We start from the raw sequence: 72089 nt of genomic DNA on the forward strand, positions 1-72089 counted from the left end.
GAAGATCTGATACGACTGGTCATATTCTTTCATTTTCCTCCTTCCCTTCCCTCTTTCCTACTCTTGTCCCTATACTATCTGGAATATTAGTATATGAGACATACTTCAGGATTTACATTCACAATCATCCTTCATGGTAGAAGTGAGTATTTGTAGTGTAAGGAGCCTGAGACTATAGGGTAATAGATTTAAGTGCCATTTGTGTACCTAGTGGAAATGGAAAAACTGTGAAAAATTAAATTGGGATGGGCCTATTTTGCAACAGCACAGGCCAAGATTAAATATATTTGTTCTCAACAACTTGCTGACCGTAAATAATAACAATCCCATCCCTGCTGCCCCCCAGACACTTTCTAAATATTTATTTTTAAACCGCACAACAGGTAACAAGTGTGGAAAACATCTTGTTTCTCTGTCGGGAACTGAATCCCAGCCTTGCCCTGACCGGCAAAGGGGGTCGGACGAGCCCGGCGGTGTCCAGGTACGGGCCGGGCGCTGCAGGCAGGGGGCGCTTAACATATTAGGATAATTTGAAGGAGCTAATTTGATAACTCCCTCTCCCCACTGGTCCTCCTTGACCTGGTAAGGAGATTTAATATCTTATCTTACATACAGAAGGGCGAGTAGCCACTTGGGCAGAGCAGCTTGCTGAGCACCATAGACTGGATCGGGGCAGTGCCAGGAAGAACACGAAGGACATTATGGCCATTAAGGCCCTTTTGTTCATACTGCTAAACACACTCTTGAACAGAGAGATCCAGGAGACTTCCCTGATTTCCAGTGCACTGGGACTGTTCAGCACTGCAATAGTGATGCCCCATGGGTGCTGCACTGGAAAGATGCTTGACAGCCATGAGGAACATGAGATTTGTCAGCATCATTAGGAAGGATCTGGAGTAGAAGACAGGTTTTTAGCAGTCTTCCTTTAACTACACAATCAACTTTCTTCTTCTTGTAGGACGCTGCTTTGCTAATAACTCCTTTGAATTACATTGCTGAATGAGCAAATCTTCCTATGGCAAACAGCCTCCTTCCCTACATAATGCTGAGACATGTCCCCAGCCCACCCCACACCTCTAACCTCCATAGTGAGTGAGGTAATTGCTTGTGGAAAACAAGCAATAGTAATTAGAGGCCAGCTTATGATGCATTATGTCTACACAGATGACCTGCCTGGTTATACTTTCTGACCTCCAAGTGCATGACTTGATGAGTCAAATACTAATCTTTCTGTGTTCAGGGAAACATACACTGAAAACAGGCCAAAATACACCAGTGTTTGGTAATCAAAGTAACCCTGTGGAGCAAATGTGCCTGTCTTTTCCTGAGGAATGGGGAAAGGTCAATTGTCAACAAAAGTATACTCTGCTTTCCTCTTCCCTCTACACATTCCTTAAAAATAAGCTGTGATTTGGATACATGGACAGCAAAACTTGGGCTCCTGTCAACTGTGAATACAACTCTACTGAACCACGATAAAGGTGATTAAGAGCTGTGAAAGTAGGTCACTACCTGTGTTTTCATTTATCTAGTAGTCATCTTCAATAGCTTGCTAATTATCTCCTCCTTTAGCCTTTTCATGCAACCTGTCTTTGCCAATAGCAGATGCTCCCTTTTCTAGAGCTGGCACTGGCACCCAGCAGCCTGGGCAGCTGCACTAATGGCTCCAATACTCTAGGCATCAACATGGCTTTGGTATAAGAAGAGGCCAGCTGTAGGCTGGCCATGTACGGATTTGACAGGCTCAGCTCCTTATGCCTAACATCAATTTTCTTAAATCTTCAAGAGTTGCATCAGCAACTTCAGGCTTGAATCACAGAGAACAGATCCAGAGTGTGCATGTCTGAATGGAAGTCAGCAGGTTAAGAGTAAATGTGCTCCTGAGTCAAGCTTGTTCTCATCTTCAGGGAGTTGTAATTTGGGAGAATATAAAAGGCCAATAAATAGAAGTGGTTTGCAATTTCATCCTGGTAAAAAAGTTGATTAGGAAAGATTTGCTGGACAACAGTGTTTGGTTGAGAAAGTTTTGGTTTCTTCTCTAGTTCTAGAGGATTTTTTTCCCTGATGTCATAAATCATGGAAAGAAATGCATCCCGTAAGTACCAAAAGCACTGCTCCTTGTTTACAGAGTTAAGGCACAAATGTAAGAATGCTGCAGTCCTCAGATTACCTAGGCCTGATACACCCAGTGTGGTGTGACAGTAGTAGAGTGCTACCTGGTCATTTCTTCTGCTGGTAAGTCTCTGGGACATGAAGGTTTTGCTCAAAATTTGTAATATGTGGTTGAATGATCAGCTGAAATTAACCTTCTTATAAATATCTAGTTCTATATTTGTTTTGGTCTGCTACGTATTTGGTAAATGAATGTCCATGAAAATGTCCAGGAGATTCCATCAGCTCTGGATGTGGAGGTAGCTTTCACTGACGCATAGACAAGATTTGGTGCTAGGTCAGGGGCAGTAGTGGTGCCTACTTAGTGAGTATCCTGATGCAATACACGCATAGGATGTAGGGATAGCAGATCTGGAATATGCTTGAAAAATTAAAAAAGTAGAGCAGTTCTACAGCAAATACTTTTAGCATAACTCCATTGTTACTGTAAGTGGAACAGCGTGAACATCAATGGAGTGTTGTAATTATCTCAGAGCCAACTTTTGCAAGGGGTAAGTAGCTCAGGGTGAGAATTACCCTTAAAAAAAATCCAATCCTATTAGGATAAGAAAGGCAGAAATAAAGCACAGTTTTAACTTTGCCCTGTAGGGAAACCAAGAAGAGAAACGTGGAACAGCACAACCTTTATGTGACTTTTAAAATCAGTTTAATCAAGTACCATAAGCCCTAGAATGCCTTAATTACACTTATTTGGTTATTGCACAGACTATCTTGCTTCGTTGTTCAGCAACAGAAGTCTTATAAATGTTACAGTGAGCATTAAGTGGTGTCTGATCTGTGGCATTCTCCTGGCTAGTAAACACTAGTGAAACTATATTTGCAGAGCTGCCTGTGCACTGCAGGGCCTTTGCATACTCATAAGAAAGAATTTAAACCTTTTCTGAGAAATCTGTGCAAAGCAATCTGTAATTCCCACTGGAAAATTTTCCCTGTGATTCTCACCATGTGCTACTGTTACCAAGTCCTTTTTATACAGTGATCTCAAAATTTATTATAAGAGGGTATTGGTAAGAAGATCATGTAATTCGTGATTGCCTATGCCTGTCACAAGGGAAGTTACCTGAGAGCCATATAAGCTAAAATAATTTGCAAGAATATGCTCCCTTCTGCATGAAAATGCAACCTGTTGTGCTTTTCTCTCATCTTTCAGGAGGGACATCCCAAGGAAGTTGAAAAATAAGCCCAGGAAAGCTCTGGATCTGATCTCAGCTCTCTTGTCTCCTCCTACTTGGTACTAAGCACCTCCAAGCCAGGTAGCTGGAGTGATTTATTTCCTTATAGTCACACATATCACTCTGGGATCAGCTGTTGCATTGCTGGTGTCACTGTTCAGACATGTGCATGGCAATTACTGTCATTGAAGTCATCCAGGCTGATGGGGGAGTGTGAGAGGGTACAGGGCTGGTGGAGGACTGCCAACCCTCCCTATACTTTTTGCCTTATAGACATGTTGTCATCAGAGCTCTTCCCCAGTCTCAGGATGCTCATGGAAATTCACCAGTTGAAGTTTTTGAAGGGGCTTACTCTTGTTGCCTGCACTAGAGTTGAGTGTCTTATGGTTAAATGTCTTAAATATCTGGTAACCAGAACCAGGCAGCCTTCAGCAGTACATCAGAATATTAGTGGCCATAAATAATATTTGCTGTAATGAGTACTGAGTAAATGTAGTCCTCCTGATGGGGACAGCAGTGCCTCTGTTCAGTGATCACTCAATGTGTTTCATATTCAAGTGTTGTAACCCCATGCATGTGGAGGCTGTTGCTGCAGGGCAGTCACTGGGGGAGCAGTGGTGAGTGTGCTGGCTGAGTGGCTGGAGCTGAGGATGTCAAGTGAGTCCAGTGGTGGAAAGAACATCATGAGATCTTACTGATGGGGGAGAAGTTGTCCCTGGGGATGACTGCAACAACAGCATAGGAACTTCCCCTATTTCGGGTCAGAAATTGTCTCCTTGTTCAGTTTGGACAGGAGGCTCTCAGGACTTTGCTTCTCCCTTGTACATCTGTTCCCTGGCCAGGAGGGACAACAAAAACTCATGCTCCCATATCTAATCCAGTTTTGGTGGGATGCTCACTCTTCTGGGGAAAGTATGTGGATTAAGCCACAGGAATGAACGCTGAGAGTGCTCTTTGGCTACTCCTGTGTTCAGTCCATTCCCTACCGTCTCCTGGCTGTGGCAGTCTCCAGTGGAGAAGTGCTAGCAAGTTACATCTCCTCTGACAGTGCCTGTGTCTTTATACTCCTTATTTTACTGTCTCTGCTGGACTAACCAAAATAAAATGCAGTTAAGGTGCAGTCATTTAAGTTCCCACCTTTGACTGTCACAGTTGCAGATAACAGATCTGGTAAGCAAGCAAAAAGGCATATCTTTATGTGACAGTGGGACCATGAATGTTGTAAATAAGGGATTCCAGTAATGTTATTGAAATAAGTAGAGTTCCTGACAGACTATGATATTATTTGTTTGGGAAGGTGAAATCCTGATTTCCTTTAAAGCCTTCATCTGCCTGGCAGGCTGGCTTCTGCCTACAACTTGGCATTTGTTGATTTTAGTTGTGTAAGGACTCATTTGCCACCTTGCTGGGTGTAGCAGCCTGTGGTGTTCCTGTTGCAAGCTCTGGGCAGCTCTTGGCTCTTCAGAGCCTGATTATGAGCTGGATATATACTCCATATCTGGGCTGTATATTTACAGGCCCTTCCCTGTGGCAGTGCTGGGACTGTGATAAGTGGGAGGAGGCCCACTGGAAATCTACTGAAGCAGATCTAATTGTACCAAATAGAACAGCTCAGTAGAGTAGAAAATAGTCCTTATATATCTACCCGAAGAAGATAATGACCTTTTAAATAACAGAAGCAATTTTATTTCAATACCCCAATTACTCTGAACTCTCAAATGTCAAAGTGCCAAGCACTTTCAAAATAACTTAATTTAGACATTTATAGCACTTAGACACTGCTAGTTTCTTATCTAAACTAATTATGGGTTGTACCGGAAATTGCAAAGCATCCCAATTAATGTTATTTTTTATAGTGATACATAGGAGTGGCCTTTGCCATTTGCCATCATCATGTGCACAGTGATTTACTAATTTTGGCTTTTGAATTAGTTCCCTAGCAGGATAGAGCTCTTCTATCCTCTGGTTGCTCTTTGAGAGCAAGCAAGGAGGAAGTAGAGGTAGAAGTGAGAATAGCCATGTTTGCCTGAGGGAGTTGAAGGGCATATTTTCCTGTGAGAGCAGAGTTCAGTTGCAAAGCAGGACCATTTAAGATGAAGAGGTGCCATGTAGAATAATAGTGGCTGGCTGGGAAAATTGTTGATCTTCCTCTGATCTGGGTACCTAGGCCAGGATTCTTGTTGTGTTTCCCATGGGACTAATTCAGGGGAAAGAGATGTGTAAAGATGCTTAACTGGATGCATGAAAAATCCCTTCACAGACAGTGCTGAGCAGTTTCCCTTCTAATTCCTATGCACAGCAGTCAGAATCAGAGGTGGAGGAAATGTTGCAGCACCATTGAGGAATATCCAGTGACTTCTTGATTGCTTTCATGGTAAAGGGAGGACATGCGTCCAGTTACTGTGTTTGAAAGTGATAGCTGTTACCCATCCCCGTGTGCCTTTTGCTCTGTATATTTTATGTGAAATCTTTGTTCTGTGCTGTGCTCCCCCACCCTCCCCAGTATCAGGAGAGACACTCTTAGCAGTCAGAGAAGTTCCTGTAGTCCTCTTCTTTTCTGAGGATGACATGGGGTTGTGGGTAGCTATGTACTGAAGCTGCTGTCAACTGTGCCCAAGACAATGCCAGGCTGGAACAGGAAGGCAAAAGTCCCCGAAGGTGATCTTGTCTTGTGCTGCTCTATGTACAGAGCCCTAAGGCACTGTTGTGTTCTCATTCACTTCCTTATGGTAAAGTATTGCTGCAGAAAAATAGGTAGGATTTTAACGTGGCTTAACTCAAATGAAATCCATGAGGGAAGTTTGTGTTCGACTCAACAGCTTACATTGGAGAGGGGCACAGGGAACAGGCATGTAGGGAGGTGAGAATGTTTTTCCCTCATGTTCCCCAATGTTTTTCCCTAGCCAGGACCACAACCCAAGTGAGATTGCATGGACACTGTGCATGTGACCTCCTACTTCCCTGGTGTGAGATACAGGAGAGTCTCGGATCCTCACGACAAGAAGAAATGCAACTGCAGTGACTAGCTCTGTCACTGCAGAGCTAGTGAAAACCTGAGGAGGTCTCACCTGGGGCCTCAAAAAGGGTTGGCAAACCATTTCTGACCAGAGTGGCTGAAGACTTAAAAGCCTCTCGTGGGGTTTGCAAACAGCCCAGCAACTCTGGTAAGGAACAAGAGAGACAAAATATGGTGCCAAGACAAGCAGGATTCCTGCCCTACCTAGTGCTGTGCAGTCAGTGTAAGTTGCTTCACCACGTAGCTTCTGAGAGGAAATGCTGGAATATGAAACTGCTACAAAGTTTGCTGTAAGAGCTGTGGCAGCCAGGGAGAGGGGTTGTTTGAGATCCACATGTTGGAACAATGGTGGTTTTTGTGCAGGTGTTTCAGCAGGCATTTTCCTCTGTGGGCTGTGCTCAAAATGGTATCTGGGAAGCCAGCTCAGAACCCAACCTAACAGTTCCCTAAATTTTCAGGGCTGTTTTCTCTGGAATAACTTGTTAGTCTTTTCCAGAGAAGAATGCTGGGAATAATTTGTTCTTTACAGAACTGAGGTAATTAATTCCTTTTTCAACCTTCCCTTCAATACTCTTAAGCTATGGATAAGGCTGTTAAGACAAAAGGGAGGTGTTCTGTATGTCTACTGGGTAAAAGACAGAAAGATAAAGCCTATATACTAGGAAACATTTTGAATGATTAGGGCTGTGGAAATGGATGGTGACGAGAATATGGAATCTTATCACTGTTAGTTTCTAAGGAGAGGTTAGAGCAGCTTCTACCAAGGTAAGCTGGGCTGAGTTGGTCCAAGATCAAGTAATAGGTTAGCTGACATCTCAAAATCTGTCCTATCTCCACTTTCCCTTTTTGTTCTGAGAGGAATAACACAAACTGAAGTATCTTCTATTGACAGTCTTTCAATCTACCTTGCCTCCCAGCCAAGGTAGTAAAGTGGAATCAAACCAGCTGATGGAAGAAAGCACATGGAATGAGTATATTGCAGATTAGTGCAGAAAACCCAGAAGAGAAATTGTTATGAAGTAGAATTTAGGAATCTTCTGTTTTACCCTGCCAGGTTAGACTGAAGCCCAAAAGGATCTTTGCACCTTGATGTCACTCACCAGAAGTGTTTTGGAGAAGCCCCCCAAAAGCAGAATTTAGCCTACAAATTAAACATCAAATGCAACCTTATCTGGATTGAGTCCTGCTATGCCAGCAGAACCTGGCCAAACCCTGGCTAAGGACACAAGTTTATTGAACTTCTTAATGAAGAGAACCCCCCAGTTATGTTACAGTTATACTAAAACAAATAATTTGCTTGTAATTACAGAGATAATGACATGCTGACCACACCTACCAATTAGAAAGTTGTAATAAAGAGTAATAAAATACCTTTTCCTTGGGCTGCAGAATCAACCCCCACACAGCCTGTGACACTAATATGATTTACTCCTATTTGCTGATGGAGGATTCTAGTAATAAAATTTAATGTGGAGGAACAAGGTGCATTTAACCAAAGTTGTAAACATACCTAATTCTATTTAAAGCTATAGGGTGCAGTACATTAGCATTTAACAATCTAATACTAAATTGGTGTGAAGCTAATAGAGCTGTATTTGTTAAAATTACAGCACTAGACCATGTTTTACCAATGACAACAGAAGGAGTAACCAAAATAGTATGACTCAGCAGACTCCAGCTGCTGCTTAATAAGGTATTAAGAGTCTTCATGGGAGCTCCTGTCATAAAAGAACAGTGGACTGCATTCAGCTCCACTGCTGTTCTCCTGAAGCCAGAGGAAGTTAGGCCAGGGATTAATTTGCCCTTGCAATTCCTCTTAGAAGGAGCTAAATCCAATTATTCTACAATTCTCACACTAAAGCATATTATACTCAGTGAAATTTTCTTCTCTGTAGTCTTTCAAGTGAATTGCTTTGATACTTAAAGATGGGCAATTAATTGCAAGGTAAATGATGATTTTTTCTTTTTCCAATGATACGATCTGACATTATTAAATCTAGGTGAACATTGAATAAGAAAAGGCATAGGAAATGTCTGCTCAGAAAGATGAGTGTTCTCCCAAGTAATATTTCTGGCCTTGTTTCACTCAGCTGGTCTTTTGCCTTTCAGGATCTTGCTGTCATCAAGTTGTTTACAAATGGAAAACATTTGAAAAGCCTGGAGTTTTCTGAAGAATGAAGAATTTAATTCCAAATACTAGGATTTTCTAAATGCTGAGTAAGAGATAAACACATATCCTTGAATCATTCTCTAGGAAACAATAAATCCTACACAGACTGAAAGAACATATCTTACAAAAAAGGGTAATTTATTCAGCTCAATTAACTATTACTTTTGGGAATTAGATATCAAACATAAACAAGAATATATAGGATATTAATACATAAAGAATGGTATTCATTAACATGCTGGGCATCAACATACAGTAGAGAATTCTTCTGAACAATGGGCACAATGGCCAGTTGTATGTAAAAGGAATGTTTATAGCCAAACTTGAAAGTTTTCACAACTAAATGGTTAAATCACTTGTGTTAGCATTTTATTTTTAATTCCAAAGGAACAACTAATAAATTCTATACCTTTTAAAGGCCTTTTGAACAGCTGTATGCATAAGAGATGTCCTCTCTGAATAGTTAGTCAAACTCTGGCTGTTCCAAAACTGATCCCTGATTGTTGGATCAACCTTTAGCACCAGTTTGGTTTTGGTCAATGAGTTGATTGCTGTTGTCACTGAAAGTCCAGCACCCATTCAGAGAACAAGGAAAGATGCCATGCCCTTTTGGTGGGTGATTAACTCCTGGGATAATGAAAAGGTGAAACAATCATTTTCTTGACAGCTCACAAATGGAAACATTAAAAATGCAAATAAGTATTAGCAAACCTATTGATAAAAGCTGGCCTTAGTTTGGAAAGAACTGTTTTGATGAAGGACTAGAACTGGAATTAGTACTGTACATAATGGTCAGCCTAAAAGCTTTTCTTAATTCTTTATCATAGAAGAGATTTTTACCTAATGCGGAAGCAGGTGACTGCATTTTATGTTTACAGATCCTGGCTAGGCAGTAACAGATTACGGGTGCTGCCTAATCTCTACCTCTGTTCAAAACAGTTAAAAAGCAGTTTACATAAACTCACTTATTTTGGTGAAACCCTACAAAAGGCAGTGATGTGCTCTCTCCCTTGGTTGCATGTCCCCATCCTTGCATTGTTGCCCCTGCCCTCCTCTCCTGCACTCCCATTACAGTAACAGGAACAAGGGAATGAATGTTCCTGTGATGATTCCCAGCTGTGCTCTGAGCCCTGGTGTGAAGTTGTGCTATCACTAAAAATGCATGACCTGTAAGGGAGGAAGCAGCTTGGACAACCTTAGTTAGGATTCCAAACCCCAAGGCCTGAAAGTGCTTCTCCAAAATCCACATAAAATACTGCTGAATGAGTGGCCTGTCACAGGGCTCCACCCCAGACCTGGAGAAGACTTGGCACATGCCAAGTATCAGATCTCTGTGACCTGATGGTGAGCTAAAGAATCCATGCTTTAACCTCTCCATGAACTCCACAGTTACTTGAGGGCTAAAGCTTCCCAAGGGCTGAAAGGTGTTGGGTATCGGACTTTCCCTGAGCTTTGGTGAAATTTGGACACTGGAGATACATGAGCTTGAAAACATCAGTCCAACTATGCTTCATGACTGAAATGCCCAAGAAGCTCATTTTCCATGATTGTTTATCAAAGGAAAAGGAAGAATGCCTTCTCAGTTATCAAGAGGTAAAGAAAGAGAAAGGTAACTTTGTGTCTTCACATTGGGCTCATTTCCCTATCTCATAAGCTCTGGTCTTTCCAAAGAAATAGCTCCAGAGTAATTCAGCAGGGTGTTATAGAGTCTGCTCCATACTAAAGGAAAAACTGTGTGATTTTTCCTCTAAATCAGCAGTTCAGTAATACAGGCCACAGGAGGAACCTTTTGCAGGTTTGGTAGCACCAAACTAAACCAAGGCCAAAAGCAGTGTCCTGGTTCTGCCAGTCTTTTACTCACTATCATGCTTTTCCTATTCCCAATCAGAATTAAAAAAGATCAACTCCTGGAAAATGTTCCCAAGCTATAAATATTCTTCCTTAAATCACTGGGGTTTAAGTAAAAGTGATTCCTTTGGATTATTTTTGAATATTTTATTTCAAGCACCTTACTAAAAGTAACATAAGTTTTTAAAGACAATGTCATTTAGGAATGGAATTTCAAAACATAGAAGACAAACCTTTTAAAGTATTTCTGGAGGGGGAAAAACAGCTGAAAAAGTAATTTAAGTTTTTCCTTTGCTGTAGAAAAAAGTCTCAGCTTTACTGAGTTAATATTTTTTTGATGGGATAAAATGCATTTAAAGTGGCCATTTTCCTAGCCAGTCGTCTTTGCCTTCAGGAGCAGGCTGATGGACATGGATCCTGCCACTAGTCCTCCTGAGGCTTGTTAAGATGTTGATGTTTGCAGCTGGACTCTTCCCATTAACATTAAAGAAGGAATAATGTTTAGTGTGAAAAATGCCCCAAGTGGAACTTAGTTCATTTACAACAGGGGTATAGAACTCTACAAAGGGTATCACTTGTAGACCAGCTGCTTTTTCTCTGATTACTTTCAACTACATGCTGTTTAGAAGTCTCACAGAAAAATAGAAGTGCATGAATGGAAATAAAAAAATAAGGACATCTGTATGATTTTTATAAATAAACAGTACAGCAAGAATTAAATAGAACACAGACATAAGACATTTCTACAGGCATGAACTATTACAGCTTGTTCTCCTCAAAGAGTATCTGTGCGTAGACTGTCGTACTGGGAATGCCTTTGGCTTCCTGAATCGGCTTCATAAGTTCAAGTTCAGCATATGTTAAATTCTCCTCCGCAATTTTTAGCTAGAAAACAGAACCAACAAATTCATTATAATGTCATTACCACTGAATGTAGATATTCTCTACAATGGGCTATATTTCTTCTTGCTCCCGTGCTAATTCTGCTATGCTGTTAAATTCTATCTATGCTGTTAATCAGTTTGCTCTGCATTACAGTTAGTTCATAGAAGATGAAATAAAAGTAAATAACATTAAAAAATCCCCAAGAATAAGTAGGCTTTTCAGGTTCGTTTCTAATTTCTCCTTGTTTCAAAAACACTGAACATTTTGACAATTCAAATATTGCATATTTGAAAGATGTATGCTAGCAAAATGTTTCCTGATATTATTTATGGCAGATTTCACAGTTTGAAAGATATATACCAGATTTACTTTGCAGCTGTAAACCTTGGACCAGTTACATCTCTAATCACAGTCACTCACAGTGCCTCTCAGTATGTTTCTTAAGAGAACAAAAGATGTTAAAAATACACAGAAGGCAGAAAAAAATTGACAGAATTACTGCCATTCCAATGGAATTTCACCCCTTTTGCCAAGCTATAGATGAGTTCAGAGTTTAGCACAAAGGTCATACCACCAAAGCTGTCTGCTCTATTACAGTGTTTGAGTTTTAGACTTAAAACTATAAAATTTAGCTAAGAGAGATGTCTGTAAAAATGTACCAAACAAATTTCACATGCATGGCAGAAGCTGCCTGTTGCTATTAGGGACTTCATTCAGACTCAGGTGGCTTAGAGGAGGAAAATCTTTTCTTGTGCTCCTGTGCTTGACAGCTGCTCACACTTAATGTTTCAGGTTGTTTTCCAGACCTTGGAAAAGTTTATGCTTTTCCAGCATTAATTTGACCTTATTCCTTCTCTGCAGGTCAGATCCTCAAATACTTCATCTGTTTGCAGGGCTGACCTTCTGCAGGACTGGCATCTCTGCACTTCATTATTCTCATGGTCTTCCCTCCCTCCCCCACTTGCATAGGTAGTGCTATTTGATCTCAGCTTCTGGTCCTCATTCACGATGAAATGCTTCACTGTTGACAACACAGAAAATTTCCTGCTTTCATTGAATTCTCTGATGTAACGACATAAAAGGAATTCCTGTGGATTGCAGACAGATCTTGACTGTAATAGAAATAAAATCACACATATCTTTTCGTTGTTAGTGTATTAGGGCTGAACTGAACTGCAGTGTTTAGAAAGGCATCTGCCCTACTCTGGCCTTGGCTTAAAGAGTTAGAAAAAGCTCTTGGTCAGCTGCTGTGATGCTTAATTAATTTTTATATTCCCTCTTCTTTCTATCCTGAAAGTATTAGCCTGTGTTTCCAGGCACTTAAGTTGTTTTTTGCTTTTTTATATGTTAAAGATTCCTTTTGAGATTTCAAAACTATATATGCTCATCTATTCAGTAGATAGTACAGAGGCTAAATGCAGGAGTTGATTTTATTCTCAGTGTATGATAGCATATCTAGTTTCTGTTTGAAGTTATTGGGAGTTTTGCTGCCAGCTTCACTGGCTGTCACATCAGATCCTCAATACATAATGATACACTGCATGTGAAAAGCCACCTAAAAATGGATGTGATAAAACTTTACAAACAAACTCTTGGTCACTGCCAGAGTAAAACTCTACATTTCTAAGACTGACAAAGAGCATCTGTTGAGGTAGAAATGTTTTCATTGTTCTGTAGGAATCAGTTGCTCAGGGCAAGCCAAATCTGTATATGCTTTCCCCTTTGCTGTTTAATCATATTTCTTACATTTCCATTTAGAAAATGCTGCTTGTCCTAAAATAGCCACCCCAACACCCAGCTCATGTAAATTTTAGAAGTAAGATTTATGAAATCATATTGTCCAGGTGTTTTATTATATTATCTCAAAATTGCATTGTTTTCCAGTGTAGATTATCTTTTTATTCTTACTTTATTCTATTATGTTTGGATATGAAAAATAACACTAGGTTCCCCAAAACAAGTCATTGGGCAGTAGTGGCTGATGTGTTGCTTTCATACATTTTTATGATGTTCCTATAGTAAACATAATTTAATAAAGCCAAAACACACTAAATAAATAATTGCATCTAGAAAAGCAATAAAACCAAATAAAATTAGTACTTTCATAAGTGGAAAAGGTACTTCAATTACTGCTACAAGCAACAGCACACCATAAAATGTGTAGAATAATTTCCCTTATGCATATTTCTAGTATGTAATAATTTGATTGAAAATATGAGGAAACACACAGGAGGTTCAAAATTGTGAAAGGTATACAGTTTTCAGCAAAGGATGTGTAATAACAGTGCATGGAAGCCAACACTACTCTAAGTACCCATGGTAGCCAGGGTTTTACTCCATACACTCTTCTGCACTTCATTTATCAACCACATGTTTAATTTAATTTCGCTGGTTTGTTTGTCCAAAACCAATTTTTTTTTTGAGCAGAGAGAGAAACAAAACTAATTCTACCATTTCATCTCTCATTTGGACTGGATCATGTTTTGGCAGTGTAAACCTGGAATCATGCCACCACCTCCTTTTTTGGAACAATCGTGTGACTTTAATAACAGACGTTACAGGTGGGACGGATGGTAGGGCAGAAGAGGAAGAGGCAGTGAATGACTGGCCATACAGTATTTATCTTGTATGTCTGTTTTCTCATCTTGGGATCACACACTTTGCCACAATTAGGAAGAGTCATGATTTTCCAGTGTATCTTCTGGCAAATGCAAAATGATTCCTCTTCCAGATTTCTTCCATTTTAATTTTAGTTTATTCCAGTCACAGGGCTTCTCATGGGCAACTACTCAAAAGAGTTCACTTATAGGAACATTTTTCTTATTGAACTATCTGCAAGGTTTATCATGTGAATATTTAAAAGAAACTAGAGCATGTGTATATCTAGTTTTGGTTTTTATTGAGTTTGTCTATTTTGTGTTAGAAATTAAATAGAAGAGTTGGGTTTTTAATCAAAATTATTCTGATTTTTATGTCATAATTACCAGGAATGTCAATTTTGCTCTTCCTAGGCTTAGCTAGTTTGTTTCTTGGTAGCCTCAAGGATGTTTACTGATTTAACTAAGAGTACTTTTATCCAGATTTGTAATCAGGTATGAAGAAAACAAGCAAATAAAAACCTCATATATTTAGCTTGTCTGGAAAAACAACTGATGCCAACTTGCACTTACAGATTACTCTAACCTCACTGTTCCATGACTACCCCAGTTATCATGAAGATGACAAAAAACCCGTGAATTTCTAATTATAAAAGAAAAAATCCTTGATTCTATTTTACTATTAAAAACAAGCAGAAAAGGCCTGACTTCCCAGTTCCTTTCAATCTTAAGCATTTTAGAGACTAGTGCTGCAGACATTTGCCTTCAAATTCAGTGTCTATATGATTAATTACATGCAGTGCAGTTTTTGTTTGGGATATGATACAGAATGACTTTTACACAGGACCAGGGAAAAAAAAAAAACAAAAACAAACTATTGATGAAACTGAATTTTCAGCTCTGAGTTTTCTGGATTTGACAAGCATCTGTCCCAAATTGTGTCCCTGCCCATGGCAGGGAGGTTGGAACTAAAGATGATCTATAAGGTCCCTTCCAACCCGAGCCATTCTGTGATTCTATGAAATTCCAGTTAGAGCTTCACAGTATTTTTAGTAACTCTGATTTCCTGCAGGAACACTTGAAAATGAAACTCCACCCTCACTGGCATGCCCTGCACTCGTGGGTGAACGGGTTAGGTCAGCAAGGACAAACCTTGACAATTGTGCATATGTTTGCTCGCAAATTGCCACCTATGGCCTGGCCATGCTGTCCTGTTGGGTGCACACTGCGGTGCTGGGGGATGCTGTAGGAAGTGCAAATGGGAAAGGTACAGAGTCAAGAGGTGGTGCTAAGGCTTGTTTGATAAATTTCTCTAGAAACTGCACTTCTCTCCAGGTTACTCCACAGCACAAAGAAAGCAGCCTTGCCCCAGTGCCATTAACTAGCTCTTTCTTAGCAAACACATCCTGGAACTACGATTTTTCTCTCTCCCTTTCTATTGCAAAATCCAAACTTGAATCTTTGGCCTTCTTCCTTTCATGCTTGAGAAACATCCTGTTTTGTAGTCAGTCAGTAAAGAGCTCCACAGAAAAAATGCAGATACTGTCCAGATGGCACAGCTCAGGAGCATCCTGTGTCACAGCCTGAGCACACTGCATCAGAAAGTGTCTAGACAGGACTCTCCAGGCCAACTGCATGGGCTTTGACCACAGGAACAGATTGTTGATTCTCTCTGCCTGAATGCCCAGAAGGGAGGAAACTGCATGCTGTATGCAGCCTAAGGAAAAGGGGGTAGTCCATCTTCTCCTCTGCATATCTCCTTTTCATAAGCATCTGTTTTTTGAAGCTGTGGGAGGGGATGGCATATGGCTGCCAGCTTGGCCATCACTGGAGGGTCAGTCATGGAGGTGAAGGTGAGGGTGGATTGAAATAAAGATCCAGCATGTTTGGTGGACAGGCTGAGCCACCAGGACCAGAGGAGAGAGCACATCCTAGCAGTGGGGTTAAGCACTGTAGCTTCAGAGACAAAAGTCTCTGGACAGTCCTATTTTTAAATATACACCAGAAAACCACTCTATAATCTGTAGTCTTTCTTGCTGAAATCAGTAGTGTTCCTGAGGGCCGTAGATACACTTTATGCTCAAACCCTATGAACTTCAGTGGGATGACTCCCTCATTAAGGTAATACTATAACTCAGGAGTCAGAAAGAGATTTTCCTTTTTTTTTTTTTAAGAGCTTCAACTCTTTACCGATGTCAGTGACTTAATTGCAGCCAGAAAGCCAGAGATTCCCCTAGAAACAGAGGAGCTTCAAAAATTACTTCTGCAGAAGTTCTGAAGCTAGATCTGCAAAATGAGTTATCCTCTAGAAATGCAACTACTGGCCAGTAAGGGTGCTGAAATATCAAGAGAGGCATTCAGTGCCAAAATTAAGAAATACAACATTGGAAAATATGGAGATTAGGAAGTATGACTTCTAGTAGCACTATCAAGTTAAAAAGGACATTTAATAAGTCCCATTGAATGAGTTTTGGGGGAAGAGCATCCTCACCTTTGCTAAAACTCTATTCCTTTTACAGTTGCAGTTATTCCTAGATTCTAAGCCAACACTGCTGGAAATCAGGCTGATTTCTTCCTGTCTTTCAAAAAAAAGCCAAGGAAGTAATTAAAATTTTTCACTTCACTGGTGACACTTTTATCACACAAAAACCATCTGAAGTAGGATTTTGTAAATACACAAGTCTCTGCCCAATTCCAAGAAGAAATTTTATGTATTTATACAAATTATTCCTACTTGGATGTGAAGATAGCAACCTCTGATCAGAACGGGAAAGCAGGCATAACTCAGTAGTTTTTGAATATGTGGTGTTCCGAGTGTCAGCCTGAATGTGCAAATGATATTCATGTCCTGTGGACATCTCACATCCTAAAGAGAGCCTGTAAAAAAAAAAGGATTATTCATCTTGCAGAGAGAGGAATTATGAGGACTGGATGGAAATTTTAAAGGATCACAGGGAGTCAGGAAAAACTATTCATCACTCCTTTGTATATCATATGTATGGTGTCTTTGGAGATCAATGCCTTAAGAAACTGGGAGCTTAAATCACCTATTGTTACAAGTGGAGGAAAGAGGGTGGCACAGCTTTTAATTTAAAATCATCCAGAAGAAAGGAAGACCTGATTAATCTGAGATCCAGAATCACAAATTACTGAGCAGATGTATTTCACTTCCTTTTTCTTTCTCAAAGAAAGGGCCAATTAAGTTAAGACTACTGTGGAATCCTACCAGTTGTGCAAAATACTGACAAGCCTACCTTTCCTAGCTAGCTTGATGCGTATAGTATGACTGGCTAGAATGATGTAGTGCTTAAATGTAAGATGAAAAAGAAGACAAGGAAAAAATCAACTCCTTCATCAAGTACAACCTTGCAATGTGTAAATTTGCTCCCAGGTTGCTATGAGGGTGAAGCTGCAGGACAGCAAGCTGGAGCACTGCTTAGGAGGCACAAATTTCCCACCAATGAGAAACTTAAAGCAGTTCTTTACATTTCACAGCTCTGATGTGGTAACCAGTCTGCAGATTATTCACTTGCACATCTAAACAGCTTTCACAAAAGAACTCTAGGCTCACTGGTTCTAATATACAGTAGATCTGGTTGGTTTGTTTTTCAATGGGAAGTACTCTCCTGAAACCTCATAGTCAAAGGTTTTTCTTCAGGTGAAGGAAACCTAAGCTTCTGGGCAGCTTTAGGGGCACCTGTCTTCATTGCTTGATCCAGGAGTACACACTGATGTAGAGCTTGATTTTACTGAGTACAAACAGATGAGACCAAGTCACAGCCTTCTCAGTTCCACAGGTATCAAACCTGTGCCAAGTTCCTGCTCAAAACAACACCCTTCTGCTTTGTGGACATGGCAGGAGCAGGACACGGCATGTCCTTTGAATGAATACTTATAAATTCCAGACTTTCAAACATATTGCTCACTGCAGAGTAAGCACTTTCAGTGCAGGGACTGTCCTGACTTGGACTGGCTGGCACTCAGCACATTCTCAGCACTTAGCTTATAATGATAAATAAAGATGAGGTTTTCAAAGCTGCAGAAAGAAATGTGAGTTTACCATTCCTGTTACATTGTCAAAACCTGAGAATCCAGATCTCTGAGCTGGCTTTGCAAATGTCACCATAAAATTTATAAGTGGTGCCTGAAAAAGGCAAGTGGGTAGAATGGGTGCCAAAGATTACCCTTTCACTCTAAGTTAACAAAATTACTTCTAGAAATTTCCCTCAGTCTTAGATAACCATAATCCCTTCCTATTTCTCAAGTAGCTTTAACATCATCATCATCTCAGTAATGGTGTAGCACTGAGCCATTTGTGATCCAATCCATGCTGAAATAAACAATGCTGTCTATGCTGTATGAGCTGAAGGCAGTAGAATGCTTCTCTTAAATGTCTCGGCTATGGTGAAAGCACTGTACTTCAGAAGTCACATAGGAACAATATGTATTCTGTGGCAGGGAACTAGAGAAGCCAGATACACTCCAATAAAGAGGTTATTCAAGAACTTAGTCAGTGTAGGAACAGCAGAAACCAACTCTTGTGTACATTTGAAGAACTAAGCCGAAGGGGATCATTTGTAATACAGGATATATTTACCTGATTTCAAAGTGTTATGATTATATGATTTAGGAGAGTGCACTAAAGTCAGCAGCAGAATCAGGGAGATTCCCTACAACCTGTCTTATCTATGCAGGTATTCCTACCCTTAAAATTTAGTGTGAAAATTATGAAGTCAACAGTAATTTTGCGTAAGTAAAGATTTCAGGGTTTGGTCTAACCTGAAGTCACATCCTTTGCATTGGTTGTAGTGAATCACATAGGAGCTCCTCAGCTTGGTGGTTCAAGCCTTCATGTAAAGACACTAAAGCCTTTTCATTTAGATGGTATTCTATAACTGACACTCTTGGGCTATGACAGCTAATCTCTAGGAGGCAATAAAGGCTTACCAGAGAATTTGGTTGAGGAAGTATAAGATTTATCTCTACCAACTCAAAGGGCTAAGTACCTAAGGCTATAGCAGAACAGCCCTTAGAGAGGAGTTTGTGGGTCCCTAGAATTTTCTTCTTTCTAATGACTCTCTGTGCTTCTTGCATGCTATAAAAAACATCCCTTTTTGCATTGCAGCATCTCTATTTCCTTTGATCTGTAGACATTTCTCATTGATGCTAATAGAGAATGACACTGATGGGGAATATTTTTGCAACAGAGGGAGCATAGAATTGTTATTCTGGCTCAAGCAAAAGCAATATGACTTAAGTGGAGTATTTAAAAGGCTTTACTCAAGGCTGTGCAATTGAACATGATATTAGGCTTTCTCTCTCTCTTTTTTTTTTTTTTTAATTTTCATTGAGATTATGTCCATATTTTATCCAGATTATTGTGTTCTTGTAAAATTATACTGCAACCCACTCTAGCACGTTAACAACAAAAGAAATTCTCTAGCTTATTATAAACATCTTTCAAGAAACCAGAAGCACATGTCCTCTGGAAATAATTTTGCTGGTATTTAGGTTATTACAAAAAAATTTCCCAAAACACTGGAATTATTTCGTAATGTTCCTTTATACTCTAGCTTGTTATCTTAGGTTTTCTGGAATATTCTCCTGGTGCCCCAGTAGGGTACCTTCCTTGGGTTGCACAAGGAAGCTGTAGAAGTAGTCCAGAAACTCAGCAATTTGTGTCTGCCTCTGCAGTGATGATTACCTAGTAACTATGTGCCATCAGTGGACAAAAGACCTAGTGTAGACATCAGCTGTGCAATAATTATAGTTGGAGAAAAAAGTTATTTTATCCTGCTGAGATCCGGCAGGATGATGATAATACTTTTTTTACCTCAAAGCAGACAAAAAATTTAAAATCTGAGAGATTTTTGACAATTAAAAAAATGGAGTGACAAGTTTGCTGAAAATAAATAAAATGTTTCATTTAGATAAATTTGATATGTCTTTTTCTCTGTATTTAATAACATTTTTTATCTTTCTTGAAACTTCTTTTACTTCAATTAATTTTCTCACTGAAAAAATACTTTAAAAGCAGAAAAAATGGATATTTTTCTTTTTTTTGTCCTGAGAATACTAAAACATAGACAACTGTGTAGTAAAGGGAGGCAAGAGGAACAGAAATGGGAAACTGCTCTGAGGAGTATCCTGCTCAACTTCTGAATGTGCCTTATAGACTGACTTGTGTTTACTTTACTTTGTTCTTTATTGCACTTTATTGCTAGGTTACTTTTTGACTTTAACTCATATCCATAGATTGTGTGTTTTCTGAGGGCTGCTATGTCTCTCCAGGTGCACTCTGAGGTGAAATATGAAAGGGAAAAGAGCAACATATGGAAACAACTGCCAGAGTAAAGTCCAACAGCAAGGCATTAAAACAGAGTCTGATGTGTGCATGCGACAGGGAAGACAAAGCTGATTTCATTGTTTGGAAAGGCCTTATTCCTGCTCACCTTCAAAGTGTTTGAACCTTGACTGGGGTTGCATAGCAAGATGGAAAGAGCCAACAGCTATTTGAGGCCTATCCTTGGAATTATTCCAGAAAGAAAAAGCATCTGGAAACGGATTTACTTTAAGTTCAGCGTGTGTTGATGTGCTTTATTGACCTGCAGAAAGAGTCTGAGTGCTTTAACTGGTGAGAGCTTTTCCTAAGGGGGCTGAAGACTAACTGATGTGCCTGGGCACAGGGATTAATGCAGCATGCATAGCAAAGGGTGGCTGTCACCCCTGGTGCCAAGTGCTCTCATCTGTGTCTTTGTCCTCTTAGCACAATTTTGGCCTGCCACTATTACCTACCTGGACATAAAGCTTTTGTCATGGACTTTTAAAACTCTACTTTTTCCTCTACTGAAACCTGACCTGTATTAGCAGAGTCTGGCCAAGGGGCAATCCCTGCAGGACCAGCAGAGGAGAGATGAGCTCCATACCCAAGCAGAAGAATTGCCTAGGATAGCTGAGCTATTCTGAAGCCACCTGGCATTACAACTAGGTATCCAGGGTTGTACCCTGACCATCCTTTGGAGGTTATTTACTGACAATTGGTGGGAAGGTTCCCAATTCTAACTCTTACCAGAAAGTGAAACCATCACATGGCATTCGGGTTATTCCAGTGGCCTAATTTTAGGCACCCACCTTCACCTAAATTAGAGAGTTAGTCTCTCTGGGCTCTCTCTCTATTACCAGAGAAGGGAGAAAGGAATCCCAAAAGGCAATTAATTCAGAGCAGTAGTCTGAATTACTGAGAGCATCAGACTCCTACTCTAACTCGTGTCTCTTTCTATTGACTATACAGGGAGCTGAAGTTGGCGTAAAACTGTCTCTCTCTGCTACTGCTGGATGTCTTGTCCAGGTACTGCTTTGTTATAAAAGCAGAGAAACATCTCACCATCTAACTGGTTTGTCTGGCATGCATCTGCAGCGGTATTTTTCAAACAGAAACTCATATCCAAGAGAAACTGTCATATGAGGGGTTTTTTTCCTTAGTATGAGCTATACAAACACATCATATTCCTGCAATTCAAGTTATTCCTGACTTCCACCAGTGTAGTGCAGAATCAGGCTTGCTGTTTCTGACTTGAAAAGTCTCAAAAGCAGTTTGTATAATCATAACCAGTAGAGTTATGATTCTATCAGTAACTAGTACTTTTTCCAAAGCACCAGCTGCGAGGAGTATGTGAGAATCAATAGCAGGTTTCATTTAAGAACAGGCTAAATATGTAGACACGACAACTGCTAGAAAGCTGGAAAACATAATCCAGTATAACATAATGCTCAAAATGAAAACAGCCAAGATAATTCCTAACTTGAAAAAATATTACTTAAAAAAAATAGAACCTGTATGATTTTTAAGCCAATTTATAGTTTCTGCATCTAGAGTTCTGGCAACATTACAGGATTTTGTTGAGAGAGAAGAATATGCAGAAAATGATGTCATAGAAAATTACTTACCAGGATCAGTTTTCTTTGAGGTTTCAAGAGCTTGGGCTTAGGGAAATTACTGGCAATTGGAGCTATAAAAATAAATGTTAAGAGATCATTTCATATTATTATCATTCCCTGTAATTTTTAGTATATATATTAGCAATCTGTAAATTACAGATTAATAGCAAATAAGAAGCAAATACATGTATTTATACCAGAGATAAACTGTATTTCCGGTAACATATTTTACAATGAAGCATAATGCTCATGAATTAGAAAAATTCATAAGATTAAAGAATCTGATATGCAAGACATGCTGTTTGCGTGCAAATGATACAGCAAATATACCCATTGAGAACTGATCACTTGTGATCTAACCCACAGTAAACCTTCAGATCCTTTCCCTCCTGTCTCCCACTGGCTTAGCACTGGCAGTGGTGCTCTGAAAGTACACCCAAGAGTTTGTGAGACTGGCCCCAGAGTCACAAATCCTCTTTGAATGCGAGGTCCCCAAGGGGTTGGTCTTTATCTACCCAGCTTGCTTGACTTCCCAAGTGCACCTGCAATTTTAAGAGTGCAATTTGCTGCCTTCCTCAGAATACCCCCAACATGTAATTTCGACTTGCCTAATTTTAATTTTCTCTTTGAGCAGGGTGAATATTGCTGCAGAGGTTTCTCTTTCTCCTCTGGTTAGTGAGAGCTGAGATCTCTTGCTTGGACTCAGTGAGTAGCTTCTCACAATGGCTAAAGCTGAAGGGAGATGAGAGCCTGGTCCCAGTAGCAGGCACAGGCCATTTCTTTCCCCACTGATGGGAGCAAGCACTGTTCACCTCACAGGCAAAGTCAGTGGCAGAGTGCAGGAGTCCTGACATCCCATACTTTCCTGTTCCTCCATGGTTGTGCCTAGCACTTGAAATACCTTTGCATCTCTGTTTTCATACCTTTTGCTGGAATGGCTGGTGGCTGCTCCAGTTTCTCTTTCTCTTTCTTTTTCTTTACCTTCTTAGGCTGTAGAGGAGACAGGCTTGTCACACTGGTAACTGTTTCCCCGGAACTGCAAAGCACAGGCTCATAAGTGGGGGGAAAATGAAGGCAATGGAGGCAAAGATGGTTTGTCCTAGTGAGTTCATGCAAACACACCACCTTCCACTTGTGAGAATCCCTGCCCAATAACTTGGATTGTGATCTGGGGATATAATGAAAAACCTCTTAAGAGGGTTTGAAATGCCCTGGGTCTTACATTTTTTCATCTATACAGTGTGGCTGAGAAACTCATCAAGTTTGATTCATCCTGGCACAGAAAATGCAAACTGTCAGGTTTAAGCAACATTCATTTCATAGCACCTATTCCTTAAAAAGATGTATGACCCCACTGCTGCACTCAGGATGAACTTCTACCTGCCTGCCCTTGAGGGCCAGAGGCACAGACAGGTTAGGTGACTTGCATAAGCTCTCATGGAGAGTGTACAGTAAAGGAAAATCTTCAGTGCAGATTCTGGGCTAAGGCTGGCTGACGGGCCAGCAGGCCAGGAGAGCATGCAGCATGTTTTCAGGCAGCTCACAAACCCACATTTGCAAACTCTAGCTTCTTCAAAGAGGCCAGCATGCTCAGGAAACACAAAACGGAGAAACTGTGCCCCAGTCTCTAACTCGGGCATTCTCCAATACATCTATGCTGAAAAAGTGCTAGTTGCTATGAGGGAAGAGTACAAGTTATATTTCAACAGATTCCTATCCAAGAGAGCTTCTGTGTTTGGACTATTACAGTCTAAAACCCTCTAGGTCTGGATTTTTTACCCTTATCATCTCCCAAAGCCTGAGGTCGTAAATTCTACTTTGAATATTTAGGGCTTGGATATGCAGTCAGGCTGCAGCGATTGTGTCACCCCGTGTCAGCTGAGCTCTGGTAACTGACTGTGCAGGGGCTGCCAGCTTGCAGCTAAAGGGAGATAAAATTGTATTGGCAGTGAAAGAAATTCTAACTTACAGCTGGGGTGGGAAGAGAATGTAAACCAGTTAGTTATGATGACTACAGTGATGGAGGTGACTTGGTAAGAAGTTGTTGCTCAGCTGCATCTGACCCGGGGCTCACCTTGGGAAAGAGTAATGCAGTAGGGTTGTGGGGACCTTTCTATTCTGTGCTGGTGAGTTCCACCACACAATGAGATCCAACCAAAGTCTCCATAGTCATAACACTGACAACACTGATTTCACTGAATTTTAAATAATTTGTCCCAAGTTGCTGTTCCTCTCCAGGTTCTTTTGCATAATGAAACATTCTCTCTATATTAATAGAATAAAATATTCAAATTGGGCCAAAGACAATGAAAATTTAGATGTCTCAGCTATTGCCCACACAAGAACAACAAAAGAACAGATATTACCATTTTACACAGTTGTAAATCCAAATGAATGTCACTTCCATTGGTAAAATCACTCTGAATTTACACTTGTGTAGATTACAAAAAGACTCTGGTTTGCTGATTTTCCTGAGTTCTGTCTCATGCACTCAGTAAAAAACATAGGTTTGCTGCTAAACTTTCTAAAATGTGTTTAAAAAGTAAAATATGTTCACAATTTATGAACAAATCACACCAGTTATGTAAACTAAGGACTGCACTGAACCAATTTCAAAGTCTGCCTGCACTATTATGAACTTACCCCACAACAACTGTTTCTGTATTAAAATCAAGACATAAAATGGTTTAAAACCAGCAGGAAATTAAACTGTCCTGCCTGGCTACTTTACCCAAACAGCAAACTGCAAAGAAAGAACACCAAAAAGGGGTGAGAATGATTTTTTAAAATATTTTGGGGTTTAATAATCCAAGGTCATTCAGGCAGATGCGTAGCTTAGATACTATTGTTCTGATACAGCTACTTTAAGCACAATAGATGAAGAGGTGTAGTATCAATTCATTGCATTAGTTATTATTCATGTGTTGCCAATAAAAAAGTGAAGCTACAGAGAAATTTATTTGTGACTTGCGTGTTTCTTTTAAATGCCAGGGCCATACAGGGTTAACTAATTCTGAGAGATACAATAACTATACTTGCCATCTTAGAACTGAGCTCCTCAAACCAAACAAGGAGGCTCAGAAAAGACTCCTTGGCTCTGAAACACTGCCTCTTTGTAAGCTTGTCTTGTTCTGTGTCTAAAAGGAAAGTTAGTTTTTTATCTTCAGCTCCTCCTCCAGCCTCCTGGTTTCCATTTCAACAGTGTCATGTTGTGCATTTCTTGAAGGATCTAATGAGTATTTAGAGAGCAAGAAAAATACAAGAGTTTGTGAGAATAACCTGTGAAAGGTATCTAATAATCATGGAACCAGGACAGCAGTTTCCCTGGAGGTCATGGCTGTTCCAAGAGCTGGGAAACTACTAGAATTTTTGCTATACTATCCTTATTAGAGTATAGGATTTGTAACTTTTCTTGTTGTCATCAAAATCGGCTATTTTCCCTTGGCAGAAGTCTGCAGGGGGATGACAAAAAACTCACTTGAGTGAACTAGAAGCTGCTTAGATATTTTCCAGATAGGGGAGGCGTGTGAGAAGGTGCCAGGGATGGATTGGGTACTTGGTTCTAGTTTGTTCTGGCGAATTTGTTCCCCTGATGCCAGACTGGCACTGTGGAACCAAGGTGTCAAGGTGGACAGCTTTCTGAGGCAAGCACTTTATTCACTTCAAATTATAAATTATTTGTCTTCAGAAGAGCAGTCACTGAAGGACTAGAGAGTTCAGGCCAAAACAAATATAAAGGAAAGAAAAAAAAATCCCGTTTTCAAAGCTACACCTCCTGGTGGTTTCTGGATTTGAAAACTGACAAAACGATCCAATAGCAAGAAAAATAATAATAAGGAGGATATTTAAAGAAAAGAAAACACCAGAAAATGGAATTAGGTGGTTTGGAAAACCAAAAATAACTGAACTTTTTTATTTAGATAGTTATTTTTAAAATGTGGTAAAGAAATGGGTTTTGGTTAACTCATTTTTTTCCCTTAATTTGTTATTGGTCAAGTAGCAAACCGAAACCTAACATTTGCTTTGTTCTACTCAAGAAATCTGGATTTAATTTTCTTTTCTGCCACTGCCATTTTGTGAGACCTGGCACAAATCACTTCGCCTGTTGTGCTTCAGATTCCAATTAAAAGTAAAAATACCATTCTCATGTCAAGACATAAAATATTTTAAGATGCTTAGGTATTACTACAGTGGGATTACAGATATTTCTTAGACACCAGACTATTAATGTAATTTTGAAACTGGATTCTGCTCTGTGTTTGAAATATCACTAAGGGAGTTTGAGCTGAGCCTCTCTAATCAAGGCTGAATTTTGCACAGCATAGTAATTTTAAACTGCAAGAATCTCATGCAAATTAGTTAATCAGTTTGGCCTAGTGGGTATTTAGACACTGAGTTTTGGGTCTAAATATGCTGGAATAAGTTCCAAGACAAGGAATGTGCAGGTGAAGAGCAATGAGTTCAAAGGAATTAATGGTTTGCGTTTTGAGCAAAGGGTGGAAAATAAATGGTACCATGCGTGAAACATAATAAAAAATATGATATTGTTATAACTTTCATAGCTATTTAATTTTAATAAGTCAATGCATTTTATCCATGCATTTGTGTGATGAAGGATTTCATTAGCATATCTTGTCATGCTGAAATACATGAAATTGTATTTTTATCCATACAGAGTCGTGCATTTCTTTCACTTCTGGAGATTCTGTTTTACAGTGAAGAAATAACATTGACTTGTTTTCTCCCTGCTATTCGGTCTCCTAATTGTAGTGTTTGGAGTAGTATCACTGCTGCATCTTCTATTCCCAGAGAGGCAGATTTTGTAGTACAAGTCTTTTTGTCTGACTGCCATGCTCCATTTTTTCAACCAGCTCTTATTTTTCTTCTCTTTTTGCATTCTCTATCAATTTACTTTGATTTCCTCCCCCTCACCATTCTTTTGTTTGTTTGTTTGTTTTTATAACTCCAACTTTGTCCCAGAAGCTAATAAAGAAGGGGGAAAGAAAAAATATTCAGGGGAAAATGAAAACTGCTGAGCTGTCTCTGTAAATTTTTGGTGTGGTGCAATGGCTGGTCAGGGTCACAGAACAAAGATATTTCCATGAATAACATGAAAGTTTCAGTTTGTACTGGCCTCTCCTGAACTCTGTGTAGCTTTGTTGTGACTTCACTTCCATCTGAGTGTCAGTTAGATTGAATTCACTGATAATCTCATGAGAATGCACTAAAAATCACATTCTTGGAGGATCTACTGTGTGCTATACTTGGCATCGAATCCTGCAGTATCTAGAGATACTATGAGAAACAGTATGTGATAACAAGATGTATTGCATTTAAACTACAAGGCTAGAAACACATGGTTTATGTCACTGAAAACTGGGAAACAGCTGTGGTTCTGTATTGTTATGAGGCACCCCTCTTCCATCTTTTTTGTTTGTAAAATACTTGTCATATTTTTTTACTGCAGTTCCAGCACAATGTATATCTCAGGAAAATCATGCAATAGAAACCAGTTTTATAGCACCACACCATCAAAAACTTTTGGCAGCTGGTGGTATTTAAAGGGACAGTGATTAATGACTGCAGCAGAAGTAGAATTTTTCCTATCACTTGGAGTCTTCATCTGGGAATAAGACTATGGGCCTTGAAAATCAGCTTTAGCCCCACTCCCTGTTCCTTAGTGTGGGAATCACTGGGTGACATTGAGATTTGTTCTATTTATGTGGATGGTGTAAGTCATTACCATCTGGTGAGATGTTGGGAAACCCTAGAAAGCCACACAAGTTGGCTTCTTCAATAAGCAAATCAGAGTGCCAAGGAGAGGCTTGTCACTAAAGCACCTTCAGGACCTACAGCTAGCCCAGTAGATCTCCCTTTTCATACACAGCAGGCACATTCATGAGTCATGGACCCTGGACTCTATCTTTCTGTAAACATTTTGGAAAACACTTGTTCAGCATACTCAGCAAAACAAAACCAGAACTGGTGCCTTTGGTTACAGTAAAGAGATGTATAATCTCCTACCTGTTCTGGGGGCATTTCACGAGGTAATGCTTCACTGTTAAAGAAAAGAAAAACAGAAAGAAGATGTGGCTTCATATCAACAATGTTTACGAGTTACAAATGGGCACTGCAGATAGACCTGTGTTGCTGAGACTGTGAAGCTGCCAGATGGTTACACTGGGAGAGCTGCTGATTGTCACCATACATTACATTGTGCATTAAAATGTAATCTGACTCAAAGACAATAGCTAGGCTTGGGAGAGGGGAATGTATCAAACAACAACAAAATTCTGCTGTGGAAGTCCTGGGCAACACACATTCCAGTGGTGAGCCCAGCCAAAACACAGCTTGCTAAGGAAAAGCACAGCAGACCAGTAATTTTACTTTGAAGACTTTGATTTCCCTTGTGGTGCCTGTATTTATTTCCAGAAGCCTGAAATAAACCATTCACCCACAGGAGCCACTGCTATTCCTAATGTAAGTTAGATTGTGGCCACAGGCATAAAGGGATTGCCTCCTGGGATCAGATCAGAGGTCCAGTCCAGCCACTATCCTGTCTCTGACAGCTGTGTGTGTGAGCAGTGTAAATCCTTCTACTTCATATTCCTTTGAGTCAGTAGTCCTGAGCAAGGGCAGCTGCCCCTGCTGCAGCCTTTTAGGAGCCAGGGTTATTAAGATGCTCTTTTGTGGCTTTGTGATTTCTATGCTTCTCTCAGAGGACAGACTCTGGCTCTTCTGGTCGACCTACTGCCAACTTATTTCTCAGAAGGATGAGAGGGTGCACCCCTGGGCCATAATGTGAAGTTGAATACAACACAGACAGGCCTCTCCCTTCTTGTTCTCTGTCCTTTCAAGGACCATGAAAACCAGACAGCAGTACACTCACATGACTATCCCCCTCTCTACGGGAAAGTTTTCATATTTGGTCTTACCTAAATGCTCCCATTCCAAGGGAGCTATACAGCTCCTAGGAGGTGCATTTTGGTCCTAAGGAAAGGGGAACTGAGAGCACTAGGAGCTGGGGCTAACACAGGAACCATGCCTAAGCCAAGCAAGGCAATGCTTCCATCTACTTGTCAGGCCTTTTTTAAATGTACAGGAGAACAGTAGGCCTGATCCTTTGGGAGTAAGGGAAAGCTCATGGACAGTGTTGACACACTTTTGAGCATCACTAGGTATATGTTATTTTTTTTGCCCTGCAGTAAATACTCCGGTCCTTTGAACCAGGAATCAAGAAGAGCAATCACTCCTGTAACAAATGGGCAAAGGCTTCTACCAGAACAACAGAGGGACTGCCAGGTGCAACCATTGCTGCTTCCCACAGCATCCCATAGCTCCCTGTGCTACGGGCCAGCCCCAGATGCAGTGCCAACCTAGTCAAACTGAGAGAGCTCCCTCGGTGAGGAACTGGGTTCAGTGTCACCCTTCTCCTGTCAGAACCCTGACATGAGTCAGGATCTTCTCAGGTTTCATTCCAGAGGGATCACAGAATCATTTAGGTTTAAATGATATTACATAAGAGGTAAAAGACCTCTAAGATCATTGAGTTCAGCCATTAACCCTGACAATGCCAAGTCCACCACTAAACCATGTCCCTAAGTGCTACATCTACGTGTCTTTTCAATGCCTCCAGGGATGGCAACTCAACCACTCTCCAGCTTCATCTATGGCGAATTCCAACTGTTAGTTCAGGTATGAGTTCCACTGTGTTCCAGATCAGGCCAGGTTGTTCTTGTAGAGGGTTGGGCAGTTTTCCCTCTTCTCCCTGTGCTTGGGTATCTGCCTCCACTCTGTCTGTGTGGGGCTGGGGTGGGGCAGGGCACATTATCCTCCTTGTTCTCTTTGGGCTGAGGAACTGGGGAGGGGAACCTGGAGTGGTGGGAGAGGGAAGGGAAGCTTTTGGTGTTTCTGTGGCAGGAGTGGGGGAACTATAGAGGTTCAGGGAGAAACTCTGATGGAAATTTGCCCAGTGAGGTGAAGTAAGGAGACAGTTTTGATTGTCCTGGGTCCCTGACTTGGTCTCAAATGGAACAGCATTGAGGTTTCTCTTTTAGGGCTGCTGAGGAAGTTGGTGTGGCAATGCCTCATTACAGGTGGAAGAAGGCTGTGCCTGGAGCCTGCTGAGAGGCTTAGGGCTATGCAGAGGGAAGACTGCTTTGCTGACCCTGTCTTTTCTCAGAGAAGGATAGACTTCATGATTTCACTGCAGGCTCTTTTCACATGAATACTTGCACCTGTCTAGCCCTGCCTAGGTTGGAGGTACAGAGTACTGACAGTGGAGAGGAGATAAGTAATGGTTTTTAAGGAATAATGCCTTGTGCTAACAGACTGAATGAGAGCACTGATATTGCCTCTTGTGGTCAAACTGTAACCTCTGGAAGGTGCTTCTGGAGGTGGTAGAGCACTTGTGAAAGAGGAGGGGGCTCTCTGTGCCCCATACCCGTGTGCTGAGTGAAAACAGCACTTCTCAGGGAAGTGTTGCTCTGTGGGTCAGAGGCTCAGGGCTGAGCTTGCTGCCATGTCCCAGAAGCTGTGGGGAGAAAAAGCAGTGTGGGGCTGGTGGAGACTATGTCCATCACTGGCATTCTTTCAATGCTGCTTCAGAAATTTTAATACCCTGATTCTTGACTAGGTGCTGAGCCAATTATTGTGGCTCTGGAAAATACTCTGATCAGGTGGTCCCAGCTGAACAACTTGCCTGAAAATCTTGTAATATAACTGGCTAAGCTTTCTTCTGCAATATTTTCATTGAATGTGTAAATTTAATGCTGCCAGTGTTTACTGAATAATATTCAACACCTAAATAAAAATTTGGTGAAGCCTGCAATTATTCAGATATTAGCATAACGAAGAAAAGTTTTAGTAGTTCAGAATAAATGACTTTTTATCTGTTGTACATGCTTATTCTATATTGTATATTATTTCTATATTTAACTGGTGTTGGTTCAATGTAAAGAGGCATTTTCTCCAAGCTGCTTGTATGCTTACACCGATGTCAGCTGACAGAAACAGAAGCAAGAATTCTAGCCCAAGAATTGGGTCTACTAAAGAAAAACTAAGATGCATCAGTCTAGTGCTTGTGGCTTCAGAGTGACTCACCATGACCAACATACTTAAGTGTGGGTACTCCCCTGGCACAAAACCTTTGTCATCACTTAACAGGGTAGGAAGAATAACATCGATCTTGCTCCTTCCTCTTGGCAAGCAGAGTTGTTGGGTTCAGTTAGAATCAGAGTTACTCTACTAAGCGTATTACCAGGAAGATGGAGCCACAGGCTGAAATGTGTTTGTGGTCAGGCAAAGGCTTCTCTATACACCTATTTTTGGTTTACATGTCTTCTCATTTGTATATCTGAGTCACTCATTCCTTTGTGGTATGTGTGTAGTGCTGCAGAGGCACCAAAGTCATGATTCTCTCCTGTCATTAACAAGACAAATCACTAACCAAGCTCCTTCTGAAACCTTCTGTTCAGAGGTGGTCCTTATGTTCTCCTCTGTTGCTAAGCATGCTGGTGTCTCATCTTTGAAGCTTGTGTGAGGTCTCCAAACAAACCATTTTTAACCGAAATGAAAGTAGAGCCTGCACAGGTTACTCCACAGATCAGAAACAGCACTTTTGTTTACAACAGGACTGCTTGGATGTAGATGCAGCTTTTTTGAGAAACCTTCTCTGAGGAAGAGAAGAATGAAACAATAATCCTTGACCTTGAAAGATTATTATGAAAAGGCAGATTTGAATGTTGAAACGATACTTTAGTTTCAAAAAAGGCTACAAATGAGGATGTACTAATAAACCCCCTCATATTCCCAAGAATATTGACAGGTACTCAGGAAGAGAGAATAAAACAGAACAGAGCAAGACTGCTTTGAAATGCCTCTACACATGTGCAGAAATGTGACTCATGTAAAATGTTAGATTCTGGTCAGAATTAACTTAATGATACAGCACTTGGTCTGCTTTGAAAGAAGTTCCAACAGCCTTCAGCTTACATTTGTGCAAAGGTGAAAGATTTTTGAAAAAATTTAAAGTGAAATAGCTATTCAAAGGGAGGAAAATTACTTTGTTCTAATTTGGTTGGCAGAATTTTTTCCTACCATTTTTTTTTTTTTAAATTACAACCAAGGCAAGGAAATATTTATTTTTCCTGCTTCTTCTGCATTTTCTTCTCCCCCACCCCCTGCTCCACTTTTTGATAATGGCTTTACAGTCGTCAAGAATGACATCTCACTCACCTGTGGATCTCCTCTTGTTCAGAAGTGACTGACAGAGAATGACAAGAGTAAAAAGGAGGACGCTGATGATTCCTATGGAACACACAAACACTGCATACACATATAGGTCTGAAAACCAAGCACAGATGACAGTCAGTGTTACAGCTGTATTCTTCATGATGACAGGATAGAAAAAATTTACATTTACAAGATCTAAATAGACTCTGGCCCTAAAGATGTAGGATTAGAGTTCAGAAATAGTTTAACGCACTTGAAACTTTCCTACAATATCCTACTTAGTTAAAAATTTGGTTGAAATCTCCATAAATGCAAATAGGTGTAACTACACCTATGAGATCTTACTTTCAGGAGCAAGCAATGGACTGTTCCTTTTCTTTTTTTTTTTTTTTTTGAATGGCAACCCAAAAACCAAAAGGACTTCAGTTGGATTATTTCCCAGTTCAAACAGCTGTACCTTTTTTTTTTAAAAAACAATAAAGAAAAAAAACAAACACCCAAACAATAAAACATGAAAAGTGGCAGTGGGGGGGAATGCTGAATGGCTGGGGAAGAAGCAAGAAGATGTGTAGTTGCTTTTTTCTGCTGGCAACACTGGCTTGAAATTTTTGTATGATTTTCTTCCCCCTTTTTAAAACTACAGCCTCAGTCTCCCTTTATGGATTTCATTCAGGTGCTGTATCACATTCCCAGCGGAGCTGATAGGAGTTGTACTATGGCAGATCAAGATGAAGTATTTTGTTCAGAAGGAGAAGAAATCTTTAATTACTTATTTCTGCTTTTACTAGAACTCTTTTTAGAGTACTTTAAGGATGCTCTACCCATTAATGTCTTGAAATGTCCTTAGGGGGGAATATTGGCTTCTTTCCTGCTTCACAGAGAGGAAACTAAGCCTCAGAGGTCAAGTGTTCTTGCAGAAAATAGCATTGCTGGAACTGTACCCCTGACCTGGACTTCTGTGTTTCATTCCCCTTACGCAGTGCAACAATATAGTTTATAAATTATGGTTTAAAAAGCAAGGCTCTCCACAGAATCAGGGCCATCCTGCAAGCGAGCACTCCTGCCTGACAGGAAGCACAGCAGTTGTAAGTGCTGTGCTGGCACTTCACTAGTGCTCTGGATTGTGGGGGGGAGGAGGAGGGAATGCTAACTGCATGCAAATTCTGGATTACAGACTCTTAGAACAGTTGTCCACTAATCTAAACAGAAAATACTGCTTGCCTTGAAACTCAAGGGAACTTCAAGCTGCTCTTGCAGTGTAAAGTATGCTTACTGAGGAGTTTCTAAGGCCAGTAGAAGTGTAGAGTGTATGGTACCTCTGCAGACATGCTGAACACCTTCCTGAATAAGGGTCTGCATTTGCATTGTGTGATTAGCCAGGCACAGGCTGCTGACCCTGAGATGAGCTCAGCTGGTTAGAGTGTGGTGCTGATAACACCAAGGTTAGGTTGTAGGTTTGATCCCTGTATAGGCCATTCATTTAAATTGGACTCAATGATCCTTGTGGCTTCCTTCCAGCTTGGAATATTCTGTGAAATTCCCATTGACCATAACAGATACATGAGAAACTGAAGCTGGACTCTTCCATTCTCTTTTGTCCAGCGTACCTGTACTCTGGGGGATGGATTCTCAGGCAAGGCTCAGGTTTGCACAGAAACTAGCAAAATTGGTCCTGATTTGGAGCACTTCAGTTGTCCTGTAGCATTGGACAAAACTAGCACTGTGTATAGAAGCAATATCAGATGCATCTTTACCTTCAAAAAATTTCCAAGCTTCATGATTTGTCTTGAAAACGGGATGATCAGAAGATTTTGATGAAATCACTGGAAAAAAAACAAAAAACAACAAGAGTTGAAAAATTGTGTGGCATAAAAAGTTTGGACTTCTTGAAGTAAATGTATTCTGCTTTAGACTTCAGCACCAAGATCTTACTTTATCTCACAAGATAATTACCTTTCAACAAAACAATTTACACAACAGCATTATAGACATGTGTTCCAGCAATCGTATATGGCTTGACACACTCCACAAGAGCCATATGGCTTGAGACTGCCTCCCTGTTCTCCTCTTATTCTGGGAAAGATGCAGTGTGTGACTCTTCAATCAAAAGTTAATTGCAGTGAAGAATAGGAAGAGAATTGAAATATGCATTAGAAGAACCTAGGCCTTGGAATAGAGTGGTGATGTGCTTGTAAGGTCTGTAATGGCTTTGTGGGGGTGATCTGAGTACTCCAGGGGAAAAGCTGCCATTAATGCTGGATGTAGCTGTTTTTATTCTGCCTCTATGTTTCTGCTACTCAGAACTCGTACCTCTAGGGTTGCAGTTTGTGTTTCTGGACCGAACCTCTTCTGAGAGAGGAGATGAACAACTTACGCTCAAGAGAATAAGAATTTATTTTCCCTTACAGTTACAAATAAGAAGTTTTAACACTGTAGTGTATTTCTAAGTCTTAGAAGTTAAGTTTAAAAGAATAATGGGAAGAACAGCAACTTTACTGAAGGACATAGATCTGAAGACTTCCTGAGAACTGACTGGGAGCCAGCCACATCAGGCACAGCTCTTTCAGAAAAACATGGAAGTTGTTCTAGCAATGTTTGGCATTGAAGTAAACTCTACCAACATGCTGATGACACAAAGCTGAGAGAAGTGGCTGATACCCCCAAGTGCTGCACAGGACCTTGACAGGTCTCCAACCATCTTAAATTCAAGAAAGGCAAATTCAGGGTCTTGCACCCGGGGAAGGAAAACACCATGAATCAATGCAGTGCTGTGTCCAGTTCTGGGCTCCTCAGTACATGAGACATGGAGCTCATGGAGCGGGTTTGTTGCCCCAGCAGAGGGCAACAAAGATGGTTGAAGGAGCGGAGCATCTCTCTCACAAGGAAAGGCTGAGGGACCTGGGCCTGTTCAGCCTCAAGAAGAGATCTGAGAGGGGACCTCATCAATGTCTGAAAGTATCTGAAGGGAGGGTGTCAAAAGGATAGAGCCAGGCTCTAATCTGTGGCACCAAGCAATAGGACAAGAGGCAACAGGCAGAAACTGATGCACAGGATGTTCCACCTGAATATGAGAACTTCACTGTGCAGGTGACCGAGCACTGGAACAGATTGCAGAGAGAGGTTGTGGAGTCTCCCTCACAGGAAATATTAAAGAACTGGCTGGACAAAATCCTTTGTGATGTGTTCTAGGATGACACTGTTTGAGCAGTGAAGTTGGACCACATGGCCCATTGTGATACCTTCCAACCAAACCCATTATATGATTCTGTGATTCTGTGATAGCATTTCCCCAGCTTCAGGACTGACTCTGTAGGCCCTGATCTTGCCCAATTTGCCTTCCCTCCAAAGCTCTTGTGGATGTCCTTTAGCAGGTCGAACTGCTCTGCAATTCCTACAACAGCACCCAAATAACACAGTGAGAGACCCAAAGTACAAAAGTTCTTTTTCTTTTTACTTTCCTCAAAAGTCAGCTTCCATGCTGTGCCTTTTAAAGATACATGGCTATGATACCTGCCTATCTGAAAAAATGCACTCATGCATGCATGGACTTTTTGAAACTGTCCAAATGCTTCAGAAATTGCATACGTGAGCTGTAAAGCAGAACACATCTACGTATCCTCAGTGTCGTTGGCTCTGATGTAGGAACACAGTAGGCTGAACATCTTGACTAGTGTAAACTGCTCTGTCATTGCTGTATCAATGGCCGTTCACCAATGAATGCAGAACAGCTCAAGCTCTCAGCCAGCATAATTCCCCTGCCTATATGTGGCAGTTTTTTCCTGAGAATAAAGATTGCATGCCCACAAGTTGTACCAGTTCACCTTTATAGCCTAGAAAAAGGGATGACTGAATGACAATGTTCTAGCTCAATTAAGAGGGAAAATAGCTGTCAAGTTTGCACAGAATTGTCCTCTCTCTTTCATGAGGATAGATGACTATCAATATCATAACAGTTGTACAGCCTAGCACTAGAATACAAATGTTCTGAATGCTGGATCAGTGTTCAAAACCCTCTCTGCTCTCCTCAGCCACATTGTTTATGCATGCTGATATTTTTTATGACATCAGATTAGATGATGTCACTTATGTTAATCCATGGTTTTTCTTCTGCTAGCAATTGTTGTAATACAATAGAAGTCTGGTGATGTCCTCCAGCTTGCCAGTGAGGTCTGAACTTCTCAAAAGAGTTTCATGTGGCAAGTCATTAAGGAACAAGTATCTTACTGGAAAGGGAATTCATTAAGGAGTACCCTGCAGGGATGTGAGGTGTAGGGCTAACTCAGTGGATATAAAACTTTTAGGACTAATGAAATCTGTTCAGTTGTGATAGGAAGCTCATCCTGAATATTTTAACAAATCTATTAATTTGTTTCATGGAAGCATCACATGCATAGATTTTTGGCAAGTGTTTCAGAATAACTTCTCTGGGAAAAAGGGCAGTTGTTCATTTTGAGGAAAAAAATCTTGCATTCCTATATTTTACCACATTTTTACTGTTAGAAAATGTCACATGAAACTAATATTTAACAGAACTCAGACTTTCTTCTGTGGCAAATTCTGACACATAAACTTACTTCCCAATAAGACAGATTGTTGTGATCATCTCTACTTTTTTCTGTTGTCCATGACAATAAGATTATAGTTGGACTGTCTAATTTTCTATGTTTTTCTCCCCAACAGGAGTAGTCTCTTCTCTTGGATTGTAAACCATTTGGAATATGTATTGCTCTTCCTATGTGCAGTACCTTGAGGAATTACCTGACTATAAATGATGGTTTGGAGACGCTGCATATTGTTCTGAGAAGGCTACTGACTATTTTGAATTTTCCGATAGGAAGGGAGTGGGAGAACGTTTTTCTGATGTCTCCTTTTTTATTATTATTTTTCGTCTCACATAAACTGTTTTCTGGTGCATTCTGTACTATAATGAAGACCACTAACTTCTTGTCAGGCTAACATTGACCACACAAGCCCAGGAAAGGAAACGATGACTTTGATAAGAGGATGAGGGGAAGGGGAAATGTTCGCCTCTGCTTAGATAGGAGATGTTGCTGAGGCTGAAGAGGCTGAAGTAGGAAACACTTCTTGGCAATATCAGCATATGGATTTCTCCTGGATTTACCAACAAGATTCAACAATAGCCTTTTTATAAATCCTATTTGATGTCTTGTATTCCCCACATCTAAAGGGGCAAACTGCAACAGTTCAAATTTCAGCTGGACCTACTGAAAACACAGCAAAGTCACTGTAGTTGACTGTATCTCCATCAATGAGGCTTCTTTTCTGAAGAAATGTATTCTGCCCCTAAATAGAAGCCAGATATGTAGCTAAACTTTTAACTGCCATCATTAGACATTAAGGAACTATAGTCTGTAACTCAATTATTTTTCCACAACTCCAGTATGTGTATTTGTATAAATTTATGTGTTTCAACAAAATATATTTGCAACTTCTTAATGGCCTACACAAATTTATACCTGCAAACTTGCTAGCAAATAACAAAATCTCAATATAATTAATAGCAATAGATACAACAGATCCAGCTATCAGCTTGCTTCCAGAGCAAGTTACATTTTGAAGAAGCAGAATGACCCTTTTCTTTTCTCTCTGGAAATTTCTGTCTTACACAGTGACCTCCTCTTCCTGTGCGAACTAAAAAGAAAAGGGATTATGCTATTTCTACATCCACTTGATGTGCAAAGTCTTGAGAAATTTGCCTGGTGCTTTAGCATAAAGATACTATTTTGAATTTGGGGGTAACTGCAGACATATTAACTGGAACAAAATGTTAAGCAACACAGTAACTGTGATGTGTTGGAACACTGTTACCTTATTTGATAAAGCACAAGCAGTACAATTTAAGTATCCAAATGCTTCAGGCAATTTGTATTGCTCCTTTTGTTGCATCCTGGATCTAACTGTAATATAAGTAAATCCCTTTGCAATAAAAAGTGTAACTGATCATAATATAAAATACAAAATGTGTTTGGAATAAAATTTCCTTGAAAAGCCTTTTCCCTGTCGGGAAAATTGGAAACTTTATCACTACTTGGAAAAGACTTGCCTTCCCTCCCAAGTGTAGCAAGTTCTGTACACTGAGAGCGCATTAGCAGAATGCTAGTAAAGACAGTCCTTTGCTTCCAGTAAAGTGGCTTTAAGCAGTAAAACAGTTGCTATGGCATTTAAAGATATGTAATTTTTCCAATAGCATTTGGTATCTTTAATTTGGATTTAGAATTAGGATAAATGCCTCACATGGCATACTGTCGGTGTAGTTTACAGGTTAGCCAGCCTTCTCCCTTGACTCAGGCTTCCTGCTCTGCTTTGGGTCACATTTGAAGCAGAGAGAAGTACTACAGCTGAGAAGATAATGTGAAAATGATGAAGTCATGAGTCTCAAATCCCTACCCTGATTATGTATTCATAACTCATACTAGAAATTGGAGGCAAAGTAATATTTAAGGACTGGACTGAAAAGTTACAAATTTCCTTCTTTGCAATGACTAAATCGATCCAAACCCCACATTTTAGCTATGAAGAGCAATGAGATGTTTCTACATTAGCAATGGCCTGAGAAGCTATGAAGGATGCAGAGTAGCTTTTTGTGATAAGAGGTATGACAGGGGGTGTAACAACATTTTATATTGTTTTTTCTTCTGCTGCCACTTACTTGGAATACGCCATTGCTTTTCCAAGCACTCCTGACAAATCCATATGTTTCACTATAGGCACTTAAGAACTCATTCAGTGAATGAGAAAACACTCTTAACTGCTTTCTGGCATTATCTCTAGAGCTGACCCTTTGGGAAATCAACTTTTCTGTTTATAAAGCCACAGGTAAGGGGTAGTTTGCCGGCTAACACTAATGGCCTGGAGTCTGTTCTCTAAATCCAGTTTCACCCACCTCTAAAAGTGTGGATGTGGTAACATAAGATTTGAGCTGACCCATCCCAAAGAGATGGATCATTTTCAACTTGGTTCACATCCATCACTCATTGCTGGTCATTTTATCTGAAGTTCAATACCAGTAGGCTGGTCAATGCTTTTCTAGCTCTGCTTTCTGGCTACAAGTGGTATAAACAATAGTACAGAACTGATACTAGAAGTGCTACTTACCAACTGCTGCTAGACTAGAACTAAGAGCAAGAGAAACAGCAAGAGAGAGAGGTAAAACATAGATCTAAAATATAATGCTTCTATTTCTGACAGACTCACTGCATATTCTTCAGAAAACAAGTTAATTTCTCTCCTATTTCTGTCTCTTTGTATTTAAATAACAATGGCCAGGACAGCTGACCCAAACTGATCAAAGGGATATTCCCTACCATATGATGTCTACTCAGCAATAAAAGCTAAGAAGGGGTGGGGAGGAGGGCAGTTATTATTGTGGCATTTGTCTTCTGGAGCAACCGCTATGCATGCTGAAGCCCTGCTTCCTGGGAAGTTGCTGGACATCACCTGCTGAGGGGAAATTCTTTTGTTTTCCTGTGCTTCTGTGCATGGCCTTTGCTTTTGCTTTATTAAACTGCTTTTCTCTTGACCTGTGAATTGTTTTTTGCCATCTTATTTTCTCCCCTTCCTGTCCTGCTGAGGAGGGGAGTGATAGAGTGGCTTGGTGGGCATCTGGTGTCCAGCCAAGGTCAACCCACCAGAGACCTGTAGCTGAATGGAAATGAGTTTTAATTACTGCTATTCTGATAAAAGGCAATGGAAATAGACTATCTTCTACCAACCTTCTCACTTCTTTACATTTTATTATGGGTTGAATAATGTTTAAATTGTAATGAGTAAGTAAAGAAGTTGAGTATTATGTTTTCTTCTCATACCCACAGATTACACTTAAAAATAACGTAAGTTCAAATGTCTTATGGATGAACTTGCAAGAACAAAAAGGGATCACAGGACAAGAAAAAATGATAGACTTGAAATCCGTAGTCTCTCACCTCTTATTTCAGTAGCTGCTGTGCCATTTGACCATGCTGTCCACTTATTCCTGTGTTTGCCAATTTCCTGGACTTTACATATATAACGCCCTTGATCTGTTTGCTGGAGACTTAAAATAAGAAATTTGTACATAGTTCCATGTTTCTCCTTAAGAAGATGAAGTCTTTGCTTGTGGAAATGATGAGTATAATTTCCATAATACTGGACAGATCCAAACTTGGTCATTTTGATCATCAGATGCTCCTGGGTAGGTGATGCAGCGAAGACCCACCGCACAGCCAACAAATTGTCTGTCTTTCTCTTTTGAGAAATGTGGCAGTAAAGAGTAGCATTATCTCCCTCGAAGTATCGCACTGTTGGTCCAGGAGAGACCGTCACATTTAAAGCCTCACAAACATCTGTAAAGAAAAGAAAAGATGATGAGAATCCTCCATATTGGCACAACAGCACCATAATCTGCCCCAGCGTGCAAGCCCACAGCAGATAAACTGATCGAATCTGTTTAGAGTGCAACAATTTAATGAGTTTGAATAACTTGAAATCATCTGCTCCTCTGTGAATATTAAAGGTGGTATGAGGCCCTCCTTCAGAGAGTCTGTTCTAGTATTCTTGCTGTTGTTAATCAGTAACACAGGGCTGATGTGGAGACCTTGCTGCTGTCATAGGATCAACTTCATGCAATCTTTCATCAGCCTGAACAAATGTTGATCTAAAACTTGCTTGGAGCAAGAGCCAAGAATGGCTTTTGGAAAGCTGTTCCATGACCAGCTCTTCTGACAACTCTTCTTAGGGCTTCCAGGCTAAATCACAGAATCACAGAATATGCTGAGTTGGAAGGGACCCACAAGAATGGTTTCAATAGCCAGTTTGTGCCCATTTGTTCCTGTGCCAACTTTAAGTTGAAATAGTGTTTTCTTCTCTCAGCTTGCTTCCTGACTCTATATAGAAAGCAATTATCTGGTGTCTCAGCCTTCCTTCGCTTTGTTGAGCTGAAGAAGCCAAGCTCTGTTAGTCTCTTCTGGTAAGTAGTGTCTTCCTTTCCCTATTCACCTTAGCAGCCCTTCTCTGCATTGGTTACAGTTTAAAGTTTGGGGTTGATTGTAATAATTTTAAATTTTTTAATGTAATTGACTGCAATTATAGTCAGTGCCTGGAAAGAAGTTTTCCAATGTCCTGTGGAATACTCAGAGTATTTCTCAGATTTGACTGGGATATACCTTGCCTGCTATATCCTAGAATTATGTTGTACTTTTTCATGACACTTCTGCATGTGATTATATGTCAGTTTATAAATAAATAGCATACTTGCGTGTTTTCTCTTCTTTGTCATTTGTGGTTCAGTCCCTAATGTATCAAAGAAATTCTTACTAATCCTCAAGTACGTGACTTTGCTTTACTAACTTCTGCTCCACTCCTGTGTACTCCGTCCTCAGTTTTTCCTATGTGCTATCTTTGTCTTTTGCTGATTTGACAAGGTCACAGTTTCAACATGCATGCTTCCATCTACTTCTTTTAGACATTATTTGTGCAAACCTTACATCATACTGTTCCACAGATGGTCACTGAAAGACCACTGAACCCCCTATATGCTACAGTTCCCCACGTCCTCTGTTTTAAGTAATATTCTCCTTGTCATAATTAAATGGTCATTTAAACCTGGGCTAAATCTGTCAGATTAGTCCTTCTGACTACAATTTAAGTTAATCTGACATTATTTGCATGATAAAATATGACATGAGATCATATTGGGACAAATTATTATTTCATTGTTCCATTAATTTCTGATTCTTGTCTTTAATGTCCTCCATTATGAACCTCACTTAGACCAATTGTTTGCCTTTTGTTTTACTTCTAACAACAGGTGAAGGTTGAAAGAAGTGCCCATAGCTGGTCATTAGAGGAAGATTTTCCTCTCCTGACCTAACCAGTTTATTCTGCACTGCTTTTCTGAGCCATGGGAATCAATATTCATTTTATTTCCTTCCCAATGTATATCAAGAATGTCCTTATTAGTCATATCAGAGACTGATCTATTTTTGACCAATGGTGTATTGTGGCAATGTGTTCCCTATGTGATTTGTAATGTGTAATCTACCAGTCTGAGGGCATCCACTAGAGAGAGAACCACATTTCAGCAGTGAGCAAGCACTCCCTGCAATGCACTCTGCAAAGCATGAAATGTCCTCCAAACTGTGAACATTAAGCTTCCTGTTATGTGAATACTGTACTGTACTCAAATACTGACGAGAATTTCAACTCTGAGAGAATGATATTTTCATTTTTGGACACTTTTCTAGCACATCAGCAAGCAATATTTTAGCAAAGGGGATGTGCATTTTGGCAGAGACTCTTGTCTGACATCAGCTCCTGAAACACAAACACATATTTATCTTCAAAATAAGCAAGTAAAATATTTCCATTCTATTTCTGAAGGAGTGTTGGAAGCAGAGATACTGGTTTTATGGCCCCAGTGAAGCTGTGAAATGAAGCAGTGAATTGTATCACCTTACTTAAAGTAAATCCACTAAATTAAAGAAGTTATATTGCAACCGTTTGAGAACTCTCTGAAAATGAATAGTATAATAATTATTTTTGTGTCATTTCAATAGAAAGCTCTACTGAAGAGTGTGTATTTTCCAAGTAGACATTATTTTTTTATTTATGAAGGAGAAAATAAGTTGTATAAAAAATGGTTTAGTTTTTTTTAAAAAATCTCTTTGGGAAACTACAGCTAAGTATAGCTGTGATTATTGACAAAATTATCTCTCCTTGATGTTTGTGTCTGCAATTCATGCAAATGTCAAAGAAAGAGGTCATTTTGGATTGTAGAAAGCACACAAGTAGAACACAATGCTGAAATTTAAAATTAAGGTTGAATCCCACCAAAAACTTTCTAAGCACGAAACTTCCATTACTACTCGCTGGAGTTACCTGACCTTAGTTCTTCACTGGCAGATGTGAAGCCCATAAATGGCTGCCTTTGCCATCAAAATAAGATTAAATTTTGAAGGTTGTGCTGCTTAGCAAATAAGGAGTAAGTTTAGAATTTCAACACTTTTTGTAGTCCTTAGGCAATAAATGTTTAATAAATCATTTATAAAATTATGGTTTGGGAAAATGAAAAACACAGACCTTTTTCCACTGAAATTATGAACATGTCATGAAAACTGTAAAGAAAAACAATTATGTCATTTTCCTGACATGTGAACTTCTGTTTTGAAAAAGCTGGCTAGGAGTAATTGTGAAATAGAGTCCCAAAATAAAAGGCAAAAGAATCATTGTTTAATTTGAAACTAGGTGGAACATACTGCCAAAAAGTACCCAAGAGAAAATACAGAGGAAGTCAGATATAGTGATGATGGAAGCCTCTGCAAGAAGATAAAGCAGCATTGTATGTGGAGTCTCTGACCCCCTTCTAGCTGTTTACACTCATACAAACATCGGTATTTTATATCTAAGGCTTCTACTTTTCCTCTGGGGGCATACCTTTTTATAAGCACATATCAAATTTTGCATCCTTCATGTTGTCTGATCGGTGGGACCCCATCTCCTTATCTTCCTTCTGTGGCTGCTGTTGGTGCAGTTGCACAAGTGCAGCAATGGGGAGAGTTTTGGAAATCCCCTGATGCTTTTACCATGATATCAGCTCATGTTGAACAGGGTCAGGTGATGCTTTATATAAAACAGAAAAACAGTATCCATTTGACTTAATCCTCCCACTGCCACTGAAGCAGGAACAGTGGTGGATTTAGGAGGAAAGAGTTCGTATACTTCTTATGTGGAAAGGAAAACCCTCTTCAGGACTCCCAGACACTAGTGGATAGATTCCTCCTGTCCTTAGCAGGCACTGGATCAGTTTCAACATGAGGTTTACCCTTGTGATGGGCTCCTTGCCAAAAATAGGAGACTTCTCCACAACTTGAGAGCAGGCTTGTGTGCCAACAGAGCACTGAATTTCTAGACTTTGGATTGCTATTTCAAATGAGGAATCGCTGTTTTCCTTCTCCTGCCTTCCCAATATAGCATGATGTAGCTGCTCAGGTGGAGCTCACCACAAGAGTTTTAGTTTTATTTCTGCTTGGAAAGGGAAACTATTTATAGAAAGGGGGAGGAGAGTGAGTCAAAGATTTGAGGATTCCTTTACAGTGTGCTTAATCATCAAACATGTCTCTGCTTTTCTCAAGCAGCTCACTTAGCTGCCCCCATCCCAACCTTTTAGCTGTTTGCTTCTTTGGTACCCTCCACCCGCATGTCTCACTAGACTGTGGGGAGTCAGGAAAGGTGACTGCTGACTAATCTCTGTTTTAAAAAATCCTACTATTTTGCAAATTGTCCACTTCTGCTTAGACCAGTTCAATTTCAAGAATTAGCTAGGTCTGGACTTTGCTGCCTGCCATATCACATAGCAAAAAATTTTCACAGCACTCTCAGGAATACCAAACCATACTTCTAGCAGCCAGAAACTTGTTTATTCCAGGGCTATCCCCCCTCTCTGTGCTAGAACAGTGGCAAAGGCCTTACAGTCACTGCTTGGTCCTTAGATGTGGTGAGCAGTTTCAGCATGGCTGTGTTTCTGTGGGACAACCCCAGTTACTTCAAGTGGAGATACGGGTGGAGTTGCTCCTGTGCACAACTGTTCACAGTCCAGGTTTAGTGTTGTATATAGGCCACTCTTCCTTCCTCCATGGAGAACAACAGGCAGAATCTACAACCAACCCTTCAGGACTGGGAGAACTGATAGATAGCTGGGGGACTAGAGAAGCATGCCACTGGGATGGTTACCTTCTGATCTCAAATTTGCATGACCACAAGCATATGGGATGGGTTTTATCCATGTTGTAGTTTGTTCTAGGAAACTATGCTACTGTCAAAGCCTGCTTTATTTTGATTTCTCTACAATTAAAAAGAACTAAAAGAATTAAAAGATGAGCCAGGAAGAAGTAAAGCTCTTTGTTTAAATGAAAATAATTAGGAGCTGGCTAGCAACAGCACCAAAAAGCAACCAGCTGTTTTCAGTTAACAGATCTGTCTTCAAGTTTCACAAGTCAGAGACTCCCCCTCACAGAAAGCTTCTGCATTGACTAAAGAGGGACTTGAACCAAACATCTGCCTCCACCATCTCATGCCCTTTTGTGGTGAAGATTTACATTCAACTCTTTCATTAACCTTGAAGGTCTAGGGCTTCCCCACCCCTCTAACCTCACTGCATCTGGAAGTTCAGATACAGACTCTGTGTCCGTTTTGCAGCTTCAGGACACACAAGCTGTCCAATGCACGTTTGGTTTTGGAGGCAATAGGGTCTTAAATGGAGGAGGCTTTTTACAAGTGACCTATGGGCTGCATTTCCACCTGATGCCTATGGGATCAAGGCACCTGTGGAAAAAACCAATCTCAAACCTCCCTTTGTCTCGGCTTTGCCTGATACAGAAGACGGCCGAGGACCCATCTCCATGAATTTCTGCATGGGGTTTTCTTTTCTAAAAAGGATCGGGTCGCTGTGCAGAAGCGCTGCTGTCGGGAGCCCGGGAAAGAGGCGGACCAGCGGGGTCGGGACCGGCGGAGGGCCGCCCCTCCCGGCCATGCTGCCGGGCTCCCCCCACCCCGGTCCCGCTAAGCCCTTGTCCCGCCGCCCGAGCCCCAGCGCTGTCCCAGCGCCTCCCCGGTGCGGGCGGCGGGGGGACCCGGACCCGGACCCCGACCGCGCTCCGCGGCGCGCAGGGGCGGCAGCGGCCCGAGGGGACCCCCGGGGCTCGCCGGGGGCCCAGGGGAGGCTGCCCCGTCCCGGGCGGGGGTTGCCGGGGCTGAGCGCCCGCCGATGAGCACCCGCGGTGCCGCTTACCTGGGGCCGGGGCCGTGGCCAGCAGGGCGGCCAGCGCCGTGGCCAGGAGGCGCATGGCCCGGGGGGCGCTGGGTCCGGTCCCGTCCCGTCCCGTCCTGTCCCTCTCTGACAAGCTGCCTCCCTCCTCTCCTCCGGGCCTCTCGCCTCTCCCCCTCCCGGTCCTCCCTTCTCCCCTTGCTTTTCATCTCCTCCCCTTTCTCCTCCTTTTTTTTTTTTTTTTTTTCCGCTTTCTTCCTTCCCTCTGTACTCCTTTACGCTTCCCACTGTCCTGCCCCCCATTCAACTCCCCCTCTTTTTCTCGCTTCCTTTCCCTGTCGTTTCTCTTCACCCCATGCCTGTGGGGTGGTACTAGGGCTAGACAGGGATGCTCCATCTCTAGCTTCCAGGATCCCCCCCATGCAAAAACACATTTTGCCAAAAAGACACGGATCTGCGTCGATGGAAAGCAGCAACTCCCTCCCTCCCGGAGCACAGAAAGCTTCTCTACGAGCAGGTGAGACAGCCCAGTGCTGGAGGCTGAGGGATACAGTGCTGGGACGGGAAGGCTGTATTTGGCATCCTCTCAGCTTTCCTTGAGGTGTTGAAAATTTTGCAAGCCCTCATGTCAGTTCCACTCATCCCACTCCTTAACTGGAACAGGACCACCACTCCCTCACTGTTTTAATTAATGCTGTCTGCCTTTCCGTAGGCTCTGTTGGTGGGAGCATGGCCAGCAGGCATGAGGAAGTATGCTGTAGTGTGTTTAAGACACCTATGCCAGGACGTTGTGCTCAGGGCTCTGCTGTTTGCCCTGTACTGTGACATCACATCTACTGACCACTGGTATTTACTCTCTCTCTAAAGAAGTCTAAACAATTTGATATAGCACCTTAAGGTGCATCACCCCAAGGTTATTGTCCTTGTCTTGCCAAATGGTCCTACACTGCTAGGCCAGAAAGGACAAGGGAAGTTGTCACCTTGCAGCATTTCCCCTGTGCTGTTTTTGAAGCATTTATCACTTGAAAGCCTACATGCCCAGAGACATGGATTTAATACTTTTACCAGCGTGTATGATGGGTTAAGACTGATTATATATTAGGGTTGCATCCAGCGTGGATGACACAAACACTTTGGCATTCCTGCTTCCCTGGATAGGGCAATTAGTATGGATTTAGCTACTCCACCCCTCTTCTAGTAATCACTTAGGCAGGATAATACATGTCTGCTTTTAAGCATCACAGATAATTTAGCATGTGCTAAATCTGATCCTTATGAGACTGAACACTGCCTTTAAAATGTTACAATTTGTTTCCTCCAGGGACAGACTTTTGGGTCCACACAGCAAAGACTCCTCACAAGAGAATGACAGGTCTGGATTATGCACAGAGCAACCAGCAGCTTTGAAGAAGCAGAAGGAGTTGTTAAAAGTTATACTGCTTGGGGAGTTAATTAAAATTTATAGGTTTGAATCTACTCCTTTAATACAGCAAAGGGAAATCCTATCAAAGAAATCCTATTCGAAAACAAACAGACACGTTCACCAAAAAAACTCTACCAGCAATTATTTACTTTGATGGTCCTGATGGAAACTCCATTTCAGGAAGTTCTTGGACTGCTGATTGAGAGGAAACAGGGGATGACTGATTTTGCATACTCTTTTCCAAAGTATCTGCTGCTTCCCATTGTTTGAGAAAAGATATTAGGCTGGATGGATGTTTTATTCCTTCTCATATAATTCTGCTAGGCTCAATCATGCCTCACTCCATGTCTCTCATATGTGTTTTCAGTCTGCTAACCTCTTAATGGGGTATACAAAATTCTGGTGTAAAGGTATCAATAAGGGCTGCCTAAGCTCTCATGTAAGTGCCTAGACTCTACAGAGCTGAAAGATGCACTATGAGAATTAGTATCAATGTTGTTGTTTGTCAATTACTGTTTGCACTAACAGTTCCTTTAATTGCATCAAGAACCCTAATGAGCTTCGGGACAGAGCTAGATCAATTAAATGGTGAGAAGGTTACATATAATCTATTTGCCTATGATAGAATATAAGAGTCAGAGGCATACCTGGACTTCTGAAATCTCTTATGCCTGACAGGTTACTGAAAACATATTCTTTCTGTTTTGCAGCTTGTGATCTCTGTACTTTTGACAGTTCCCTGTGTGTTCAGGGTTTTTGTGTAGAATTATTTTGTTTATTTCTCCCATTCTGAAAGTTCTTCAGTGACATAAGAACATAAAAAGTCATTCTTATTCTCAAAAGGATATTTATTCTAAAGTTTCAAATGTACCTTTAAAAGTGGCTTGTGCTGAAAATCTTTTTGACTTTTCATTTCATAAATAAGCTCAGGTGAAGCTGCCCTTTTAGATTTTTCACCAAGGGAGAGATTTTCTTTGCACAGCTTGGAACAGGACTGTAAGCTGCTGTGTATAGGTCTCCGTTTTGTCACTAAAATGTACTGCTAGCAGCATTCATTAGGCAACTCAGCACCTAACATACCTAATAAATCTACATTTTGCCAATCTCTTGGAATATACTCATGAGCCAAACAGCACTAGTCAGGCAAGTGAGCTGTGAAGAAACACAGACTTCTGACCTCTCATCTTCCCAGATTTAATGCTGACTTGTTGGATGATTTTATGCAAGTAAGTTGTAACCTCTGTGCTGCAGATGGGTGATCTGTAACCTTCCTTTGTGCCTGGATTGGAAGGGTTTGTTAACGGAACTGGGGCAGCCAGCATCAAGGGTTGCAACTGCATGATTTGCATTACTTCACTGTTAAAATCTTCCATCCCTTCCACCCACTTGTTGCAGCTGAGATATTTCTGCTTTTGTAAAATGTTTATTCAAGATTTTTTGTGCCACTTACCTGACATCCTGACAGTTTTACCCATGTACCAAAAATCCCAAAGGCCAAATGAATGTGCAGTACAATTGCCTTTTTCTCCCACAGGCTGGGCGCACAGCTCTCTCTGTAAACCAGTGCACCTCCCTTAGCTGCTCTGGAAGTGCGCTGACGCACGCGAGCGGAGCCTCTGACCCGCAGGATATGGCTTTCTCAGCTCTGGCAGCATGTATGTGGCCTCATTTCCTGCTGAATGGCTCTACTCTGATGAGGAAAGTGCCTAATCAGCACTCTGGTGCAGCTGACACAGCTCAGACTGACTGTTCGCCAGAGCCTGGAGCCCCTCGCTCCCTGGGGCAGTGTTATTGAAATCATCAGCCTCCCTCGCTCTGGGTGAGACCTGCTGTGCAAATCCCCTTTGCCTCTCTGCAAAGTCACATCTGTCAGGAGAGGTAACCACAGCCTCTTGGCTTTTGCTTCCTGTCCTCCCTCCCTGGCTATTCTTAACCTGCCTTCTTTCTTTGAAAGGTCTTACTTGCACCCACAAATCTGCCTCCAGAATCTGCTGCAGGATTCCTGTGAGTGGAATTGTGTCTTTCCTTTACAGCAGCATTGTAGTGTGGCAGAGAGACACAGTGGCATCCACTGCAACTCACACAGGGCTGCTTTGGCTGTGCTCTAGCCCTGGGGAAAAGGTCTTTGCAAGGCTGCAACTCTCGCCACGTGTTGATGGGCTGGGGTGGGCCTGCTTTCATACCTGGGACGCTGTTAAGGAGAGTTATGTTTGTTCTGAGTGATGCATGGGAGTTTGGTACCCACCTACAGCAGTAAACTGTGTCTCTGAACTTTTCATCTTTACTTGGATGGATCAGGACAACTACAGCTTATCACCTTCCCACACCTCATCCAGGCAGCATGCAAAGATGCTACCTTGCCTGCCTGAAACTTGTAATTGGAGACATGAGTTATGGCTCGGTCTTCTTCAGAATCCAGCAGCTGGTAGCTCCCATGGCCCAAGGAATCCTAACTAAAAATTAATGTTTGTGATTAGAGATTAATAAGATCCAAACTGATTCATATTGCCAAGCATGGAGGGTGTTTGGATCTGTATCCAAACATTCCCATTCATTTAATGGGCCAAGTTACCTTTGAACTGTAACAGTCCAGAGCTTCTGAACAATATGGTTTAGGATTAAAAACTCTGTCCCTGTATTTTTCCATGGCTATTTTGTGGACTGACATGTCAGAAATATTGTTTTGTGGATCCAGCTCCATGTCAACAGGAAAAACACATTAGATCCTCCAAAATGTAAGCGTCATGCTTTTTAGGTCTCTGAATGTCATGCAATGTTCACACCGTGTTTGGGGCTACGATGCCATTGCCATTTATTTCTGACTCACTGGCAAATTGCTGGATAGGGTGATGTTGTTAACTGCAGATTTCCTTTCCCCCAGTGTAAGGTGTCCTTCTTCTATTCTCTTTTTCTTTAAGGGTTATGAATGAATGATATATCTGTATAGGATCTGAGGTTTTGTGGCTGTGGTGCAGCTATACTTTCATCAATAAGTGAAATCCTTATTATTGATGCTATATTGTCTTTTTTGTTTTCTCTTTCTTCAAATGAGAGCACTTTTTTTTGTTCAGAAAACTTGCTTTTGTTACTACTTTTATTATTATGTTTGGGACTGCACAAAAGCGCAGGAGATTTAGTATGTTTTTCCTAGCTTTTGCTTCAAGTTTGGTCATTCCAATTTTCAGGGTGCTGCTAATCCTGAAAAAATTGAGATTTGTAGATGTTTTGCAAGAGTATTTGGAGACTAACCTGCATAGTTAGGTGTATGCAAGAGTTGAAACCTTATTAAGTCTTGCTGCACATTATCATGTACAAAGACATAGTTTCAGCTTCATCTAGGGGTATACAGCAGTGTCATTTGAGGACCACTAAAAAGTCCATTGCTGCTCCAGTTCTCCAAAAATATAAAAATGTCACTTTTAGCTGGCCTTATTTCTGGCAGTAGGTGAGCAAATGTCATGCTAAGATGGATTTCTAAGGCCTTTCAGTGCATTAGTATGTTCTGGCTATGCATTCTCATCAGGCACCTGTCCCAGTTAAAACATTACTGACAGTACTTTGCTCTGAGCTACCCACTGTGAGCCTGCTGATCCCACTGTGCCCAGCTCAGAGAGGGCATGGACTGCAGAACCTCATGGTCAGTGAGAGTTGCCCTGACAATGCATGGTGCCATCACCTGTTTTGGCTTGCCTCCCTCCCCAGATAAGTATTGCAGCCAGGTTTGGAGAAGAAGTATTTCCTGAAGACCACAGGGTTTTAGTTTATCTGTAAAGTCTCCTATTTCATGGAATTTGGTCTGTGCTTTCCACACAGCCTGTGCCGGCATCATATTTAAAATTTTGTATCCATAATTTGTCTCTGGATCTTTAGTCTAAGAGACTGACTGATATAAGAATTACTCTGTTGAGACAAGGCAATGATCCCTCTAGCTCAGTGCCCTCTTTCTGACTGTGGCAGTTGGCAAATACTTAAGGACAGGGCAAACTTAAGGACAGTACTTTGTTCCCAGGAGACTTTTCCAGCTTCATATGGTTTGCAGCATGTGCTGTCTCAGCAAGATGTATTTCAGAGCCTCACTGATCAGACCCACATTATGTGCTCCTTTGTCATCTTGTTCTGGGCTAAAGAGACAGATGTTTGCCTGTGCATTCCTCCTTTGTGGACAGGGTGGCTGCGTGGCTCCCATGGTACTGGATGTGGCCCTGATAGGAATAAAGCTTGGTGGTTACAGAAGGAGAACTTTTTAAGGTGAAGCTTCTCATGAAACAGTCACTGCACCCACACAGGGACACTCAGTCGTTGCTGTCAGCTGGTGTTACATGGCTCAGGGAAAGTCACACTACAAAAAGCAGGGAACTAAAATCAGAAGGTATAGTGTACTTGTCTCACATTTGTTGGGTTATGTTTGGATTTATTAAGTTTTCAGACGTCTCTTCAACAAATTTTCCAAATTAGCAAATTTAGCGTTGCTATATCTTAGGAATAAGGGTTTCCACATAAATTCCTTTGACCTACATGCTTCTGTTCAAACCAGAGATATTACAAGAAATGCACCCCTTGCCTGCACCTTGTATTCCTGATCTGCTCTTACCCAGTCACCTGGATTGAGAAAGACAGAGATAGTTTCTAAGCAGAGAAATTAATGGTTCTGTAATGCAGAATTTTCAAGAAGGTGAATTAAGGGGAAGATGTGGATGAAATATGAACCAAAACTGCTCAGGTATTGCTCCTAACTGATATTACATGCTTTATTCCCATGCATTAGTTATCCCTACATGTACAACTTGCCTTCTCCAAGAAGTCTGTTTGAAAAATTTACTGTGAAGCTTGTACTAACTCTGTTCCTTAACAAGCAGAACCAAATTACTCTCTGCACTTTAAAAACTAAATTGCTAGCTCACCTTTGGAAAGAGCTGAAGTACACATCTGGAACACAACTACAAACTTGTAAAAACATGCACCAACTTTGGGGATACATTGAAAAACTGGGTTTACTCAGTAAGGCCTGGGAAGCGTAATAAATCTCCAGGTATTGTAAGGCTCTTGCAAAGAAAGGGAATAAACCATCTATGTCCACTGACATTAGAATGGGAAACTGCAGATCTGTATTGCAGAAAGCAAGATTAGACATTAAAAAGTGCTTTCTAATCATGAGGTTCGTTAAGGACTGGAATAAGAAGGTGAGGGGCCCTCCTTATAAGGAGTTTAAAAATATAGATTAGACAAATATTTGTCAGAAATGGTCTAAGTGTACCAGGTCAGATTTTCAGAGGATATTAGGCTAAATGAGATCTGAAGAGCTCTTCTAGCCTTGTTTTCTTTGAGACTGTTTTATGCTCTCTGTATATTGTCTCCCTTAGTAGAAATACTAAATCCTTGAATGTGACACAGAAAAGACATTTAAACTTTTCATATCCCAAGGAATAACAACATTTTATATCTGACCTACTTTGTCCTTCTCAGACATAGATAGCATCTTGCCCTCTTATCTCCATTTTCTACCATGTCTCCCAGGACTTTTTTCTGTTTCTGCTTTTCTTAAGCTTGGATAATAAATCCTATGACTCTGTACTTTGCATTTTTTAAAAAATTCCATACTGAAAACAAAGTACCCACACACATACAGCACAGAGTTTGTTGTCAGAAAAGCAGGGAATCCTTCCCTAACCTCAGGAATGTCCCTGGAAGATGTGCTTGCCTTTTGCTCTGTTGTCAGGAATGGTGTTGTTATACTTTGGCAGCTGCTAACTTTTAAATGGATTCTTTAAACTTAAAAATAGAAGTAAAAGCCTACTGTTTCTTAAGGAATTCTTTCAGTGAAGATCTTTACCAGAGACAGTTTAATCAGGAAACTTTGGTTAAATTTTGTATGCTGTATCCATTTGAATAATGGTCGAACTTTGACCTCTGAGCTTCAGGAGGAGTTATGGATGAGACAAGTTCTTGTGTTTCCTGCAGAGCGGTGAAATAATGAACAAATATATATCCAGCAGGTCTGTGAACTGCTTAAAAAGTTGCCTCACTTGTGTTTCTAAGATGATCTCTCTGATGAATTTTTGTCCCAGCTTTGAATAACAAACTATATGACTTTCATGTTCTTCAAATATTGAGTATTTTAGAAAAGATTATCTTTCATGTTGTAGGTGAGGACATGTGTGCCTCAATAATGCACTTAAGTGAAAAATAGGCTGATACTACAGCAATTTAAAGGCACCTCTTTCATGTAGCTTTCAGGTACTGCATATTGTGTTCTTCATCTTCTTTCCTTTAAAGGTAAAAATAAGGAGTGAAGGAAGTGCTTTATCTGTTCTTTTTTGAAGTACAGAAGTTCAGGTGCCATTTATTAAATGATTATTTGCAAAGAATATGAAAGAAGGAACATCTCACATGCTGTACCTACCATATGCTTGGGTGGATCCCTTAACCAAACACAGACATTTTTCTTAGCAGTGTTGTGGCCATGTGAATAAGATGTAGGGTTGCCGTATCACCAAATCATCTGGAATTTCTTCTGTCTGAAAATTTGCCTTGTATAAACTCTCAAATATGCACTACTTGTTAAAAAGAAAAAAAAAGGATCTAATCTTTTTTTTCCCTTAATTCTTCTCCTTAAATGAGAAGGCAATAGACAAAATTCCTTGTTTATCTCCTAAAGCAGGGAGAAGACAACTGCTTCAACAGCAGGCCTTAGAGAGGCACCAAATTATTTAATCGGTCCTGACCGATTAAAAGTTAGTGATTTTGATGTGGTGAAGTAGCAGCCAGATCCCTTTTGACTGTACCCTGTCTGATTTGCTGGCTCCATGGCTATGTGGAACAATAGTCCGTGCAGGGCAGCAGGGACGTGGGCAGAATTACAATGGAGCTTCCATCAAATTCCTCTGTGCAACACTAAAAGTGTTTTTTCCTCTGCACTTTCTAAATGACAGAAAACCTGTGTAAATTATTCTCTATGTCTTGGGCTAGGCAGCTTTGAACTTACGATTGTATCCTGGAAACATGAAAAAATATTTTTCTCACCAATGAAGGTATTAAAAGTTTATTGTGTTGATATTAAGTCAGATGTTGGCAAAGCTACATGGTCTGGTTTGTTTGGTTTTTTGTTTGTTTGTTTTAAACTCTTTGTGAAGAGCCCATGCATAGAATATTTCTACTCTGATGGTTAAAGTCTGTCAAAAGTTATTAACAGTAGGAGGGGGGTTTCTGATGGGGATTGCTGATGAAGACTGGTAATAAGCAGTGGCTGAGTGCAATGGCAGATGTGCTACAGCAACATGAACATTATAATGGAATATTTTAGAAAAGGTCAGATATTAAAAACTGAGGAAATTGCCAGCAAATGTTACAGGAGCAATGCTGGGAGCAGCATCAGAGGTGAAACAAGTCAGTTTATACCAACAGGCCAAGTATCCATGACTTCATGTCTGCTGAACCTCAGCAGCTGCAGCAGGTTGAGGGCTTTTCCTGCGGCTTAGGGATGTGTTGCAAGCAGACAGGAAAGATGGGTGTCATATACTTATTTTCCACCATGGTGATATACATCCTTGAGGAGGTGGTCCATGACTGCTTCATATACTTCTTATTTTTGGGATCTGGTAGGAGAAAATGGAAAAGGGAGATGGGGTTGTCAGAAGCTGAAACCCACAAGACTAAGATCAATGGAAGCACTTCAGGTTCTCAAAAAAAATCCTCTCTTGGTCAGGGCTAGGATCTCTCCAGAGGCATAGTCAATAGATCTGTGTTGCATTTTATGGCTCTGCAGGACAATATATAGAAAAACAACACAATTTTATAAAATGTGTGTTGTCCAGAGCAGACACTGGCAAAGGCCTTCCAGTTGGGAGTTACTGTTGAAGGGTGTACCATGCTTGAGGTTGACTTCACCAGGCTAATGATGGGCTCAAAGGTTTGTGTGTGCTTGAGTGGCTGTGGAGAGACAGAAATGGAAAGGAGGAGGATTCAGCTCCTTCTCTAGGACTCACAATAGATACCATGCTGATCTTTTAGGGAAATCTGTGTCTGAACCTAAGTAACCTCCAAAGTTTAATAAGATGGGTGAGTGAAGCATCAAAATTCTGCTTGAATTGCACATAAGGTGTATTAGTATATTGTTAGATGCCTGCTGCTGATTCTGTTCTTGAAGTCTGATTTATTTTTGTTATACAGACTTCTCAATGCAAAGGCAGTCAACGATTTGACTGAAAAGAAAATTAAATTACCACAGTGTTAAATAACCATAATATGAACCATGGCATATGCAAGTAATTTTTAAAAAAGGAGTACTTGAACATTGCTCCAAAGAAAAAAAGATTGTAAGGAAAAAAAGGAAGCAGGATACTATCTTTGAAAAGCAATAGCACACAATGCAGGCTCCAAAATGTTCCATAATTGTTTGTGGTATAGCCTCAGGGTAAGGAAATATTATCATTAAAAAGAAGTAATTTGAGTGAAGCTGAAGATCATAACATTCCACTTACCCATTGCAAATTCATACCATCAAAACACAGGTTTCCGATAATACCCAGAGACTTTCTCTGCTTCTTTTGATCTGTTAGCATGTAACAAATATACTTTCCTTCTCTGACACTGAACTTAGGAAAGTAAATAAAATCCAAACTATACTTAAAGCACTGACTCACAGAAAACATTATGATTACATGAATGTCAAAGACATATGTTATATTAGTCATTATAATTAAAATAATACACACATCTGTTTTACAATGAAATGTGAGTAATGTGTCACTAATTACTACCATCTGTAGTTCTTTCTAGCTATGATATTTCCATTTTTAAATGGTGCACATTCTGTGGATTAATAAAATGTGCAAAAGCAGATTTATAGTTAAAATTTAAGAATTATAATACTCTGAGCCATACTTTGATTTTACTTATATCAGTATTGGTCATCAGGGACTTCCTGTCTTTCCATGAATTGTCTTTTTTTGTCCCCTACAGCAATCAGAGTAGATGTTAAACAACTAGATTGATATTTCTTCCCTGCCTTCCCAGAGAAATGTGTCTAAGTTTACCCCCTCTTTACAAGGGTAGCTTTCCTGGGGACCTGTGTTTTGGAGTAATCATGTCCTTTCAGTGCCGTTCAGCACTCATGAGAGCTTCTCAATTTCCCAAAAGTGCCTCTAAAGCCTTCTTTAGTTGTTTTGGTCACTGCTTCTCTAATGGGTTTAATGTCTTGATCAGACTTACAATGTTAAGATCAGCTATAAGATTTCCCTTCTTCGTTAAGTCTTAGAAAATTGTCTTGTTTCCAGTTTGTTAACTGTCCATACATCTAATTCTTATAGTTCTTCAACGAGCTTTGCCTTTGACCTATTTTATCCACAGTGTAGTTCCAATATGACTGTTCCTGGCATTGCATTGACTCGCGCAACAGAAGCAAAATTATTAAGCAACCCACAGCAGCCAAATCATGTTTTTTAGCCGTGCTGTCCAGACATCTCCAGAAGCAGCAGTGTTGGTATTATCATCATTGAACTTGCCAGGCCTTCTTTGCCATCTTGCCAAGAATTGTGGCTTCAACATAGTCTTAAACTCTGGGCATGGTTTTGGCTTGTCTGCCGAGTCACGTTGCTTTAGACTCTGAACGCCATGGGCGGGTCCTGTCTGTATTTCTTTACTTCTGGTGTTTTTTGCATGCTATCATGGCCACAGTATCAGAGCAGCCTGCACACTCTAAGCTTCAGTTAAGTCTGGGTGACTTCCTTTGCTTGTCAGATTCCAGATGTTTTGCCAGAGCTTATTTCTAGGTCTTTCATGAGCCTGTCTCTGACTTCTCTGTGCATATGTGTCTTCATGCCAACGAAGAATTATCCTTATCAAGGGTAGTCAACTACCATCCTCCCCAATCCCTTTTCTCTCCAGAAAAAAATGTTCATCTCTCAAGTCCTAGATCTGTTACAAACTCTTTTAAGACTTTCCATTGCCCCTGCATTAAAAAATCTTGTTCCATTTTTGCACAGAATGCAGTCCTCCTTAAGTTTCTGCAATCCATTTTCATAGTGAGCCTCTTAGCTGTCTTAATTAAAAACTAATAAAAACTTCAAGCAATTGTGAACTTTTATCAGAAATAAATTGACTTTCTACCCAGTATCCTTCTAATAGCATTCATTGCTTTTAACTGCAGAAACTGTGCAGGTCTTCTCTAAAATTTTTTTTCACTAGTAGGGAGTTTACCCCCTCCTTTATTCATTCCTGCAGAATAGTTTGATTTTCCCTGATACTTTACTTTGTCCTGAGATAACGCCAAGTCTGTGAGCCTGACAGACTGTAAATGTGATATCTGAATGTGTCAGCATTGTTCTGCGTGGAACTCCATCAAACTGAACATTTCCTTCTACATGTCTTATACCAGCAGCTTTTAAAGGCACAGCTCCACACATGCTGTGAACACTTTTTTCCCCAGCACATTTACCTTTCCACCCCTCATTTTTATGCCCTTCAATGGCATTGTGGAGGAGGAAAATTGAAAGAGTTTAATGCACCCTGCAGCCCAGGGCTATGAATTCATCCCAATTGCTTGCAGAATGTTAATGGACACTGTGCAGACCAAAAAGGGACAGGGGGAATCTGTCCCAATAGTTTTTAAAGCTTCATCTCTGTTGCTAATATCACCTCTGAGAGCTAATGAAATAGTTTTCAGACGTGGGTCTGGTCTCTGCTAATGCTCATGCTTGCGGGCATACAAGTAGTATTGCATACTCAGATGGGAAGTTTACTTGGGCAAAATTCCCACTGAGGTCAGTTGGGCTTTGTCCAGAGCAATCCTTGCCTAATAAATCCCTTAATGGTAGTAATCACTGAGTTTGGGGCTGTAGTTAAACATAGGAATATTTTAAATTAAAAAATACATGGGCTGAACTCTTCTCCTGTCTGCACTGCTCTTTCCTGCAGTAATTCTATCAAGTTACTCCCAGTCTTTGTTGGTGTACAGCTAAGTGCAGAATCAAGCCTCCCGTTACCACTTGAAATAACTCATGAAAAAGCCTCAATTATATACAATTTCTTTCAAATATTAATTTATGGCTTTAAACTAGTGAACGGCATGGCAACTAATAAGACCTGAAGTGTCTGAACCATAAAATAAAATTAAAGAAAGTTCTTATTTTTCTCTAAATGAAGGTATGATGGCAGAATGGTTACAACATCTGGCTTTTTGACAGAGGTATAAGCTCCCTTGTCATGCTAGCGATGACTGTTTCCAAGACAGGAAGAGAACCAGATTGTGCTGGTTTGAGGCTTTTCTTTTTCAACTCAGCTGTAAGTGGGCACCAGTCATTCCAGCTGATAGTCAAAAGGGCTGTGATAAAAGGCCGGTGACAACAACCTTTATGTTTTTTAAATATGATTTACCATAGAGTTGGCATGTATTGGCTGTGCCAGTCTGATGGGCTGAGCTGCCTTGTAAGTTGTGACCATTTTCCTACTACTTCTGCTGAGAGATGTGTATTTCAAGTGTAAGCAGATATGTCTTGTGAGAAGCAGAACTAATGAAGTCAGCTTCCCAACAGAGTTGGTTATATGTTTGTTTGATATTAGCTAAATAAGGCTATGGCTATTATAAGGTGTCAGGTAATCTCTAAAGAGAGATCTAGAAAAGTTCTCAGTCTTGGGAAAAGCTTCAAATGGGGTATGGTGTCCTCTTAAGCACTAGGATCCACACTTTAGAAAGGACTAGTAAGGTCTTTTTCTAGCTGCTTGCCTTCATGAAGCAAACTGGAATGTAAATGTCTTGAAGACTCCTGCCTTTCTGTCAAGTTCTGGTACAAACTGGCAAATCTATTGAAATGGTGGGAGGAGGCTACCCTGGCCTGAGCTCCAAAATTCTCCGAAAGAAAATATTTTCCATATCATAGTACTTATTGGTGAATGCATGCTGTCAGACATGAACTCCAAAAAGATCTGCCATGAGCAGGTTACTACTTGGTATACGAGCACATACCCTGAGTTCAGTTGTTCCAGCAACCAGTTGTGATGCTCTGAATCCATGCTACAGCCAGGCTGCAGCCAGCAGTGTGCAGGGATTAGTCTGCTTTAACTGACTCTTCACTTTCAGCTTAGGCAAAGTCTGTACGACCCTGCTATGGTAAAGCAATTAACTTTGCTTTAAAGTTGGATCTGCTTCTTTTCTTATGCCTTTTGACATCCACACAACTCAATTGCTTTGATTTTCTCTTGATTTTTCCCCAGCACAAAAGAAGTTGATTTTTACCCTTGATATGAAGTTGCATTGACTTCTTTAATGCCACTACATCAGTATTATCTGGCAATGTCCAAAAGGACTAAAAGGCCTGTTTCCAGAATGAAACAAAGAAGAAATTCTCATCAGAGACGTCACAGTCAGGTACTAGTGTTAGATACTGTGATTTTCACAGAAAGTTGCAGAATAGAAAATAGGAACTTGGAGAACAGTGAGGAGACTTAAATCCATATATTTCTGTAGTGTGTAGAAATTCTGCACATAAATATGTAAATATTTATTTTTCTCACTGCATTCTTGGAGTTCTTACCCAAGTCAGAGAAAGCTTCCTATTCTTCAGAGTCCTTGAGCATGTGCTTAATTCATAGAAGAAGGAATTTTAAGGAGAATTTCTGTGGAGCTCTGTGTATCTCCTATCAGCTGCTTCCATGTGGGAATCAACCATTTATGTATACAGTTCTTGACTCTGGGGCAATTAAAATCTCAGCCATAATGTTATATTAACACAGAATTTGGTGTGCCTAATGACATATTAAATCTTCCTAAATTATAGCTAAATTACAAAAAGGACTAATTTACCAAAGCCAGTTAATAAATGTTTAGAAAAGGAAGATAATTGAATTATCCCTTGTTTGTCAGAGATAGATAATCTCCTTGTGAGAAATCTCATTTTTTCTGAAGCATGATTAATTGGCCTGACAAGTCAGAGATTATGACAAATTATGCAGGAGAAGATAATACATAAGTCAGAAGGAAGACTTGGGAGCAGAGAACTAGCAGCTGTTATTTGGTTTGGGGCTTGGTACCACTTCTGGATTCCACCTGACCCTTGTGTGGTTTCTTTGCTGCTGCTCCTGGAGATGAACCATGCTGCTGTCACAGCCACCCTTTGCTTCTTTCCCCAACATGCTCAAAGCCTCAGCCCAATTCAGGTCAATAATATCACCTCCCTAAGGAGGATGCCTGAAAAAACACGTGCTTCTAGGTCAATGACTGGTTTCTACTGAATAATCAAGGGCATGAGATGAATTTTTTATTTTTCCTTAGTCATGATAGAAAGGCATTTATGACTCACACAGAAGGTCCAGTCACAGCTTCATCTTGTTACCATTAAACTCAATGGAGAAACTAAACTCTGTTGTGCCTGTGCTTGACTCCGAATGCAGTTTGTCTAAGCCCCTCAACATGGTGCACATAAAGGGCTACATTGCACAGGTCTGTGCTCCTTTAGGGGAAGGCTTCAGTGTATGCAGTGGGACTGCTCAATTTTAGTGCATGTTGCTGGGCCATAGTGCAGTTGGTGCTCCAGCTTCAAGCTCCAACAATAAGCAGAGATGAGCCAAGGGTGTGATGCATTGTAGTGCACCCAGTGCAGACTACATCAGGGCACAGACTGGGGATGAGGCTGGTACTGAGGTGCCAAATAAGGTGTTCTTCTCTTTGAAAAATTTGATCCAAATGATTGAATTCTTTGTGCAATGTTGTCTACTTTCATCATCTATTTTGAAAATCCTGGCAGGTGTTAGAACAGAATCAAACATTTATTGGTCATATTAATGTTACGTCATGTGGGTTTGAGAATAATTTCCGTTTGCACCCTCTTGTATGTGTATATCATGCTGTAATAGGAACTAGATTTGACTGATTGTCTCAAGAACATTATTTGGAAAATCTTATTAATTAGATCTGCATTATTTATTAATGTGCTGCATTGGTATATGGGTGATAGTGTTCAGAGATTGTAGGAATGATTGTGGGAATCATTTCTATGCAGAGGATATGGGACTGAGGCAGTGATCATATTGGGTCAGTGTAAGAGAGGTCTCAACATAGCAGGGGGAAGGGAACAGACATGGGTAAACTCGTTGCTATTGACACTGCTTAGTAGTGGGATATACACAATCTTTACATTTATATGCCAATGCATGCTTTTCATTTACACCTCTAACTCACCTCTGCCAGTCTCTAGTGGAAATCATTTGCACACATGAGTTCCCAGCAATATTTAGGGGGGTTTTCCTGCACTACATTTTGGGGTAATTTTGAGAGGAAATGCAGGGCTAGGCTTTTGTCCTTTGTAAGCCAGGAACTTCTTGGACTTGGTGTGTGTCACAGGGAAGGAACTCCCACTCCAGTAACAAGCAGGTATGGGCCTGTTGTTTTACTGAGCTTGTATTTGTAACTGTGAGAATTCAAAAATCCATAAGCATATATTCTTGACAGTTAAGAGAGTTTGGGTGGGGTTTTATTAGTACTATTGATCTCCCACTTTCTGAGCCTTTATGATGTTGCAGAGATCAGAGCTTCTAACTGTTCCCTACAGCCTCAAAAGCAAGGTATATTTTAAATTAAAGTGGGAGTTGCCACAGCTGCATGACTTGAAGACTTTGGGTCTCAAGTAGAGTGTCAGCATAAAACTCCAAGTTAAGCAATACTCTGCTTTTTCTGTTGTTCCTGACTGCTAAAATAGTGATTTGAGGCAAGTGTAAGTTCACATATCCTGCCTTTTCCTCTGCAATCACTTTTTACCCCTTCCCAACATCAGTTAGTTCTCTCTTATATTTAGTTCTCTATATCGCCTGTTCGCTTATCAGAAAAAAACAATTTCCCAGGCATTCCCTCCAGGTCACTGTAAACCTACCACTGTCCCCAGTCCCATACTAAACACATCCAGTCAGCTCCTCACACCAGGATCCCCTGAAGTACAGCAGAGCCGTTCCAGCTCTACTTTGGGCACTGCATCCCTTTGGCAGGAAGTAGGAGAAGCCTCTGGTGGGGAGAGGAATAAAGGAAACAGTAGGGTGCCTACAGCCTTTGAGATGTGAGGTCAGGGACCTTCCCTCAGGACAGAAGGATGTTGGAAGCCCCTAAAAGATGAACCTGAGTTGGAATAGCAAGGTCCAGACCTGTCAGAGATACCCAGTGTGTGAGGGGCAGATTCACCTACCAGCCTGCCCAGACTTCACAGTTGCTTTGCCAGTTGTTGTTAGAACATCCTGTGAACACACAGCAGACTTTTCTTCTAAGTAGCTGGTTTGTGTTTTGCATGCATTTCAAGGTGGCAGCTCCTATGAAGGGGTCTCTGCAGGAGCTCTTGGGCGCTCAGCACAGGTTTCTGTTGCTTCCCTAGTGCCACTCTAATGAGTTTAAATATCAAACAGCTTAAAACATACAGAGGTCGTTCCCAAAAGGGGTGAATAGTCAGTGTTTTATATTCACTGGGGCATTTCAGTCAGTTTTAATCACAACAGAATATGTTTGCATCTGGTCCCAGTTCTCCGAGTCCTCCTTCAGTACTGTGGAGTAATTGAAGAATATGATTAAAGTTAATTATTTTAATTGCCCATTGACTCAGAAAGATTTTTGATAGCACTGGGTAGGATCTGATCTGCAAAGGAAAGGCCTTGTGGATTGTCTGCATTAGCACAGATCACCACCAGCAGTGGTGTGAGGGGTGCAAATGAAACACCATTAGCATCCTGCAAGCACTGTGTGGGTTACAGCAGAGGGGAGGGTGAAGCAGAGTGGGAAACATGAGACATATTTTTATCTGAATGCAGAAGAAAGAATGTGTGCATTGTGCCGCTTTGCCTGTGATGCATTTGGCCTTGTTATCAGTCCACACGGTGTTCAACCCCAGTGTAATGTCACTGACTTTGGTGAGGCTACCATTAGATGCAGCTGTGAGTGAAAGCACAGGGTTTTTCTAGGGCTTGAAGCCTGAAATATGAGAATTGAAACCAAATATATATGCAATAAGGTGAAATACTTAACACCTAACTATTCCAAAAGTAGCATTTTTGTTGGAAGCAGCAGTAAAGAATGATGGTCTACTAGTTAGCTCACTCACATTGAACTTGGAAAACTTTGTCTATATTCTCTGCCCTGCTGATCCTGCACTGGCCTTTGGCACAGCATTTGGGCTGCTCCATGTCTCATTTCCCCTCTCTGTAAAGAGCGAACATGACTTCTTAGGACTATGTGAATTGCTTTCATGATGTGTGAGCATGAAAATTCATATAAATCCACTCATGTAGTGTCAGAAAGGGCAAAGGTTTTTTTTATGTATAACAGTATGGAATCAATCTATGGAATCAACCACTTCTGACAATGGAAGAAAAATAAACCAGAAAACAGTAAATTCAACAGGACCACTTTTAGCTTAGTGACATAAGCAGAAGTTTGCTGTAGGGTGGTAGGGTCTTCTAGAAGAGCATTGGCACATGCTTGCAATGCTCTTAGGCTTCATCTAGATGTTTGTTACTAGCCCCTGAGGCAGAAAGGCTATTGGAGAAGATGGACTTCTGTCAGACCTAGGCTGGCTATATTGTAATATTCCCTGTGTGTAATGAGAGCAATTTTCAGAAGTTTGAAGCCTCTATAAGTCCTATTTGTATAGTATAATCATCCTTTTTCTATTAGGTCTCATAGGTAAGCACTTTCTTGTGTTTTCCCATATTTGGTTCGTGAGTGAAAGCGTTTTGATTAAGTGCAGATATAAGAAACAGAAAAAATACTCCTGACTAAAATGATCTGATTTTTCATTTATAAGCATGAGAGAAGCCAAGAAAGATTCAGGTTGCAACTATTTTGGCTATTGACATTTGCCATCCTTTCTGTTTGAGAGGAGCTGAAGCTGACTCCTCTTCCTCACGCTGCTCAGAGCAGATTTATATCAGTGGGGTCTGATTTACAGTATTCCTCCCACAGGCACTTCTTCTCTACCCGTGCAGCTGTACTGAGTCCAGTGGATTTTTGCCTGATTTATTACCATGTGAACAAGGGCTGCACCAAGCTGTGTGACTCCTGCAGTTAGTTTCAATTTGCACTGATGCAGCTGACAGCAGGATTTGACTTGAATGATCTCACTGTTGCTGTGGCACTTGCATTGTAATTAAAGCCAATGCTGCATCGTTATCTCTTTAGAAATGCATGCTGTGTGTGCACCTCTTAGCTCACTTCTTGTGTCTACAACTGTCTCCTCTTCTGAATAACTCTATTCACAAGCATCGTTATGTTGCTGGGCATCTGCTGTGAGGAGACTGAGATCCAGGCATGGCATGCTGGGGCATGTGTCCAAATCCTGACTCCAAAGTCCTTCCCACTGTTATCCATTCAGGAGAATGGCAGTGAGCTCAGGGAGAGTGTCAGGTGCTTAGCATGGGCAGGCATAACTTGTGCTAGACATGCAAACAGGCGAGTGCAGATGCCTGTTGTGGGGGTTGTGGACTGCCTGAGCCGTATCCTTGACCAAGAATTCGTGGAGCTAACAGTGTATTTTGTCTTTTGACTGAGTGCCTCCCAAATGCTTCCCTTGCATCTAGTTTTCCTTCACTGATTATTTCCAAGCACTGCTGTGCAGCTTGGCCCAAATTCAGGAGCTGTTGATGCTGCAAGTGGTGTTAGTAAAGCTGGTTGTAGGAACGGACAAAACCAGCAACTCCCTGAGGGAGCAAAAGACTGCCAGGGCAGCCTCGTGTAACAGTGACTAAGTGTGCCCAAACCTCCCAGTGACAGCAGAAGCAGCAGCTCTGGAGGTGCCTTGTCCCCAGCTGTCTGCCTCAGCACTGCCTATCCTTTTCCCACATCCAGGGAGCCAAAACATACACCTAAAGGTTTTGAGAAATCATCTAATCACCACCCCTGCACATTTGCCTGATCAAGATTACTAATCTTAATTCTCCAGGCCTTTCTCCTCTACTGCTTGTAATTTACCATTTTTTGTTTATTTTCATCTTTATTTCCCATACTGTCCCAAAATGACGTGTACTGAAACATTTGTTCACACAAATAAGGGAAGGTAATCACTTTCCTCCCTGACCACATGCTCTCTTCTGTTCCAAGTCTTAATTAAAATGATACTAAAGGAAGCAAATCAATTAACAGATACCTTACAAGATGCTTTATTCACTTACACATGTACATACAATTACTTACAAGTATCACATTACTGCTTTAGTTTATCTCTTAGCAAATGGTGCTAATGAACTACAGTGTTACTGAAATGAGTAACACACACGTAGGAATCTAGAGAAAGTGCACCAATATACCATTTTCTTCTCAAAATAAACCTTACATTTTGTTTTTCAAAATGTGTGGAAAAATTACTATCCAATTTCCTTTGCACATTTGAAAAATTATGTGCTTTGTGAAGGTCAGAAAAAAAACATATTCAAATCTCTTCAGTTACAGTTCAAGTAGTAAAGTAGCTTATTATTTATAAAAACACAATTCTGATATATCTGTTTGTATGCTCTAACAGTATGTTGATTCTCTGCCTTTAATGTGTAGGGTTAATTGCAGCTCTTTATGATCTGAAAGGTGATTACTGGATAGGAGGCTCTGGTTTCCATGATTTTTTTGAGTGATATTTCTAGGTTAGACTTCAGTCTTACAATTGATTTTTTTTTTTTTTGAGTTGGATTACATCTATTGTATTAGTGAAGAACTGAAAAGAACTTTATTGTTAGCATCTGCCACATGGCATAACTGAGAGCAGATAGAGCTATAAAAGCTTACTTTAAGAATATATGTTGGATGAGAGATTAAAAAAATCCATGTCTATAGACATTAGCCTGAGCTAAAAGTTTATGAAGATCCAATTTATTTACAGTTTGTGGTCTTTGGACTTAGATAATTGTTATTTGTAAGTTGCAATAAAATAGTGCAACATCCTGTTTGGAGTCATCCTGTAATGCTACAACATAATGCTGTAATGCTCTGCCTGTGAAATATTGGGACATTAATTAATGTTGTGCATGCCATCTACCTGAGGCTCCCAAGCCTTTAAGTCCTGCTGAGTTTCCTGAGAGGAGCTGTAGGAATAGCAGAGGATGCCCAGCATGGCATTGCTGCTGGCCAAGTGCTCCCCGAGCTCCCACAGCTGGGATTTGCTGCCCCGTCTTCAGAAGTGGAAAGGAAAGCCTGGCTTGGAATATAAAAATCTTCCTGCTTTTCTTGCACCTTGTAATGACAATATGTTACATACAGCATTCTTGAAAGAAGAGGATTAAATAGAATAGAATCTACAGCATTGTTTTCCAAAACAAGACCAAAGCCACAGGCTCATAAATATGGTAGAAGTTTGGAAATGTTTACAAAGTAACTTGGGTTTACACTATTTAAAATTATTTAAACTATTCTAAATGTTCTGAGACAAAGTTCTAAATTTTCTTTTTGTCACTCCCGCTGTAAGAAGCTTGTAACTGGCAAGCAATTTTGATGCAATCAAGTACACTGGAATATACGAGGCTAGAACAAGAATGAAAATCCTGTGAGAGTGAAATTATTCACAAATTCTAATTGAACTTAGTGCATTTTCTTATACTAAAAAAATAGGGATGGGTTAATTCTGGAAATGTCAGATTAGCTTGTTTGTACAGTGTTGACATGAAATGCAACAAAACATGAAAAACATTATTTCAAAAGGAATTTTTCAGTTTAAATGGCCATAATTCATTTAAAATGGCTGAAATCAGCACTACCACCTACAGAAAAAAGACATCATTACTAAATCTAAAAAAATAAAACTTTAAAATGGCTGAATGTTTTTCTATTAACACAAAACATATATTTCCTGAAAAATTTGAGAAGCCTTGTGTTGCTTCATCTTCAAATGAATGATTTCCCAACTTGGTGCAGTCATTATTAACCTATCTTGAAATATGGGCGTGATCGTGAATTCTGCTCCTGAATTATATTGCTACCCTTTTTATTATCTTGTATTTAAATGATTTTAGAAATCAATCATATACTTATCACAGACTAAATAGGATCTATTAATGAACAGATCTCATCTATTTTATTTTCTTCATGCATTTTCTTCATATACATTCTGCTGGGCATTGCAGGCTTTTTGGGTGCAAGTGACTGAAGTTAGCATGCACTATAAGCTCTTCCTGTAATCAATCAATCAACCTTTCAACTAAAGAACAAAGAAAGGAATTGGTATTGGTAAGATTCCTGCCTGTGCACAAGAGACTTCTATTGATCCTCAGACCAGGTAACTGTTGATTGCAAAAGGGTTATTGATCTTTTGTACTTAGGTTTTCCAGTACATGGATGTCATCTCTGAAAAGAAAGAAAAATCACAGGTTAACAGTTACTCTCTGGCTTTTGTTTTACATAACATCATTGTAAAAACTCAGCTGGGAGATGCTCAGAAAAAAATCAAAGGAATTCTAGAAAATAATTGATGGTGCTGCTGGAATTACATTCATGAAATTCCTTTCACTTAGCTTTTTTTTGCTAGGTGTTTCTTTGTACCTTTGGAAGTATCTGTTTCTTCCTGAGTGAATTAACTGAACAAATGCATGATTGTGGCTGTTGTGGTGACTTCCAGATGCCCTCATCACTGCCAGGTAGGAATCCACTAGCAGCAAGCAATGCATTTTAGGGTAGCATCCTACTGTAAGAACTGCTCCCTGTACTGCAGGCAGTGCAGTCATTTGGGGTACTTCCCAGTATTGCCTTGACACAGGAGTGGGGAGCAGCTGAGCAGCTCCTGGATCCCTGTGGTGGCTGCATCTTTCTGGGAACTTACTACTTCAAGTACCTGCTAATGTGGGGGCAGCTGCATTGCAGCTGCATAGGGCAGGCAGCCTTGCAACATGTCTGGGCCTTATGTCAGGGTATTCTAGGTATGCAGCTGGGAAGCTGGAGAATGGTGCAGGTAAATTACCTGCCTAAAGCCACACAGAGTGTCTGGCAGATCCAGGCTGTCAGTAGGAGCTCAGGGTAACCCCAGAGCCTTTACTGCTGTGCAACCTTTACCTATGTGAATGTGACTCTACAGCTTCTATGTGTCTGCCTAGACACTCCACCCCCCTGTGCCACCAGCATTCCCCTTCCCCCAGAACATACCTGTTTTGGCTTGATCCCATGTTTGACCTGCAAAGTATAGAGAGTGAGATATTAATTGTGACCTTCAGAACAGTAATCAAAGCTGAGAATTCAAATTCATTAGAAGTTGGGGAAATGCAGGAACTTTTTTCTCTTTTCTTCACTGCTCTTAATCTTTTATTCAGCTTTACTCCATCTAGTGTCAGCGCTTGGGAATAAGATCTTGTCTTACAGCCCTTGACTTGTTTATATTAGACCTCACTACTCTAAGCCCATAAACTTCTGTGAACTGCTGAGAAATACACAATGGATCCCCAAGCACTTGCAGCCTACAAGGCAGAAGTCAGCATCACTTTGTGATACTCATTTGTTTCAGCTTGCTATTTGTTCTCTGACACCAGGTTGTAAAATGCACATGGAATATGGAGACTGGATGATTATAAGCAACCATCAGAAGAAAAACAAACGGCTGTGATCATAGTACAGATTGTTCAAGGTAGAACTCTTGGAAAGTTGAAGATAAATGAAGATAAAATGATCTGACAGACTGTACACATGATCTTAAAAAAAGGATTTATAAATAATCTTATTTTATGAGATGTCACTGAAAAAGGCTCCTGGGAGTCCACCTGAAATCAGTGATTCCTTTTTCATAAGTTTAGAGTGAATTTGTGTGCAGAAATTGCATGTGATACAGGCAAATCTGTGAGTTGGAATACACAGGAGCTCTGATTCGATCCTGTTCTTTTCTAAGACCCATGGCACTCCGAGTCTCTTGCATCAAGAGGCCTTGTTTTGGTTTGGTTTTAAGCTGTTGTTTAGCTATCATAGCAGCTTTCATTCCTAGCTAATCCCATGTTGTCACCTCTCTGACAAGCCTTAGTCAATACAGAGCTACTCATTCTGGTTGGCAGACAGGTGCTGCCAGGGAGCAGGAGGCTCTGTGCTTGGTGGCATCTAGTATTTGAGTTATCCTGGGTGCCTGTTGACAGGAGTGAAGAGGGTACTCTTCCAGAAATATTTCTGAATTTTTTTTATCCAGACTTGCAGAAGCTCCAGGGAGAGGTAGAATTACTCGTTTATTGCTGGAATCAGTTGCACCAGCAAGTTTGCCAGCAGAGGCCATGATGGCTGTGGAAGGAATTGCCTCTGACAGGTGTCCGAATATTACCAGGAAAGCATTCTCCTGACTCAGCAGGTTAGGCACCAACTCTTACAATCAAATTATTTAGAGCTATTCAAGACTAGCCTCAAACAGTTGTGCAGAAGAGTAGGAAGGAGTAAGGATTCCTCCCTGTTTGGCAGCTGTGAAAAGGTCAACCACAAAGGCAGCCCCTAGATCCGAAGGGAGCACAGGCATCCTGGGCCAGATGCCCTCCCAGGGAATGTGGAGGGTGGCCAGGGAGTAGCAAAAAATAGCCAGAAGTGTGGCTCTGCCCATCAGGCTGGTAGCTGGCATCAGTGAAGTATGCTGTATCCTGGAAACGGGTTTAATGAATTAATCTCACCCTAACAGTGTGGGCCATACTTATGTATATATATATAACTGTCTCTCAGTGTCTGTCTGTATACAAAGTATTCCCTCAATTCAGGAATGGTGCTAGGAGGAGCTGAGAACGTGAAAGTGCCTACAGTGTCTTAGTGCTGCCTCTTAAAGCCTGCTGTCCCCAGCATAGTGCAAAGCTTAGTGTCCTTGATTTTGAAGTGTGTGATATAAAGATTAATTTCATTTTATGGAAAAGGTAACCTGAGCCAGTGACTTGTCCAAGGTTGCTGAGAAGAACAAGTTCAGCTAAACAGAACAGTGGCAGAACTAGGTAGAAAAGCCAATTTATTGGTCTAGTCACTGGTGACTATTGCCTCAACACAGAATGGGTATCGACATTTTGTTTATGCAAATGTATATGTGCAAGGAGTTGAGACAGTCATTTCTGCTGAGATCATTTGCCCATTTTTTAACATTTACACGCACATGGAGTTGTTTAGTCCAGCTCTACTCATAGTTATTTGCAATAGCATGCATTATTTGTGCAGCTTTTATATATTTTCCATTAAACTCAGTTCCCAGGATGCATGCTGAGACAACTTAAGGCAGTGAATACAGCCTTCAGTCTATCACCCACCCAATAATCCCTACTGGATGTGTTGAGCAAGGAGTTGGGCCTGCTCCAGTGTATCACCAGGGCCAGACTCATCTTGTGCAGGTGGGATCTACTCAGTGAAGTGCAAATGCACTTTTGCTTAAGGGGGCTGTAGCTCTCCAAGTTGTCTTTCACTCCCATTCTCCCCATAGGTGTTCACTGCTGGTATTTGGCCATGGTGGCAATGTGAAGGGAGGCTCTGCAGTCAAAATAGACTACACAGGAATAATTTTTGATTGATTTTGCAAGGCTTATGTAGATCATGAAAGAGACTAAGTGTCTTTGTTCGCTCTGTTTTTCCTTATTTGTAAACAACTAACAACTTACGAAAACTTTGTTGACCTGATGATTGGATTGTTTGTAGAATATATTACTTGGCAGAATGAAAGACCTTCTGAAGGTCTGCTTGGAAAAACAAGATTGGCAAGTGAAAGTATAGAGTATAGCTGAGGGAAGTTAAGAGAATCCATTCAAGTCTTTGACCTCAGAGGTGTCAAAGATTCTGCTGAATCTACATGGCTCATCTGTTACAGAACCAAGAAGATGAAACTGATTCAGAATTTGAAAGGAATATTCCTGGAAGAGGAAAAGAAAAAAAGAGGCTTGTTCTAGGAGAGTAAAGATGAAGCATAGATGCAGGCAACTCAGCGGCTCTAAGGAATTTGAGGATTACTTAGAAATCCAGGAAGCTATCTGGTTTACTGGGAATTTAGAGAGAACAGGGGTGCATGTAGGGTACAGCTAATTTTTTCACTTTGATGCTTCACATCTGTTGTTGCAAGATGCTTTATGTCCATGCATGAGAAAGTTAGTTCAAACTGGTCACAGTTCCTGTAAAGGAGGAACTGAGCACTGAAACTTAGTTTTGGTTCCTCCACAAGTCCAGAAGACATTTGAGGCACACATGAATGGAACTTTGGAAGATGAAGACTCAGGGCCAAAGGGTGAACTCAAGACACCCCTAAACAAGGACAGGGATACAGTCAGTCTGTCCAACAGCAGTGGCTGCAAGGTATGGGGGAAGGTGTGACATACTTTGTATTGTGTAAGCACCACCATTTCTAGTCCTCCACGTGGGAAGAAGCAGACACCTTCAGGCTAGAAGATGAGGGGTGAAGAAAACCCAGGGGCCAGTGGGAAGGAGAGTCAGGATGGAGATGGGACAAGAGATGGACCAGGATGCAACAGAGCTCAGTCATTTCTATTAGCTGCAGTGATTGGTAGGCAGCAGAAATCTGGACAGAGTTTGGAGCTCTTTGGTATGTTATCTGGTGCTTTTTCTTCTCTGCTTTCCCATATCCCTCTGCTGAACCTTACTCTTTCCAGACCTGACAATGTTTTCTTTCTATGGTAGAAATGCCACTGCTGCACACAGCAAGGGGAAAACTAAGCTGAGTGGGGAAAGGGAGGTAACTGGTGGGGTGGGGAAGATCCACTGGAGTCTGGTTTTGTGGGACTATATAAAGCAGTTCTTGTGTCAGGGAGGTCCATCTGCACTGCGGTGTGAGCTGCCTTCTGCCAGGTGTTTTTCTGGCAGGTCTGGTTCCTGACAGTTGAACTTCTTGTTTATGTTTGCTGTTGAAAAGCATCTTGGAGGATTTGATCAGTTCCAGACACTGTTCTGCTAATGCAGAAATATGAGATACCTCAGAAAGAAAAAAGTGTGCAGTTCATCTT

The 72089-nt window shown here is 40.8% G+C and overlaps 2 protein-coding genes across 2 annotated transcripts in view; both read right to left on the reverse strand.

The window, feature by feature from the left end:
• Positions 1-11093: 11093 nt before the first annotated feature.
• VSTM4 (V-set and transmembrane domain containing 4) lies at positions 11094-45900 on the reverse strand. The gene is made up of 8 exons (XM_027648152.1): positions 45815-45900; positions 39975-40373; positions 33786-33854; positions 32035-32142; positions 27823-27856; positions 22722-22834; positions 21808-21869; positions 11094-11263 (listed from the first exon to the last, which is right to left on the reverse strand). Exons 1-8 carry the CDS (start codon positions 45867-45869, stop codon positions 11138-11140), a joined length of 966 nt encoding a protein of 321 aa, XP_027503953.1. The 5' UTR covers positions 45870-45900; the 3' UTR covers positions 11094-11137.
• A 19931-nt stretch (positions 45901-65831) lies between these two features.
• Positions 65832-72089, reverse strand: part of TMEM273 (transmembrane protein 273) — a 16109-nt gene continuing 9851 nt past the window's right edge. Inside the window, exons 5-6 of the mRNA XM_027648320.1 lie at positions 68293-68319; positions 65832-67500 (exon numbers count right to left, since the gene is read on the reverse strand). Of these exons, the coding sequence (XP_027504121.1) occupies positions 67455-67500; positions 68293-68319 (73 nt within the window). The 3' untranslated portion in view covers positions 65832-67454. The remainder of the gene's footprint in view (positions 67501-68292; positions 68320-72089) is intronic.

The sequence above is a fragment of the Corapipo altera genome, unplaced genomic scaffold, assembly GCF_003945725.1.
Source record: "Corapipo altera isolate COAL_440 unplaced genomic scaffold, ASM394572v1 56, whole genome shotgun sequence".
Lineage (NCBI taxonomy): Eukaryota > Metazoa > Chordata > Aves > Passeriformes > Pipridae > Corapipo > Corapipo altera.

Excerpts from the sequence above, each read along its gene's own strand:
- VSTM4 (XM_027648152.1), bottom strand. The coding sequence starts at position 45,869 with ATGCGCCTCCTGGCCACGGCGCTGGCCGCCCTGCTGGCCACGGCCCCG. Across the intron at positions 27,857-32,034 it reads GAACAAGAGGAGATCCACAG|TGAAGCATTACCTCGTGAAA; the intron begins GTGAGTGAGATG and ends TTTCTTTAACAG. Across the intron at positions 22,835-27,822 it reads GTGAAATGCCCCCAGAACAG|TTCCGGGGAAACAGTTACCA; the intron begins GTAGGAGATTAT and ends TGTGCTTTGCAG.